General features: G+C 33.2%; 9 protein-coding genes across 13 annotated transcripts in view; 1 reads left to right on the top strand and 8 right to left on the bottom strand.

Annotated features, from left to right (window-relative positions):
* Positions 1 to 2,675: 2,675 nt before the first annotated feature.
* Positions 2,676 to 7,824, bottom strand: LOC126687012 (N-terminal acetyltransferase B complex catalytic subunit NAA20). 3 transcript variants are annotated; one of them, XR_008790897.1, is made up of 8 exons: positions 7,664 to 7,824; positions 7,479 to 7,569; positions 7,237 to 7,369; positions 5,893 to 5,962; positions 5,299 to 5,359; positions 5,062 to 5,210; positions 3,024 to 3,594; positions 2,676 to 2,945 (listed from the first exon to the last, which is right to left on the bottom strand). XR_008790897.1 is itself a non-coding variant. In XM_050381356.2 (6 exons), the coding sequence occupies exons 1-6, from the start codon at positions 7,739 to 7,741 to the stop codon at positions 5,119 to 5,121; spliced, it is 525 nt and encodes a 174-aa protein (XP_050237313.1). In that variant the 5' UTR covers positions 7,742 to 7,824; the 3' UTR covers positions 4,971 to 5,118. The 3 variants fall into 3 exon arrangements, 1 of the variants encoding a protein (XP_050237313.1); XR_007644021.2 differs by lacking the exon at positions 3,024 to 3,594; XM_050381356.2 differs by lacking the exons at positions 2,676 to 2,945; positions 3,024 to 3,594 and having other exon boundaries at positions 4,971 to 5,210.
* Positions 7,825 to 12,296: 4,472 nt separating this feature from the next.
* Positions 12,297 to 14,105, bottom strand: LOC126687010 (COMPASS-like H3K4 histone methylase component WDR5B). The gene is made up of 2 exons (XM_050381354.2): positions 13,128 to 14,105; positions 12,297 to 12,950 (listed from the first exon to the last, which is right to left on the bottom strand). The coding sequence occupies exons 1-2, from the start codon at positions 13,785 to 13,787 to the stop codon at positions 12,660 to 12,662; spliced, it is 951 nt and encodes a 316-aa protein (XP_050237311.1). The 5' UTR covers positions 13,788 to 14,105; the 3' UTR covers positions 12,297 to 12,659.
* Positions 14,106 to 19,228: 5,123 nt separating this feature from the next.
* On the bottom strand, positions 19,229 to 24,865 carry LOC126687008 (F-box protein SKIP17-like). Of its 2 annotated transcripts, none has more exons than XM_050381352.2 (13): positions 24,343 to 24,865; positions 24,077 to 24,252; positions 22,970 to 23,164; positions 22,639 to 22,749; positions 22,095 to 22,180; positions 21,898 to 22,019; positions 21,611 to 21,675; positions 21,442 to 21,514; positions 21,269 to 21,331; positions 21,115 to 21,179; positions 20,950 to 21,024; positions 20,440 to 20,678; positions 19,229 to 19,598 (listed from the first exon to the last, which is right to left on the bottom strand). In XM_050381352.2, the coding sequence occupies exons 1-12, from the start codon at positions 24,676 to 24,678 to the stop codon at positions 20,492 to 20,494; spliced, it is 1,554 nt and encodes a 517-aa protein (XP_050237309.1). In that variant the 5' UTR covers positions 24,679 to 24,865; the 3' UTR covers positions 19,229 to 19,598; positions 20,440 to 20,491. The 2 variants fall into 2 exon arrangements, with proteins under 2 accessions (XP_050237309.1, XP_050237308.1); XM_050381351.2 differs by having other exon boundaries at positions 20,440 to 20,708.
* A 1,079-nt stretch (positions 24,866 to 25,944) lies between these two features.
* LOC126687011 (photosystem I reaction center subunit II, chloroplastic-like) lies at positions 25,945 to 26,745 on the bottom strand. The gene has a single exon (XM_050381355.2). It carries the CDS (start codon positions 26,673 to 26,675, stop codon positions 26,049 to 26,051), a length of 627 nt encoding a protein of 208 aa, XP_050237312.1. The 5' UTR covers positions 26,676 to 26,745; the 3' UTR covers positions 25,945 to 26,048.
* Positions 26,746 to 27,262: 517 nt separating this feature from the next.
* Positions 27,263 to 30,068, bottom strand: LOC126687009 (uncharacterized). Its single transcript, XM_050381353.1, has 2 exons — positions 29,134 to 30,068; positions 27,263 to 27,869 (listed from the first exon to the last, which is right to left on the bottom strand). Exons 1-2 carry the CDS (start codon positions 29,974 to 29,976, stop codon positions 27,456 to 27,458), a joined length of 1,257 nt encoding a protein of 418 aa, XP_050237310.1. The 5' UTR covers positions 29,977 to 30,068; the 3' UTR covers positions 27,263 to 27,455.
* Positions 30,069 to 30,559: 491 nt separating this feature from the next.
* Positions 30,560 to 32,444, bottom strand: LOC126685704 (uncharacterized). The gene is made up of 3 exons (XM_050379634.2): positions 32,135 to 32,444; positions 31,559 to 31,700; positions 30,560 to 30,943 (listed from the first exon to the last, which is right to left on the bottom strand). The coding sequence occupies exons 1-3, from the start codon at positions 32,413 to 32,415 to the stop codon at positions 30,863 to 30,865; spliced, it is 504 nt and encodes a 167-aa protein (XP_050235591.1). The 5' UTR covers positions 32,416 to 32,444; the 3' UTR covers positions 30,560 to 30,862.
* A 1,136-nt stretch (positions 32,445 to 33,580) lies between these two features.
* LOC126685809 (uncharacterized) lies at positions 33,581 to 34,910 on the bottom strand. Of its 2 annotated transcripts, XM_050379768.2 has the most exons (3): positions 34,801 to 34,910; positions 34,634 to 34,701; positions 33,581 to 34,512 (listed from the first exon to the last, which is right to left on the bottom strand). In XM_050379768.2, the coding sequence occupies exon 3, from the start codon at positions 34,380 to 34,382 to the stop codon at positions 33,651 to 33,653; it is 732 nt and encodes a 243-aa protein (XP_050235725.1). In that variant the 5' UTR covers positions 34,383 to 34,512; positions 34,634 to 34,701; positions 34,801 to 34,910; the 3' UTR covers positions 33,581 to 33,650. The 2 variants fall into 2 exon arrangements, with proteins under 2 accessions (XP_050235725.1, XP_050235724.1); XM_050379767.1 differs by lacking the exons at positions 34,634 to 34,701; positions 34,801 to 34,910 and having other exon boundaries at positions 33,581 to 34,626.
* A 10,234-nt stretch (positions 34,911 to 45,144) lies between these two features.
* Positions 45,145 to 47,197, bottom strand: LOC126688047 (uncharacterized). The gene has a single exon (XM_050382612.2). It carries the CDS (start codon positions 46,925 to 46,927, stop codon positions 45,374 to 45,376), a length of 1,554 nt encoding a protein of 517 aa, XP_050238569.1. The 5' UTR covers positions 46,928 to 47,197; the 3' UTR covers positions 45,145 to 45,373.
* Positions 47,198 to 60,906: 13,709 nt separating this feature from the next.
* The window catches only part of LOC126653414 (uncharacterized), a 10,008-nt gene continuing 854 nt past the window's right edge, over positions 60,907 to 70,060 (top strand). Inside the window, exons 1-10 of the mRNA XM_050347306.1 lie at positions 60,907 to 61,106; positions 61,200 to 61,247; positions 61,362 to 64,879; positions 65,710 to 65,851; positions 65,950 to 66,032; positions 66,344 to 66,582; positions 67,232 to 67,318; positions 68,258 to 68,357; positions 69,357 to 69,570; positions 69,678 to 70,060. The exon at positions 69,678 to 70,060 is cut by the window's right edge and continues 854 nt beyond it. Of these exons, the coding sequence (XP_050203263.1) occupies positions 61,364 to 64,879; positions 65,710 to 65,851; positions 65,950 to 66,032; positions 66,344 to 66,582; positions 67,232 to 67,318; positions 68,258 to 68,357; positions 69,357 to 69,570; positions 69,678 to 70,060 (4,764 nt within the window). The 5' untranslated portion in view covers positions 60,907 to 61,106; positions 61,200 to 61,247; positions 61,362 to 61,363. The remainder of the gene's footprint in view (positions 61,107 to 61,199; positions 61,248 to 61,361; positions 64,880 to 65,709; positions 65,852 to 65,949; positions 66,033 to 66,343; positions 66,583 to 67,231; positions 67,319 to 68,257; positions 68,358 to 69,356; positions 69,571 to 69,677) is intronic.

The raw sequence follows: 70,060 nt of genomic DNA on the forward strand, positions 1-70,060 counted from the left end.
CGCTCCCTCTCACTTCTGTTTCACTATTTTCGTTTCAAATATTTTCTCCACTCTTCGTCTTCTTCCCCCTCACTGCCGTCTTTTCGTTCATTCTTTCTCATTTTCCTCGCATTGTTCCCCATTGTCTTTTATTTACCGAAGTGTAAAAAATATAAGTAAAATCGCTGAAAAACCTAACTAAAAGAGAACATTACTTCTGCAACAAAGAACAAGAAAGTGATTAAAGGTAAGAAATTTAAAGTTACTCGTTATTTGATTTTTTGTGGGTTGGTTAGAAATTTTAACTCCACTAACATGTTGGCAGGTTTTTAGTTTGTGTGGCTGCAAAAAATGAAGAGAAAAGGATTCAGTAGACGAAAACGAAAAGAAAAGAGTGATTCTAGAAGAGGGCCTCCTGGAACTGCTGGGTATGGCTTGATGGATAGTTCCAGCAGCGATGATGTTATAGAAGGTATGCTTGTAGTCTATTTTATATGACATTTTTGCTAAGAAATTGGCGGGGGTTGATGACGGTTAAAAGTTGATAAATTTGTAGGACCACTTAATTAAGAAACATATCAGATTGTTTTTTTTAGAGATAAATTGGTTGATTGGTTTGGGACCATTTCTTTTTGGCTGTATATGATTTTTGAATAATAGAATATGCTTTCTATGCTTGGTGATTATGGTAGTTGAGTTTTTAATATGTCTTTATGTGTTGGAACTGCTGTTTTAGACAATTAAGTATTATTGTTTGTGTACTTAATGATGGTTGGTTAGTTTGTTGGTTGAATTTAGTGTTGCTTTTTTTTTCTTCTGTTTTTCAGTTTCCCCTGCAGAATTAAATTGTTTTACCATCAACTTACACATTGGTGGGGAACTTGGGGAGTGGGGATATCATAACGGGGAAGTGACGAGTAGGGTATATAACCTTGATGTCATTACAAGGGGTAAGTTTGATAAATGGGTGGCAAAACTGTTACCCAAGAAGCTTGTTGACTACCATTGGAAAGAGACAGCCGTAGAATATAACGTGGGGATAAAACCAATTAGCCATGAGGATGATTTTATGGAAATGGCTAGGGCTGGGGCAAAGGCGGGGAGTGTTGAGGTGTACGTTAGGGAGTACTCCGTTGGGGATGTTAGAAAATTAAAGCCTAAGAGAAGTCCTAGTCCTCCCCCTCCATCAGCAGTTGTCTTAGAGGAAATTGAAGAACCGAATGACAGTTTCAGTTATCCTAGTCTGGGCCTGGTGTTGAGTCAGGAAAATTGGGAGAAGCATGAGGATCGTGGCTTCAGAAAAAAGGCGCCAGGTGCGATCAGAATGGTGCAAAGTCAGGGGTCAGGGGTGAAAATTCAAGGGAGCCAGGGGCCATGGTTAAGAAGAAGGTCAGCAAGTCAAGGACCACTAATGATTCAAGGCCAATGGGAACCTGAACCCCCCCCCCCCCCCCCCCCCCCGTACACAGCCGTTGGTGAATCAGAGGTTCGACAGTGGATGGAAAATACTATGGAAGATCTTATGAGGGCGGGGTCTAGTGAGGGCCAAAATCTAGCTGAGAGGTTTGAGGAGGTGCATTGGGATAGCTGTACTTGGTTTGAGGAGGTTTGAGGATGTGTATTGGGATAGCTGTACTTCCTCAAACCTCCTCAAACCAAGTACAGCTATCCCAATGCACCTCCTCAAACCTCCTCAAACCAAGTACAGCTATCCCAATGCACCTCCTCAAACCTCTCAGCTAGATTTTGGCCCTCACTAGACCCCGCCCTCATAAGATCTTCCATAGTATTTTCCATCCACTGTCGAACCTCCGATTCACCAACGGCTGCGTACGGAGGGGGGGGGGGGGGGGTTCAGGTTCCCATTAGCCTTGAATCATTAGTGGTCCTTGACTTGCTGACCTTCTTCTCAACCATGGCCCCTGGCTCCCTTGAGTTTTCACCCCTGACCCCTGACTTTGCACCATTCTGATCGCACCTGGCGCCTTTTTTCTGAAGCCACGATCCTCATGCTTCTCCCAATTTTCCTGACTCAACACCAGGCCCAGACTAGGATAACTGAAACTGTCCTTCGGTTCTTCAATTTCCTCTAAGACAACTGCTGATGGAGGGGGAGGACTAGGACTTCTCTTAGGCTTTAATTTTCTAACATCCCCAACGGAGTACTCCCTAACGTACACCTCAACACTCCCCGCCTTTGCCCCAGCCCTAGCCATTTCCATAAAATCATCCTCATGACTAATTGGTTTTATCCCCACGTTATATTCTACGGCTGTCTCTTTCCAATGGTAGTCAACAAGCTTCTTGGGTAACAGTTTTGCCACCCATTTATCAAACTTACCCCTTGTAATGACATCAAGGTTATATACCCTACTCGTCACTTCCCCGTTATGATATCCCCACTCCCCAAGTTCCCCACCAATGTGTAAGTTGATGGTAAAACAATTTAATTCTACAGGGGAAACTGAAAAACAGAAGAAAAAAAAAACAACACTAAATTCAACCAACAAACTAACCAACCATCATTAAGTACACAAACAATAATACTTAATTGTCTAAAACAGCAGTTCCAACACATAAAGACATATTAAAAACTCAACTACCATAATCACCAAACATAGAAAGCATATTCTATTATTCAAAAATCATATACAGCCAAAAAGAAATGGTCCCAAATCAATCAACCAATTTATCTCTAAAAAAAACAATTTGACATGTTTCTTAATTAAGTGGTCCTACAAATTTATCAACTTTTAACCGTCATCAACCCCCGCCAATTTCTTAGCAAAAATGTCCTATAAAATAGACTACAAGCATACCTTCTATAACATCATCGCTGCTGGAACTATCCATCAAGCCATACCCAGCAGTTCCAGGAGGCCCTCTTCTAGAATCACTCTTTTCTTTTCGTTTTCGTCTACTGAATCCTTTTCTCTTCATTTTTTGCAGCCACACAAACTAAAAACCTGCCAACATGTTAGTGGAGTTAAAATTTCTAACCAACCCACAAAAAATCAAATAACGAGTAACTTTAAATTTCTTACCTTTAATCACTTTCTTGTTCTTTGTTGCAGAAGTAATGTTCTCTTTTAGTTAGGTTTTTCAGCGATTTTACTTATATTTTTTACACTTCGGTAAATGAAAGACAATGTTGAACAATGAAGGAACAATGGGGAACAATGCAAGAAAAATGAGAAAGAATGAACGAAAAATGGGAAAGGAGCAAACCCTAGGTCAGTGTCAGCGAAGAAACGAAAAAACGGCAGTGAGGGGGAAGAAGACGAAGAGTGGAGAAAATATTTGAAACGAAAATAGTGAAACGGAAGTGAGAGGGAGCGAGTGGGGAAAAGGAAAAGTAGGAGAGAAAATAAAAAATTACCGCGATTACTTTTCATTTGTTTTTTTTTTTTGAAAAAAGTCAACTGACGCATTTTTACACAAGCAGCAGATGTCAGACATGCATGCAGGGGGGACAGGCGCCGCCAGTTGGTGTCCGGACGAGAAATTGGATGCCACGTCGACAAAAAACGGAAAAAACGGCGATTTTCCTACTTTGACAAACATCAAAAGCATATTTGAACCAGCTGAGGTTTAATAAGCCAAATCAGATTCCACCTAAACAAGGATTGACGGATTTTCAAACGGTGTTAGAAAAAGGGGCTTATTTAAACTGTTTTTAAAAACATTAAATGTGTTTTAACACCTTTTCAAACATAGAGGTTCAACTTGATCCTCAAGCTAAACATGGAAGGCATATTCGACCCTTTTTCCAATCTCATAATTTTTCAATAGTTATTTTTACTTTTTTTTTAAACTCGAGTTGAACAATTTAAGCCCATTTGAACAATTTAAACCTATACTCTACTGAAACTTATATAATACACTCGACTTGAGCTCTAAGTAAACTTGTACAATACATTTGAATTCGAGCTCAACATATCTGAGGTTAGGCTTGGCTCCTCTTCTTTGCACCCCTATTCACAAGGGGTGCATCGGCCATCTCTAGAAGTTGGACCCTATAAAATCAAGTCACTCACACTTACACAGCACACCAACATAGCAGTAGTTCCTTTACAAAATTTTCATGTTCTTTGGACCAATCCGATTAAGTGAAGCTCTAACTATAATTTTATTATTTCTATCACCTTTCCGCACACTTGTAGCACGAACGCACACTTGTAGCACGAACAAACACATATTCACTTTACTTGTGTGTTTAAAGAAAATTATATGATTACTATTTTTCCTACTTTGACTATTAAAAAATTCAATGGTTATTTATTTATTTTTACTTCGTCTTTTTAACTAAATGGTGATAAATGGACAAAATAATATTTATGTTATAAAAAATATAGTAACTATAAAAAGCACATGTATTTATATATTCCATTATTCAACCAAAAATTACCAAAAATTCAACTCTACATCTATCGATCACAAAGACTGATATCATAATCAATCAACCTAAATAGTTAGTTCTTTAATTACAGTTTTATTATCTCTACCAATCATATTGTAAAGTGTCACATGCTAAAATTATTAAGAACAAAGGGTCAACGCGCCCCCTGAACTTGTGATACGGGGTCATCTAACCCAATTTGTACTTTTTTGAGCAATTAACCCTAAAACTCTTCATTTTTGGGTCAAATAACCCAATAATTTATATTTTTATTTAAAAAAATGAATTTAGGACAATTATATCGCAATAATTAGAAAAGTATTTAATTACAATTTTGCATCTCTCACATCCGATTTGTATTTTACGCATTTTAAAAATACAATTATGGGGTCGTTTGACCAAAAAATGAAGAGTTTTGGGGTTAGTTGCTCAAAAAAGTATAAATTGGATTAGATGACCCCGTGTCACAAGTTCAGAGGGCGCGTTGACCCTTTGTTCAAATTATTAAACACCATTTATTTAATTAGTGCTTCTGGAAAGTGTACTAATAGAAATTTTTTTACTTTTTGCAGAAGATAGAGTCCAAACCCAATTTGACGATTCCCAAATACCGAATAATTAGGATTACCAAATTCCATTTAAAAGTCTCATATGAAACAATGTCAACAACTTAAATAGCTTACTTGTTATTGAGAATTACAAGCACCATTTTCTCATTTAGATATCCATTGATAGGAGATCTAATCATACTCCAATTCGTCAGGAGTAATTGGCCGTTTCAGAGGAATCATGGACTTCTTTTCAACATCATGCGATAAAGCTTTCCTCATGTCTGAAAACATAGCATAACAGAATAAGTAATCCAAGATATACATTTCAATGCAAGGAAATTGTAGATAGAGACGGATGTAAACACTCACCTAAGCCATCTTCCTCTCCTGAGTAATACCGTAAAACTCGTCTATAGATTATATACCCAAGCTGAGAAAGAGAAGATATGTATAGTAAGAATCCTCATGTCCTCATGCTACCTGTCATCTATTTGTGGCTTGTTCCTCCTAACATTCTCTTTGACGAAAATGATATGTAGAATTCAACAACTAAGCAAATAACAAATCCTATGATATTCTGAACAAAAGGAAAACCTAACCAAACTAAGCAGTGAAGGACTAAATTTTTCAAAAAGTGGAAATTTGCATCAAGTTAGCTTCAGTTTTACTTTTGTTCACGAGTTATGTAATACATTTAGCCTGGACAAAATTCCAACTTAGGAGAACTAAACAGAAAAACCGAAGTTCCAAACAAGATTCAGTCTGAATCAATGAAATACAGACCAAAATCAAGGTTAAACGCTTCACTTTACGTTATATTATATGCAGCAATGGTTAAAGACAAAATGTTAAAATGAAATTTAATAACACATGCACAAGTTCTGGATTGCCTACTTTTACAGCTAATTAGTAGAATTATGAAAAAAAAATTCCAATCATGTAATGATGTCAGAAGACAGTTACCTTCTCATACATCTTTATGGCAGGTGTATTTGATGCTCTGACAAAAAGATCCACAAAGTACGCCTTGTCGCTGAAACATGAAGTTTCAAACTAAATTTTGAAGCCTTTACAATTAATTGTGTCTAAAACATAAAATGTTCCACAACTGTTTTAGTTCAAAGTTCAAACAGTTGGGCAGCAATAAGAGCTCAAGAAAATTCCCTAAATGCTTTTCAAGAATTTCTTGTCTACAGTCTACACCATTATGCAATTTATTCAAAGGAAAAGCAAATTATTTCTGCAAGTAGAAGTAAAGTGTGCATGACATAAATCCAGAATTAATGGTCTTCCCACAAAGTTCAAATTTATAAGATCAGAAAAGGCTGCATTCGTCTTCGTAAATAACTAGTAGCAATAGAGCAGAGCATAATGTGCGAGAAAAACAAAGCTCGCACAGCTTTATCGAATTTTTAGGACAGCTTACTAACTCAACTAATTAACTAATACTTCAATGTCATCTTACTATCATGTCTCTCACAGTCTCACTTTGGTCTCGTCCCAACACAACATAAACCTCACCATCGATTAAGCAAGACAAAAACATGAAAACAAAATATGTATATATGTCATATTAACGTTTACATGTAAAACAATCAATGACACACTGAAAAACAACATGATAAATTGATGCTGCACAGCACAGTGAAGTCAAACATCACCATGCCTAAATTTCATTGAACCTAAATTTCACCACAAAATACCTCTTGTATAGTTAGACCTTGCTTGAAATAAATGACACACGAGAATATAATTGAATTGGATCTTTCAAACTCAACTCCTAATGGTTGCATCATTTCAGTCTTTTAAAATGTATTTATATAAGACTAATGATTTGAAAAATCCAAACATTTACCGCTTTTATCAATCTAACCAACTTTTTTAAGTATACAATTATAAAATGACATGAATGCAAAATCTACCAAATTAAATTAATTGAATTTTTATGTTTCTCATTGAGTATTCAACAATTCAATGACTCATGTGAGAGCAAAATCAGATTCAATAAGGCGAAATTGACAATAATTGAAATAAAATTCTTCAAATTGAAGAAATTAACACGTTTGATTACAATTGACAACATAATCGGCAAATGTTTAATGTTTTGGATCATCAGGCCTTTATATAACTAAATTGAAAGACATGGACACTTGCAAACTTTCCCGACACTAGCATTGACTTAATGGAATTCAATTGCGTTTGTTCAATTCTATTTATATAATACCCATAACCAATAATAATTAAAGTAAAAATTAAAAACGGAAGATCGAAATATAAGATAATGTAATAATAGCCAGTGATAAATACATTTTGTCGCTGATGTCCTCGAGGAGGTTCATGAGCTTCTTAGCTAACTGCTGCCTTCGATATTCAGCAGCAACAGTAACAGCAGTTACATGCCCATGCCACGACTCGCCCTGTCCTTCAACTTTACCCATGACTAAAACCATACACAATAAACACACTAATGTAATTAAAAAAAATAAAACAGCTAATGAATTAGGTTAAAATAAACAGGAAGAGTAAAAGTTTAACTAGTTTTACTTAACTGTAGCCCATGACTTTGTTACCGGGGGATTCAGCAACGTGAAAATAGTCGGGCCATCTCGCCAAATAGGTCATATAAAATGACATATTGAACTGCATATATAAAAACAAATAGGATAAATAATAAAATATATAATTAGCAGGAACAGCAGCATAATAATGGAATTAGATAAAAATTAGAGCTTACGGTTTCAGTGAGATGGTCCAAATTGACGGAAGTAAAGCGGAGAAGATCATTACAGCAGAATCGGCGTATCGTCGTCATCTTTTCAACTGTCTGCTTCTTTGATTTTCTCTCCTTCGCTTGATCTCTCTATTTTTTTCCAAAGAGAAGCAACAACTATCCATTCTGGTTCTGGGGAATGGAAGTGAGCATCCATGGGCCTTGAGTATTGGGTTTGGGCCTTGGATCTTCTATTTTTACAAGAAAACAAAAGAGAAAATTAAGATAAATACTCCCTTTTTAAAAATAATTTGATTTCCTACATCAATAAGAAAAAGATAAAAAAAATACCCCATTATTTTAATGCTTTTATTTTTTTACTCTAAAACATGTTTATATTATAATTATACTTACTTTTTATTAAATTTTTATTCTAAATATATATTTTGTACTCTTATCATATTATGTGACAACTGTCATTTTTTATGTTTCCTTCTTTTTTTTTCCTTTCTCTGTCCTCTCTCCTCTTCTTCTTCTTCTTCTTCTCCTTTTCTGTTCTTCGTCAATTTTTATCTTCTTCTTTATTTCTTCTTTTCTTCTCCATTTTTTCTTTCTTCTTTGCCGTTCCTTCATCGCTCCGCCGCCGTTTGTTCATCGCTCCGCCGTCGCTTCACTGTTCTTTCATTTTTTATTTTAGCGAACTTCTTTAATTCATGGTGATTATTGTGATTTTTTTAATATTCAGATCTAAAACGTTACTCTTGATTTTTTTTTCAATTTTAGATCTATTACATGAAAAACGAAGTTATGATGGAAAAAAATAATTTTCTGCACAAAAAACGATTTTCTGCAAAAAAAAAAAACAGCATCTGATTATCATATGATTATCATAACACTGCAGAAAAAATAATTTTTTTATAAAAAAACAGCCTCTGATTATCATATGAGTATCATTGTATTATCATGTTATTATCATAACACTGCAAGAAAAAAATTCTACAAAGAAAAAAATTGATTATCATGTTGTTATCGCTGTATTATCATCTCGTTATCATAATATTATTATATGATACCGAGATGATAATGTTTTATAACACCTAAATGATAATGTTATGACAACGACATGATAATCTATGATAATATTATAATAAAACAGTTTCTGATTATCATGTCAATAATACTACATTATCATGTCGTTATCATAACACTCTAGTGTGATAATGTTATGATAATGAAGTATGATAAGGTTATTATAACGTACATAAAAAAAATTATAGAAGGATTTCATGATAACAGAATGATAATGTTATGATAACTAAATCAGTTTCTGATTATCATGTCATTATCACTATAATAATGTATTATAAAATAGTGTCTGATTATTATGTTAATATCACTACATTATCATGTCGTTCTATAACACTGCAGTATGATAACTAAATGATAATGAAGTATGATAATTGAATGATAATGTACGTGAAAATATAATTACAAAATAATTCATAACCAGTGATAACCAGATGATAATAAAATAATAAAGTTATAATAATAGTATGATAATATGATACCTACATGTAAAAAAAATTATAAAAAAAATATGATAACGAGATGATAATGTGAAGATAAAAAAAATTATGATAACAAGATGATAATGTGAAAATAATAGTATGATAATGTTTTGTGATAATAAAATGATAATACGATACATGCATGAAAAAAATTACAAAAAAATTATAATAACGAGATGATAATGTGATGATATTTACATAATTATATCAATGATATTGTTATAATAAGGTCATGATAATACCACAATAGTATTTTTTTTAAAAATGTTATAATAGAGAGAATGTTAAAAACATAAAAAAAATTAAGATATAATTATTAAATAAAAAAATTAAATATTTTTTATACTAAATATATTCAAATATTTTATAAAAATAATATTATTTTTTATGAAAAGATTATGTTAATATTATTTTAAAAAGTTAAAGAGATAAAAAATGATATCAAATACATATAAAAAGGAAAAAAAGAAAGAAAGAAATGAAGAAAGAAAAGGTGCAGGTCATGTTTTATATGATTGGAGTAAAATCATTAACTTATGGACAAGGAGAGTAAAAACATAAAATGGCCAAATCATGGAGTATTTTTGTTGACTTTTTCGTGTTGAGGTAAAAAGTCAAATTATTATTTTTTTTAGGTAAATTCATAAATCTCTCAAAACAAAATTAAAAAAAGTTTACATTAATGACTTCCATTTTTTTATGGGATCTCTTATAAAAATTATATTGATACTTTATATTTTAAAAAGTTATATTAATTTTATGGAATAATTTACATTTATTGCTCCTAAATTATCGTATTTCACGCTGGACCGTCCCTAAACACTAATTTATATCTCAATTATCTATAATTTTTTTATTTAAAAACTTGAGTGTTCTAGCTGTTATTTCTACACCATTTTAGTCATTTTCAGATAACATGGATACGTCTAAAATTCAGTTTCTGTCATGCGTAATTTTAAAAGTCAATATAGGACTTGGATTGTCATTGCCGCGTTATTAAAATTGACAAAAATGAGGCATGAGCAACAACATAAACGACCAAGTTATCTAATAAATGTTCAAGAACACTTAGAATACAAATTGAATTTAAAAACGTTTAGGAGAGAGACAAAAGTTCGGAAACGATTAGTATAAATTAGCCATCAATTTTATTTTGAACTAACATATAAAAATGAATTATAGTTTTTTTTTCTAAAAATTTACACAAACAGGATTTACTGAGTCATAATATAAAGGGTTAATCGTAAATGCATACACGAATTTTACCCTAATTTGCAATTACAACATAAACTTTGAAACTTATCAATGTCAGTAACCAATTTTTATTTTTTGGCAAATTGGTACACCGACCAATCACGCAACGACACATGGCAGTATTTTACAATGTCCATGTTAGTGTTTTTCGTGTTTGGTGTATCGATTTGCCAAAAGTGTAAAGTTGGTTACTAAGATTGCCAAGTTTCAAAGTTTATGTTATAATTGCAAATTAGGATAAAGTTCGTGTATAAATTTGCAATTAACCCTAATATAAATGAAATGAAAAATTGTAATTTTTGTATAAAGAACCCTGTTTCTTTTGCTCCTCTATTTAAACAAAGTAAAAAAAAGTAAAAGGAATAGCAGCAATTTCACTCCTCCTATAAGTGGAATGAGGTAGATTAAAACCGTGTAAATTAAATTGATCTGGACTATTTTCTTTTTAGTAAAAGGTATTTTTGAAATGAACTAGTTCAGATTTCTCATATTCATTCTTAGGAGGATCTTAGTTTAATAATTCAAGGGATTACTGAACTTTTGGTGTTTGTACTTTTTAAAAAATGATAATATGGTGTCTCAACAAAAATTTATATCAATATGGCGTCTCAACAAAAATTTATATCAATATGGTGTTGAACTTATTAAATAATTACAAATTAGTTGTTTTATCTGGTTTCATTTTGATAGCAGGTAAAAATAAAGGTTAGTAACCTGTATATTTCATCCACGTCATACGCTATGTCACCTTTTTCTCACATAAACCGGCTGAAACAACTAAATTGTTATTATTTAACAAGTTCACTTACCAATTTATAAATTTTTGTTGAGATGCCATATTGTCATCTATACTATATATAAAAGCACGGATGGGGGGGGGGGGACAGACAAATTTACTGAATAATCCTTTTCAGTTTACTACTAAATAAAGGTTTTATAGTCATTAACTAATTAGTTATTTAATTAATCACTATTGTAATTAAAATTCTAATTCGAATAGGTAACTAAATTATCTTCAATTTAGTTTTTAGTATGTAAAAAATAACTAAATTGTCTCCAAATTAGTAGGAATGCCTATTTTTTAGTTTGATTGAACTACAAAAGTAAAATACTGTATTTGGTCAATATATTATTATTTAAATTTCTATCTTATTATTTTTAAAAAAATTATTAATAAGATTAAATTAATTATTTAATTATGATTATTGTAAAATCAAAAGAAGAATAAATTCAGTATGGAAAAAAATTTAATAACCGAATATATTATATTTATTTTTATAAATTTTTTTAGCTAATTTAATATTAATTATAAATAAAAAAATTGATATAATTATAATAAATTTACTAATATGTTCATTGACGAGTTACGTTACGAGCCACATGCATAGCACATAATGCGAAACTAGTATTTTAATATTCAGAGTAAAAACATAAAATTAAAAAAAAAATGAGTTATTTTTTGTAACTTTTTCATGTTGAGATAAAGTGCAAATATTTTCATTTTTGGAGTAAATACTTAAACTTCCAAAACAACTATACATCACAGTACTGTATCATAACCCAACGAATTTCAAATATAACTTTCAAGTTAGTTGAGCATCTCCTTTTCCCTCTTTCATCTCCAACCTTTACCCAACCGACAACCACAGTACTCAACACACTTCCGCCGCCGCCGCCGATCCACCACCACAAAAACCACCGAATTTAAATGAAAAGAAACCACACATCATCACATTACACCTCAGTAGATCGAAAGAAATGGCTAACGCCAGTACTAATTATCGCCGTACTCTCACTAATCATACTCGTTTTTTAAAAAGTTCAGATACCAAAAGTCTATTAATCCCATAATTCAACTCCATCAAACTCAAGTCAAGTTCAACAGTATTTATGAGACTTCCACGTTATAATATCAGATAGTTACAATATAACCTCATATCCGCGTCAACAGCTCTCACATTATGAATTCAACTGCAAATTTTTTTAACAAAACTTACAATATAACCTCATATCTGAGTCATCAGCTCATACATTATGAATTCAACTGCAAATTTTTTAGACAAAACTCATGCCTAATTACCACTGATTTGATTTGAGATATAAAACAATCGCGATACAAAATTATGACAACCATCTTCGAACTTGTTTTAGCAACAAAATTCAAGTTCATTGTAGTATTAATTCAGCAAATACAGTTTCTATGGATCTTGACTCCAGATTTTGATAGTTCTATCACGGTCAAGACCAGCAGAAGCAATCTTATTCTGGCGAGGATGACAAGTTACAGAAATAACAGTATCACAATGTCCTTCAAGTTTCTGAACCATAGTCTTCGACTGTAAATCCCACAAGTATACACAATGATCTTCCGACCCACTCACAATAAATTTCCCCCTCGTCACCGAAAATGTTGAAGCTATGCAGTACGCTCTGTTCGTATGTCCCGCATACATCTTCAAGAACTTCCCCGTCGAATAATTCCACAGCTTCTATATACAACAAAACAAAACACAACAATCAATCACATTAGTAGAGAGACGGACACAGAAAACAGAACACTCAGATACTGACGCGGTAAAACGGTGTTATTTTAAAATTTCTTATGTAAAAATGAAATTCCATGTCTGAAACGATTTCGAAACAGGACACGTTGGTGGAATACTTACAAGGGTGCTATCATGAGTGGCAACGAGGATAAATTTGCCGTTCGGAGAGAATTTTGCGAACGAAACAGAAGGGACTTTATCATCAATGAGAGTCTTCAAACACGCGCCGCTAGAAGCTTCCCAAATCTTACAAGAACCGTCGTGACTACCGGAGACAATCAAAGAACCGTCTCTGTTAAAATGAGCCGCGGTCACCGGCATAGTGTGAGCATTAATTACTCTCACGCACTTCCCGGTTTTAACCTCCCAAATACGAATCGTTTCGTCGAATGAACCGGACACGATTAGATTAGACTGGGGATTAAAATTGACGCAGAATACGAAGTCGGAGTGGCCTTTTAGGGTTTTGAGGCAATCAAAAGGGGATCGAGCGTCCCAGATGCGGAGAGTGCGGTCGTCGGAGGCGGAGCAGATGTAGTGAGAATTCGAGGACCAGGCGAGATCGGAGACGCCCTCGGAATGGCCGACTAGGCGGTGGAGGAGAGCGAAGGTGGAGGCTGACCATATAATTAGGGTTTTGTCGAGGGAGGCTGAGGCTAAAAGATTGCCGTCGATGGAGAATTTTACACAGGAGACGGCGGATTCGTGGGTCGTTAAAGTTTTTATAAGACGGTATGGCTGATACGGTGGCGGCGGGGCGGTCGTTCCTCCGCTGGCCATTTGCAGGTCACCGTTGTCGGATAATTTGTGATCAGATTATTACAATTTACGGTGTAGTTAGGTCCTATGCTATAGTGACGGATTTGAGACTAATTCTAAAACTGACCAGATGATTAGGGTTTTGCCAGCAGAGGCTTAGGATAGAAGGACGCCGTCGTTGAAGCAAGAGACTGCTTGTTCGTGAGTTTTTGAGGCGGTTCTATCAATCTGCGCGTAAAAAAGATTTACACGGTGGTGTTGATAGAATTTATATAGGCAGTTCAGCAAAGCAACTAAGGCCCAATTGGCGGTTCCTTAATTGATAGCAAAAGGCTCACTTTAGCCTTTGAAATTAGACTGAAAAAATAAATAAGATTCTAAAATTGAAGCTGACTCAATTATTTTTTTAATCATTTTCATCTTTTTTTTAATTTAAATATCATTAATTAAATATATTTCAATTTAAAATATTTATTAAAACAATCTAAATTCAATTAAACACTTTAGAATCTAATTAAACCAATCGGAATTCAATTAAACCAATCAAAATTCAATTTAAACATAATTAAATTAACTAAAAAATTAAAAAAAATCTAAACCACCGCCGATTTTTTCCCCAAATCTATTGAGTCAAAAATTCTAAAAAATTCGGCTACCACCTCCTACCAACCGCCAAAAAAATTCCTGGCGGTCTTCTCCGGCCTAAGTGTTTAATTAAGTTTCAAAGTGTTTAACTGAGTTTCGATTGTTTTAATAAATATTTTAATTTAAAATATTATTATTATTAATATTTAAATGAAGAAAAGAGTGAAAATAGTTAAAAAGAGTTGCAAATATAAAATTGGTAAGCATTTTAAACATTAAGGATGCTTTTGAAATTTTTTCATATCACCACGTCATCAATTCACAGGAAAAAAAATTAACGGGTCAGCGTCGGTGCAATATGAACCATTTTGAATAACTTCAGGGGCCAAAGTTATCTAACTTATGCCTTAGGGTCTTATTTATTCTTTTGATCCCACCTCAGAGGTTAAAGTGAGCTTTTTGCCTTATTTGATCCACTCCCTCTGTTCTAATTTAATGTCATAATTTTTTTAAAATATTTATATTTAATATCTTTTCTTTATATTTCTTATTCGAGTTTTTTTAAAACACGATTTATTTAAGATAAAAGATACACATAATTCTTTTAACATTTAATAAAAAAGGATTTACATCCTTTAACTCGAATTTGATACTGAATCAACAAATTTTTAGAATGGTACTAATAACCCCTTATCAATCATGTCGATTACAAATTCGTTATTCCGTTTTTATTTTTTTTTTTTTTTTTTTGTCAAAGATAACAATATATAAATATATAGTAAGAAAGGCCATCTCATGAAGATGATGAAACCCTCTTAAAATAAAAGAACTAAAAGTGGACTTCGCGGCTACTATTTGAGCCATCCAATTACACATTCATTTAACAAATTGAATACCAATATATGGATAATTTGTTAAACGAACGGTAGCAATTGTAAATAATAAACATAAAATAATAAAAAATAAAGAAATTACTTACAGTTGGTAGCGGCTAATGTGCTATAAATATTATCTTGATTTTGTAGGAAAGCAAAAATTGAAATGTCGAGATCATCCAGAGCAACAATCACCATAATAGAATACCTGATTATTTAAATTATGAACAATAATAAAATTAATTCGATCTTACCTGACAGTAGCGCTGTCCAATGAGATAACCGAGGAAGGATGTGAGCTAGAGGGGCTATTTGAGAAGCCCCTCTTGCATAAGTAAACGTGATAAAGAAAACTCGCCATATGTGATATAAACACCCATAAAAGGGCAATAAACACCCAATTAGGGATAGAGAGTTAATACGACAAGACAAAATTCGCATTATTAACTTAGCCAGTTCATTATAAAGATTAAATTAAACAATAAAAAACATCTAAAAACACGCTAATACTTTCAACATCAAGGCTTTGCTTCAAAAGATGTATCTAATATTGAAGATAGAACAATATCAAATAATTTTTTAATAAAATAATAAATAAAAAAACAAACTATTTTGGCATATATATGAGATTTTATGTGTTGCAAGATATATTGGATCATTTTTTTAAATGAACACTAAGTAACCAAACTTAATCATAGCCTCAAATTAAGAAAAGAAAGAGGAAATACATTTGAAAGAGGAATTCCATTTCTTTTAGAAAATGCATAATCTGACGGGATGGCCGATTATTCCATTTGAAAATACAAGATTTACAAATAAAGGAAATAACCGTCTCAAATTATCTGACTTAAATTTTGAAACTTTTCAACTTTAAGAGTACCCAATTTCTATACCTTCCTCAATCAAAACTCAAAATCTTGATTAATTAAAAAAATTAAATATGCAATTCCAAAAATTATTTTTAATATCTTTATCAACCCTATGATCTTCATATATATGCCAAAAACTAACAATGAAAAAGGAAAACCGTAAAACACACAAAAAGGGAAACATCATGAAAATTATTTTTTAAAGAAAAATTTAATGAAAATGAAAACGTTATTCACTTTATTCGAACAGGAAAAAAAGTGTTTGTTTAAGAGATTTTAAATAATTCTCCTGGAAGCACCTATTTTTATGACTCATGTAATTAGTTCAGAATAACTTACCAATATAATGCATCAGTATTGTGTTGCGACTCATGCAAGCAGTGCATCCATTATCAAGGAAATTCCTTTCAATAGTATAACTGTCGCCTGCGCCGGAAATGCGGTTGTCGCCTCAAAATGAATTTTGAAACCACTTTTTAAGCCCTTGGATAAATCACAATGGCCGGATGTAACCGTTAATAACCGCTTCCTCCATCATGAATTATCCGTAATGTTATAGTTCAGAGATTAATTGCAAGTTGATTAAAGATCAATTACACTGAACAAAGTGAAAGCCCTATATTTTGTTTAAGAAAAAATACAGGAACGCAATTGAAATTAAAACTTTCCAAGCCCCTACTCACTTGAGATCCTCCATTATCCCATAATTTGGAAAAGGTGAAAAAGAGAAACTTACTTGGCAACGGTGGAGGTGCTTAATGGAACAGTTAGCTTTGTTGCTTTGGTTAGTTTTTTTTCAGGGACCAAAATTCAATAACAGTCTTCAAAATGCATAAACTCTTCATGATATATACATGATATAATGCATAATTAAAAAAGGATAAAAGTAATACTTATCTCTGTGCTATTTATGATTCAGAAATTAAAGATTGTGAATTGTTGAAACGTCCGGCTTTGATGATTCTGCATTCTCTGTTGTTAATCGACGGCGGCGGAGGGAAGAGCAGCGGCACCAGCGGCGAAAGAGAATGATCAGCGTTTACAGCGAAAGAGCAAGCAAAATACGAAGAAGATCAAGTAATGGGAATTTAATTTGAAACTATGCATTTACGCTCTCGATAATTGTTAATGCGTAGATACCCATGTTTAGGGGTATGTAAAATCCAAACCAAAAATAAATTTGATAAATTTAATTCAATTCAGTCTGATATTATAAAAAGTTAGTTTTTCGATTCGATTTTTTCTTAGCATAATTTTTTATAGTTCTAATGTGCGTTACCTGTCATTTAATCCAAACGTTCTAACGTGCGTTACTTCTCGTTTTTCTTTTATTTCATAACTCTCATTCATTTTTCTATCTTTACAATTCACTCATTATGCTTTTAGGACATCACTATGCTAGGAAGCACGGAAACGTTGAAGTCCCAACGTTTCCGCGTTTCCTAACGTTTCCGAAACGGGAACGTTAGGAAACTCCTCCAACACGTTTCGGGCTCATCTGCAAATAAAAAAAATATTATTCAAATCACCCTTATGTTTCAGAAACCCATATTTTCTTCTTATCGATTACTTCTGATTGAATCTTTCTCTGCTCATCTGAAAATGGCTGCCGCCGCACCGATCATCTGAGTTCGGCTTGAAGGAAAGTTTTTGATTTCAATTATATAAATTTCATTTTGGATCCGATTTCAGCCGATAAAAAGATTGGAAAAAGTTTGTATTTGTTGATGAATTTTAATTTCAAAATGTGTTCTGCAATTTTAGTAACAGAGAGTTCAAGAAGAAAGAAGAATTTGGTGATGATGGCCAAATTTGTGATGCTGCGTTATTTGGTTGATTGTAATTACTAATTAATTAGGTTTTGTGGACTATGGGCTTGGGCTATTAATTTTAACAAACTTACTATTTTATATGTATAACTAGGGCTTATATTTGATTTATTTTCTTTTGGGAAGTGATGAATATTAATAATTTAATTTGTATGAAACTTCATAAGCTTTTTTTTGGGTAATTGATTCTAGGGGTCACTGTACTTTTCAAGAATTGCAAAATGGTGACCGAACTTCAAAACGTAACAAATTGGTTACTAAACTTTCAAATATGTGATTTTGGAAGGTTTTTTAGTGTTTTACGGTCAAATTATACATACGTAGTAATCAAATTTTGATTATTTATAACAAATAATATCTTATATTTCATATATACACACAATCAACAAAAAATCGACTTGAAATAATTTTCTTCGGTAACCAAAAATCCTTCTATCTTAACATAACCAAATAGTATAGTAACTAAAATGTTACGTTTTGAAGTTCGGTCACCATTTTGCAACTTTTTAAAAGTACAGTGACCTCCAAAATCAATTACCCCTTTTTTTTATATGAATTTTTCATATAAATTATTTTGTATATTAATATTTTTTTATATATATAATATTAATAATTATAAATATATCCCTATATTTTTAATATTTACACGTTTCCCCCACGTTTCGTGTCCTCTATTTTTTAAAACTGCCGTTTCCCCGTGTCCGTTTCGTGTCGTATCCGTTTTCCGTTTCCGTTTCCGTGCTACTTAGTCACTATGTTGCTGGGAATTTGCTTCATCTATTGCAGAATAATAAATTAAAGTATTCTATTTTAATTTTCAAATTGCCAAAAACAATAGTACACAGGCAAAATTCAGTAATGAAATAATCCAATGGAGTTGGAGTTAATAAGGACCGTTGGTTTGAGATGAAACTGAAGCTAAACAATTTTTTTCATTATTATTATTATATTATTATTAGAAAGAGAGTGTTTGTGAAAATACTTGATTCCTAGAACTTAACAGAATGCTAACCAACAGATAATGGTTGTGGTAGATAAAGATTTATTTGTACCATTTTAGTAGTTTGTGGATTATAGAATCAAATCAGAGAAAAAAGACATATTTAACATCATTTTAATGACATATTATAACGTGATAGACTTAATTGACGTGTTAAACTGAGTCTACCAAACAATTTCTCATGAATATTCTACTTTCACTCTCATATCAAATACTCGTTATTCAGAAGAATAAGAAAAAATATCAAGTAATTTAGTTAATAAATTTACAGCACGTTTCAATGTGCAATCTGAAAACCATAAACTATCAAATAATTCAATATTCAAATATTATATAGTATTTATTCAAATGTATATTATTGAGTACATGATGGTTTGTGTATTTAGCCAGAATCATGTTGGATGATTTAACAAATAAGAAACCGTACTGAGAAGCAGCTAGACCAACCCACTCAGAATATTAGATCAAAATAGGAGATAAAATTGAAGGTGGATAATGATTCCCTTCTTCTATGTATAGCCATCTTGGTGATTACGGTAACGGCTTCAAAGTCATCACGAAGAAGGCAATAACTTGACGTAAATGAGATGAGACAGCATGCTCAAAAGAATCCCGACAAGTTATATCATCAACCACAAGTCACTTCCAGCTTGCTCTCAGCAAAAGCCTCCTCCCTGAAAATAAAGGCAGCATGAAACTAACACCAACATTCTCATTGTTCATAGCTTTTTTTTTTTGAACTTTCACGGAGCTTATAATCACGACATTATTCCGATAAATTACTTAGACTGTAACATTTACCCGCCGAAGGTTGGTATCAGTATTTCGAAACACATATACATTCATGTTACTCTGAATGGATTGACAAACTAAGAGTTTAGAATTCGTTTATGCATTTTTATGCTCTTTTTGGTAACTCGCCAAGAGCAAAGAAACAAATGTTCTTTGATAGGCACACGGCCTAATCACTTTTCGACTTTTTCATTGATGGCTCAACCTTTCAAAGGTATCAATTTTGGCTTCAATTGTAGCCAATTAGCCGTTTTTATTTCTTTTCGATTTTGTTCATTTAAGACCGAACCAAATCTTTTTTCAATCAAAAGTACTTATCAAAATAAGGCCACAATTGACGAAATTAAAAGGTTTGGTTATAAATGAAATAAATAAATAAAAAATTTGAAGTGTGGTTGGCTATAATTGAAAAGTTCCTATCAAAATTAGGGCAAAGTTGACTTTTTTGAAGGGTTGAGCCATAGATAAAAAAAGCCAAAAAGGTTGTTGGATATTTTTGTGTAATTATGCACAACTAAAATAACCAACATCCAGCAAGGCAAGATGATATATATTCAACCCCTTGAAATACTCATGGAAGAAGCCAATTCCTTTTGTTTTTTTTGCAGAAGATGATTAAATTAAAAAAAATTTGAAGATATAATATTATTCAGGTTGCCATTGAAAACTTAGAAATCAGATGAGGGGGAAGGAGCAAATGATGAGAGAAGAAAAGATAGGTACCAAATCCATTTCTGGCCTCAGATTTTAGACCTTGCTATACATCAAAGTTCACCTAGACACCCAAAAAGTCCACCTCATCTGAGCTTTCTTCGAGAAAAGCATAACCAGAATCTCGGCTCTCCTCATTGCCACTGCTCTGGTCACTGTTATAGCTGCTTTCTGATGTACTCATGAATAGCGAACCATCTGATGTGTGACTGCTCAGTTGTGACGGTAGGCTGACTTCACTGTTTAGCTCACTGTCAATTATTTGTTCAACATCAATAAAACTGCAAAGCCAGAAAAAACAAAACCATGGAAATCAATTACTAAAATTTACTTTCGGTTTTTCTTTTCTTGAGCAACGGGGGCACTAGCACTCAAACTCAAGACCCAACAGTCCACAAAACACACTCCCAGTTAGACTAAAGCCAACCACACAATTTCGTTTTGTTGTCTTTTTGCTTGGACATTATTTAATAACGAGCATAGTTAGATTATGAGTTATGTTGCAGTAAACCATCAACTAACCTTCCGTCTGGCGGAAACTCGGCCAGCAAACAGATATCAGGTCTTGCTTCTAATACCTGCTTTATATTTATTGTGCTGCGCAAAAACACAAAATTTGAGATGAAGATGCAATTCAAAAGATAGAGTATAAATATAATCATAATGAATCCACACGGACCATAATACCTTAAACTGTAACATCTATGATACCAGTCGCCTTCAGAAGCTAAACCTTCTCTATTAGACACATCCTAGCAAAAGACAGTATTGAAGAATAAGAATGGAAAAAGTAAGAGGTTGGAGAGAGATTTAGGACATCAACAATTATCAATCTACACACAAGATGTCGAAGAAACTTGAAATCTCCTGTGAGAACTGCTGCCAACAATCGAGCAACTTCAACCTACACTTGACAATGAAGCAATGATGAGTAAGCTTATAGTCAAAATCAAACAAGGAAACATAAGATGTAAAAGATAAAGAGGTTCGGGAGGGTGAGGTTAGTTAGTCCACCTCTCTCAGATGCATGCAGTCTCGTAAAATCAAAACCTCCAAAAGGCTCCCACCTGTGCTCCCTCCTAGGTTCCTATTTACACACAAGAATTGAAGAAGGCATATTTATGGTTCAAACAAAGAAAAAAATACATGTTAGACAGAATTAGTTACTATAAGAAGCACAAACCTCAAAAAGTTTCCAGTAATTGAATATGATGTTGAAAAATCAACGTATTTTAGTTTGCGAAATCCCTGCACAAGAATAAAATTTATATCGTAATTCATTTGTCAAGCTAGAAGCCAACAAAATTATTCAGCATTTAGCCTCTGTAGAACAACAATCCAACATTTAGCAAAATAATAATTAATTAAAGATGCAGTCAACACTAATAGAGTGAACTCTTAAAAATTTACAATAGGGAGAGTTTGGAGGTGCAAAAATAATTATTCTAGTTATTAGCCCGTTTAACATACCTTCACAAGTATGCGTACTTTACAATCATGCAGCTTAAAGCCTCTGAGAGCCAATGACGTTAAATTTGGACAATTATTTACTAGGTCCACACAGGTTGGCGATTTCAAACTTTCATCTCTACCTGATATTAATTCCATAATGAGAAAAGGCTTTTAAAATATGGAAACAGAATATGCTCATCAGGAAGACACTGCACCTGTTTTTGAAGACTCAAAATACAAGCGCTCTATCAAGGGGCAACTTGTGCTCACTGATACCAATGTTTGTCTCAACTCAACATGTCTGCTCCAGGCCAGCAAACCAACCCGAAAATACAAACAACTTTAGCAACCAGTGGTAAAAGAAAATATAATATTTCTTGGGCAACAAGCTCAATGTCGCTAACAAAGGAAAACACACAGCACAAATGGATGTACTAACATCCAATAAGCACAAATAAAAAACTTAAAGTTGCAAACTGAACTATAATATGGAAAATCATAAGATAAAGCACAAAATGGTACCGGGCATCAAGCTTAAGATGAAGTCTACCAAACTGGTGTCGTCAAGGAATACAAGATCAAGAAATTACTTTGCATTTTTCTTTGGTGTAGGAAACACCAATATCAGACTAGGTCAAATAGTGTTAAGGTAGAAATTTCTAAACATCTTTGGTAACCTAGCTCGGTGGTCATTAACATCTTATATATGTTCTCAAACAAACAAGAAACAACATAACGTTTGAATTCAAGAGAACTCACAGGCCAACAATTTCAAGGTCAAAGAGAGATGGACAAGCTGACAATGCCCCACAGAGTGATGCGATGTCCATTCTTTCAATATTGTAAAGGTGCAACCTCCTCAGAAGAGTCCTTACATCATGAGAAAAACAAATATAAAAATAAATTCATCTACAACATTAACCAAAAAGAGCATTGCCAGAGACAGTTGGTCATATATGGCCATAACCCATTTAAATTTTAAAAAATGGCAAATGCTAAGAGCATCTATATGGGCTACTATAACATTGTAGGCATAGTTTAGAAACAAACACAGACACAAAATCTTTAAAATATAAATTTCTAAACATACCCTGCAGCACCAGTATCCCCACTCAAAGGGTACAGGCAGGATCTACTAAGAATGGATGATTCTTTCCCTTGTCTTGTCCTTTTCTCATTCCACGAAAAGTTAGAAACATCTACAGAATTCCTGATGCTATAAACTAATGCCTCGCGAGATCCAGGAGATGAAGTTGGGCCTGGAACTATACCAAGCTTAAGTGACCTGAGTAATCATTTAACACGGACAGAAAGAATAGAAAAGTTATAAGGGTTGATGACAGTATCAATGTATAATAATATTGGAAAATTTAAAAAGTTAAGCTCAGTTATTTATGAAATAAAATGCACAATTTAAAAAAGAATTCAATCCATATAAGAAACTCAAATGTAATTACTATCCTGTCTTAGTTTCTTTTCAAACAAAGATACAATATTAATTAGAGATTTTTTCAAAATAAAACCTGATATTAGACTATAAGTAGAACTCGTCACGCATAACAAGATTAAAGCAGGAAATAACCATCTGCAGAAAGCGGTAAGGACTCATTGGCATCTAATTAAAGGGACTTAGGTTAACCAGAAGCACAATTAAGAAAACTTTAATGTATAGTAAAGAAGGGCAGTGGAGTTTGATATCTGTATAGGGAGTAACTCGAGGATTCCGCTTAAAAACAAAATTTTCACTCCATTTATTTGCATGGAACAATTCAACTTAGAAACAATATCAGATCCTGCTTTCTAAATATTTACTTCTTTTAACTTCCACAAGGCCATTATTTAACATAATCAAAACTTATCCTCTTGTTTAGAAAAGTATAGAAATGAAATAACATAACTAATTTTAACTTCTAATTTCCGAATTTGAGAGTTGAATAAGTACAAGTTTTTTATTATTATTGTCAAAAGAAAACTTCTACTTATTCAACTCTCAAATTCGGAAAGCTCGAGGTCACTAGAACTCATTTTGCCAACTTGGAATAAACAAAGTGTTTTTTGAATTACAACATGCTATTCAAACATCACTTTTCAATTCAATTGCCGTGATCATCCAGACCGATAAGCTAGCAAACTCATCATTGACACACATGAAAATGACTGAAATGAATTTATACAATAAGAAAATGAAACATCTTACTGAAGAGATTTTCCGGCGCGCTGAATCATAGTGGAAACAACAGCATTATTAACTTTAGGAACCACAGTAGTCAGGTCAATATTAGCATAACACAAAGGATCCATAGCACATTTATGAAACATTGAACAAGAAGCAGCAGCATAGCATAAACTCTGCGTATCCAGCATAGAGAACACCTGCACCAGCACACACACAATCACATAAAAAATACGATTTCATTTCAACACATAGAACACAATTAAAACTATAATATCAGAAACTCGAACCTTGATAGTGAGATCGGGCGGTAGAGCCCAGAACAGAGAGTTATGCTGAGTAGAGCGTTTTCTAGAGGAGCGTTTCCCAGCTTCGACGAGTATAGAACCTAATTTAAGCGCGCGATCGATGAGAAGAGACTGATCGGAGTCACGAGGAGATAAATCGAGGAGGCGCTCGAACGATAGGTCGATGGAGAGAGAGGGAGAGTCGGCGAGGTCTAGAAATGTTTGAAGGAGGTTGTCCACTTGGTTGTGGCTCATGGTTGCGGCGGTGGTTGCAGTGGCGGAGGAGAAGGGGCAGGGACGCTTGGCCATGGAGGTCGGAGTGTGGAGGAGAGTGTCCATAGGGCGGTGGTGAGGGAGCTGATGGATGTTTTTTGAGAAGGTGGTGTACGGATTTGGGGATTTTATGACACGTATGGGTTTAGTTTAGATTGTAGCAGATTGGGTGGCTGCTGTCTTTTTGTGTCACTTCCGGTGGTTCTAACACTTCTCGGTTTTACTTACGTGACTTAAACGCAGCGTTTATAGGTCTTTTTCGCTTTGTGATGCGTTTCTACGTTATTGTGGGTTTTTTTTGGTTCTCTCATATTTTTATGTGATTAAGGTACAAAAATAATCCTAGTGTTTATTTGGTGGCTCATCTGGCCCTTTATTACTTTTGAGTCTTAAAAATGACTCGAACCTTATTAAAGTAGAACAAATATACTCTCCACCGTTAGACGGAGGTTATATTTATTTCATTTTGATAACGTTAAAATTATATTTGTTCCACGTCTTTGATAACGTTAGGGTCGTTTTTGAACATTACGGCAACGGCTAATTGTATATCACATCTGCTGAGTTAACGTTCAAACACGCTGTCATTAGATGGAGGGTTGATTTGTTTAACTTTAATAACGATAAGATCATTTTTGAAATTCAAAAAATATTAGGAGGCCAAATGAGCCACGTAATAAACATTAGGGTCATTTTTGTATCTTAACCCTTCTCTATTTAGTTTTAAAAAAATTGATGGAAATTTAGTTTCTATTTTAATTTCAATGCTGAAGCATGAATTTACTCATTTACAAACTCCCATTATCCCATAAAATGTCAAATTTATTATTTTAATTTAACTAATTTGATTGGAATATCAACTATCTTTCATTAGTTTAAACCGTTTTTATATTTTCTATTAGTCATCATCGATAGTTTATTTATTCAATAAAAAATTTAATTTATAAAAACTTTATTATTAATCCCAAGAAGCAATAGGTAAATTTAGAATATATTACTTGCGAAAGAAGTTAACAAAAATTATTTTTGTGTAAAATTATTTTTGTTTGTATTTGTGTAACGGTATTTATGAAGATGAAGTATTAAGAAGCGTGTTTTATTTCTATATAATATAATAATTTACTTACATGCTTTTGGATAAATGATAGTAAAATTTTATACTCTCTTAAAATGCGCTATGAAGTTGCATAATATAATGTTCTTGCGAAATTGGATGCTTAACATAATAATGATGAAACTTTAAAAAAAAAAAAACATAATTATGATGAAGCTTTAACTTTATAACCCAAATTAATCATAACTAAAGGGCTAATTGAATGTAAGATTAAGGAATTATCCAAGCATAATATAATAAATTTTCATAATCCAAACATTTCTATGAACATTAAAAAGTACATTTCAAGATCCAACAACAAACAGATCATCCCAACAATTCATCATATATCATAAGGTTGCTTGCCAGTGAACTTGACCTCAATAGGACTAACATTTTTCCCAATGGATCTCAAGTTAACTCCTACACCTTGCCTACCAGGGTTCACTTTCTCAGGATAAACTCCATCTTTAGGGTGAAGATATTGAACCTCTCCATTAGGAAACACCCTGTAAAATTGGTACTTAATCTTGTACTTGGATCTCAATCTTGTGCCGAGAGCTAAACACTGCTCTTTCCGAGCCAACTTTAGTAGGTTCGGACCTTCCCTCATGATTGCTGCCCCTCCGGTTGGCATCTCGAACACTTGTTCTTTCGGTGAATCCCAAGTAATAACATAGAACTCTTCAACTTGCGCCTTACGCAACAAGCCACCGGTGCTCCCGCTGAAGATCGGTGATGGTGTGTTTGGGTCCAATTCCGGTGGAGTGAAACCTACGGGTGCCTCTTTCGTGGGTGTGTCAGTTTTCCCGTCAGCTGCAGCGGCAGCAACTTTGAGAGATCTTTGAGCAGAAAAACTGCGAGGCTTTGCAGTGGTGGCGACAAAGAATGAAGAAGAACGTGGAACCGAGTTGGTTTTTGGAGCAGTGATGGTGGTGGTGGGAGTGAAGAGACCAGATTGGGTTGCCATGTCTATGCAAAACTTGGAGAAACTATTGTGGCTTGTGGCTAGTAAATTTTGGTTTTATCAGTTTGGCTGATTGAAAGAGGAAGAAAAAGGATTGATTTTTAGATGAGTGGTCTGGATATTTGGATAAGTTGAACTAGTTTCTACCAATAGAGTTTCTCATTTTGATAATTTGGTCCCACAAAAACCTAGTCCTCTAATATCTTATCACTTCGAAATTGCTTAGGTGGCTTATATTGGCCACCCCAAAATCCGAATTTAATAAAAAAATTATACTATGTTGTTTTTTCCTGATTACAAAATGGGAACTTTTTGATCCGAACGAACAAACTCAAGTTAACAAAACTACATGAAGTTTCATTATTCTCTAATGGGAATTATCATGAAAATTGTTAGCACAAAACTCCAATCACCAATAGCTCAGTAGCTTATAACTTAAAAATCCATTTGACCTCAAGCCGCCCAATCCAAATTTGCATTCTATATCGAGGAAAGACAAAACAAAATCACAGTTTGTCGATCATCGATATCTCGTATGGAACCCCCAAAATATTTAGAATAAAATTATTATTCTTGGAATCATTGTAAAATGCAGAAATTGCTCATCCCTTGCAAAGCTTGTTCTTTACAAAGCTTTTAAATCTATTTGCTAACTCTTGATAATCAATTTCAGCCAAGGGTTTACAATAGCACATAGGTTAAAATGACATAATGATCCAACAAATTCGATTTATCAGTTCATCTTATAGAAATGAAAACCATAATACAACTTCACATTAATACCTAATTTTCATCGGGAGCAGGCATTAGCCGAAGCCTTCCATCTGAAGACTGATTACCACTGTAAACCCGCTCCTCTGCCAATAGAGACTGTAAATCACTGCCATTTGCTAAGCTGTTGAACTCTACTGCTTTTGATGGCATGGTCGGATAGCGTCGTTGGCAAAATGTCATCAATCTCTTGACAGACTGTAAGTATTTGCGAGTGGTCTCATCATTCATAATGTGAGCCACACTGTTGGTATAAATTTTCTCACGAGCTGAACGTTCGTGAATACCAACCATAGTGACACCAATTGGCCATGGTGCATTACCAATTGCCATCTTAATATACTGATCCATGGCAGCTAAGTAGTCTCTCTTCATGCAGCACTCAACTACCACTATCAAGGCTTGGCGAATATCATCAGGAAGAATCTACAGAAAGAACAGAGCATAAGTTTCATATTAGTATATGAAGAAAGAAAAACAAAAAAGGATAACTTCTTTCTGCACTCTGTAAAATGAAGATCCTAGTCAGCATTGAAAGAAATGCACACACGGGAAAAAATTGAACAGCTAAAAGGGATATTACTCTTCACCAAAAACATCAAACTAAGTTTCCATTTCTCCCGCTATATTTTTTGCACTTTCAAAAAGTAGTTTAAAGTTTAAACAATCTAGCATCAAAAATATTTTGCTTCCTTTTTACCCTCTTTCGTGTGCCCGCCCACATGTGCAAAGCTATTGATAACAAAAGAAAACACACATATATGTACATTGTCCGGAAGGATTCATCCACAGGGAATTTCCAGGGCTAGACATAAATTAGGCATAAAACACACTGGTCCCTAGATCATTTTCAAAAGTCATTGACTCGCAAATTACATTCGGATACCACCATTTAGAACCACACTTTTCTGCAAGTTGTTATAAGTTTGCAACTATGAAAAAGCAAAAAAGCAGATCACAGATGAAAGATTTCAGTACAGGTTTCTGTCTCAAAGTGGAACAAATACAGAACCCATAAAAAATTCAGATCCTTCACACATTCCTAATGTAATCTCTTCTGTTGCTATTTCGACAGTGGACCTTACACTTAGTTTCTGGACCATAATAACAGTTCCTTAATATCTAATATGGTTGCGCACCTTCATAATCCTGATTTGCAATAATTTCTTCCCAGCATATGAGATTTCTGCTGTTGTTTCACACTTCACAGTATGTTCCACACTCCACGGTATAATGTTTAATAAAAATATTTTAAGGACAATGTCCATTTGAGTACTGACTTATTCTAACAGGTTAGGTTTATGCCAATAAGCTCCATGAGAAAGTTTGACATAATTCGCAAAATCATAGTGTCCAAAGCTTTATCAGGTTTGTTGATTACAAATAGCTAATGTAAAAACAATTGTTAACTAGGAGATTATGAGAGTCGAGACAACAAATATTCCTAAAGCATCTAACAATACTAGGTTTCCTTGAATTCTATCACTTAAGGATACGGATACTCATTATACATTCCCCTATATCAACTATAAGTGGACAAATAAATCAATTAGCAGCTAAATGTTGCACTAGTGAAAACAAAGGAGGCGCCCTAACTCCATTAATCTAAAACAGAACTATAAAATAACCGAAGCTCCATAAATGTATAATTTGGGATAATTGGCAATTAATCAAAGCAAAAAACACTCACCTTCTTCCTGCAAAACTTGAACAACGGATGCAAATACCGCGCACACTGTTTAAAAGTAGCAACACTGGACTTCCCTTTAGCAGTTCTCTTCTCAGTTTCAGCCATTTCATCCAGCTCCTGTTTCCACTCATTCAACAGCCTCTTAAAAAACACCAATATCTTATCTTCATCACACAAATCTTCAAAATTCGCCTTCATCCGTTTCAAATCCTTATCAGCATCAACATCACTGGACCCGCCATCGCCGCTCATCTCCCCCTCACCTTCCCCTCTCTCTCCATCTTCCCCGCCACCTTCCTCCCTATCCTTCCTCTTCCTCTTACTAACAATCCCACTCTTCTGCCGCTTCCTCAACTCCGAGATATCCCGAAGAAAATCATTCGTCTGACCCTCAGTTATATCACTATCCACTTCAAAAACTCCAGTTTTAATAACGTGTTTTAGCCGCTCCAGCCGCGCATCATCGTCTTCGCCGAAGAGAGTGATCGGCTGCTTGAGGAAGCGGAGACGGCGGATGACTTCTTGTTTAGGGAGAATTAGGTTGTCGATGATTTGCTCTTCAGTTAGGGTTTTAGACGCGGGGGTCGAGGTGGTTGTGGAGGGGGTGGAGGTGGAGGAGGATGCGGCGGAGGTGGATTTAGTGGCGGTCGTTGCGGTGGTGGATGTGGTGGCGGAGGAGGAGGATTGGCGTTGGGCTTTGGCTTCGAGTTCTTCTTTTTCTTGTTCTCGGAGTTTTTGGATTTCTTTTTGTTGGATTTCTGATCGCTTGAAAAATCGCTTGCCGCCGGTGTCTTGTGTTAGGGATTGGCGTTTCTTTAGGAGTTCTTGCTTTAAGATATCCATTTCTGATCTAGGGTTTCGAATTTGGGGATGATGAAGCTGATCAGAACATAAATTTTCTTATGAACTCGTCTTATCGCGATAAAACTCTGTCGGTCCGAGATTTTAATATTTCGGACTCGCTCATTCCAGTTTTTTTTTTTTCTTTTGGATAAATTACACCAACGGTGTCGAAACTTTTCAAAATATGCCAAAATATCAATGAAGTGTTTTTAGCTATTTTCTGATTACCGTACTACTAAAACCAAAAATAATTTATAAACTTACCATCATATGTTGAGATGTTAATTTCATACATATATCAAAACCTTACAGCATAGATTAAATCACTTATTGTATGAATGAATAATAATCTTTTTTCTTTTCATTATTAAATAGGATAAACAATATTAAAAATAAAATAATTATAAATTCTCTTAATTTTTGAAAAAACAATATGTTAATTTATTAATTAAATATAAAATATGTATGTTTTTAATATATATTTTCTATCAAAACTAAAACTTCTTTAAAAGAAGCATAAACAGTACAAAAATGAACAACTCGCCAAAATTACCGAGTGAGTCAGTCCAAAATCAGATAATAATTACTACAAAAGCAATTGTCCTTGGGGACTTTTTTAATCTACACAATGGTTTGTTCAATTACAATCACAAGGCATGATTTACTTGGTAAGCAAATATCTGTTGGCATTCCACCAGAAATCTCAGCAAATATCTGCTGGCATTTGTATATGTTGGACTAAAAGCATGCTTATGATCTTCGCATTCTTCACTCTTGTAAAGGATATAATCTAAAGAGCCACGACATACTTAAACTGGCTTCTTCTCATGACTTCAAAGAACTAATTATATTCAATTCCTACGTTTCGAGACAATCGGAAGCCTAACTAAATCTTCTTTACACCATATGTATCTTCAACACCAGTCGTCACTCTCTTTTTCCGTTCTGCAATCATGTCTGCATATCCCTGGTAAAAATAGAAAAACAAAACTTACATTTCAGTGTAATAAACATAATCCAATACCAAAAACAATTAAAAGCACTCATCTGAATACTTCTCATGAAATAGATAACTAACTGAGTATTTCTAAATACAATTGATGCTTATTAATTTTCTGAACGTGGGATCGAGACAATTTCAAAATAAGTATCGATGCTAAAGTCAAAACTTCTGCGATCCTTTATACCACAAGCATCCCCATTTCAAGGACCATTGTCCAACGCAATAAATCAATTTTGTATAGATGTCAAGGTAGTTCCCGAGTTTCAAAATAATAGCATCAAGTTTGTTCCCAGCAAATTTAGCTTTCAAAAAAATTGCTCGTTCTGCAACCTAATGGCATCGGTCCAATTACATTATTTGAAATCAGTCTTTTTTGTGCAGCTGAGGTCAAATAAAAGTATAATTCTTGAATCAACTGTTTTAACTTCCAACGATATATGAAATTTTCCAAACTTTCAAAAGCTGAGCAGTACATGAATAAAAATTAAGAACACATTTTCAACTCATAACTTCAGGAACCATAAAAAAAACAGGAGAGAAATAAAAAAAGGCGACGTTAAGTAGTGCACGATGACATACCTTGGGATAAGAATAAAGAAAAATGTACCACCAGGCGCATACTAACAAGGTTATAGCAGATGTAGCTACAGCTGAGTGAAAAAACAACCAACTACCGGCAATCGCTGATACTCCGGTCAGCGCTATTGTCCATGGTTGACACCTAGTGAGTAGTGACAAATAGGTGAATAAAAATTGAGCGACACACCAAAAAATCACAGATGGGTAAGTTATTCATGGTCAACTGAAATTTAGTTAAAAGGATGCATATCTCCAGAATCTGAATGAACAATAACTGAATATAATAGAGAGAAATCAGAGCAACTATTTTTACTTCTTCAACCTCAATACATATATAGCATCACAAATTTCAAGGAAATATTGAAATTTACTATATCAACAGCTGCTAATATACAAAGAAAAATAAATTAATGACCGTAACAAAAACATAGACATATAAACATTAGAAATATTGCGGCTATCAAGAACTAACATAAATTCACAATTAAAAACGCGAATCAATCAAAAGAAGCTAGGCTCGTACTACTAGACTATCCAATCACTCACTGCTCAAATACGTGGAATCATTATAATTACCATGAAGGCTTGGTGTCCCAAACGGAGTCGTATTCAAGAGAAAGATAATTAAGATAGCCATCCATATCTTCAACAACGCCATTTTCATCCAAGAACTGCGACTCATTTTGCCCACTTGATTTCCCTCCAAAAACTACATATTTGCCCCTAATTTTGGCGCGATTATGAGCGTTTAATGATGTCAGAGGCCATGAACGGAGATTGGTTTTTGAAGATGAATAAATATTTGGTCCAAGTGAAGCTGAGAGAGAGATAGGAAACAAGAGCGATAAAGTTCCCATCTCCTTTTCTTTTCTCTGGGTTTTCTTTGGATATGTTCTTTGTTGTTCACATTCGCTGTGAATATAAACGACGTCGTTTTGCGTTTTTCATAAACCAAATTATTTCACAAATTAATTTTTGAGTTTTTTTTTTTTGATAATTGGAGAGGGGAGCGCTTGTGGGAGGATTTGAACCCACGACCTTAACATTTACTGTCCAGCATTTATACCATTTGAGCTACAGCTCGTTGGTAATTAATTTTTGAAATTAAATGGAGTTTTTGCAAATTAAATGGGGTTTCGCTATTTTAGCTATTTAATCTCATTTTTTCAGTTTTGCACATTTCAATCTTTCAATTTTTTGGTACCGTGTAGTTTTTAGTCGTTTTCACGAAGTATAAAGATATAAAATGTGTATAGTTATTTGAACAAGACGACGTCAAAGAAATAAGATTATGGTGTGCAATGCAAATTTTAAAAAATAAGATTAAATTGTTAAGGCTTAAGAATGTGGTAGGATTTAATAAGTAAATGTACAATTAGTAAGCAACTGATCATTCTGTTCAAAACTGTACAAATTCCTGAAAAAATACTTTCCGGAAAATTAATTATTCCGAAAGTAAGTATAGCGGATTTTTATAAGTATATTAGCATTCAACTAAAGTACAAATTTACAGGTGAACCATTTTGTATAGATAGATAGATTAATATAAGCTGATTTGGTAAAGCATCACCCCCAAAATTTAGTTTTTACGTATCAAAGTAGAACTACAGAATTTTGTTTTTCCCATAATTATGAATTTTCTCCATTGTTAGAAGCAACAGATGCAAATGCAGCCAAAAAAATATGTTATGTTGTGACGGCAAGGCATTGTACATTTTGGTTATAATCTCCCCTGTTTCGCAGGGGTGAAAATGGATATGGAAAATTATTTGGCAGCAGAGAAAGCAGAAATAATTTTGTTGGCAACTTTGGGATAGCAGGATTTCAAGCAGAAAATGTGTTTTTACGAAGGAAACAAGTTAATGGGCGTAGAACCAAATGGTATATGATTGGCTGATCGAGTACATTTTGGTTTTCCCCGTTTCAATGTTTCTATTTCCGTGCTACACAGATTATACGTTCTAAACGACTTTCTCCATAAATAGCATCGCGAAACACCAGAAAGTAAAAGAATCAAAAGCATAAACTCATAATTGCATTTTCTATTTATCTATGATCCTTCAAATATATAGCAGAAATTGAAAATACAATATCATTCACTCTTCCAAGCATACAAAATAAGCGAGAATCCGAGTCCTTGTAATTGGTAATCTCTAAACCGCTGCGAATACGAACACGACAACACCGACGGATCAAACACAGATCGACTACTCCATATTTTCTCCGCAGACAAACAACTTTGAAACATAAAAACCGCATTTCCCATAGCATTACCAAATAACCAATTATGCACATCCCAAAACACTTCAACCGGCAAACCATCAACCAATATAGTATGATTACCCCTAAACTTCCATTTCAATCTCTTAACCTGCATAACAATCTTACTATCGATCCGGATCGATAGCCACGGATCCTTCGAATCGATAGTATCACACTCAATAGTAACATCATGAACCTGCCCCTTATCACAAAACTGAGCCTTTGCACCATAAAACTTTTTACCAAAAATATGTTCTTTCTTAGCAATAAAAATAGCATTACTCTTAAATGGAAATTCAAGTCCCTCAATTTTCTTCTTCAAATCCCCAAGAAACAACACAATTTCTCTATTAAATTGAATAGCTAAATAAAACCCTTCTAAAGGCTCAGGCCCAACACCAAATTTTGCATTACATAAATCCCAATTTATGTCAATTTTAGTAGCATCCACCTCTAAATTTTTGTACCCTTTTCTTCTAGAGAATAACCATGGCTTAATATCAACTTTACATAGACATTGATTGGTAGAATCTTCAATGGTCACACTAAGACCTTGACCCATAAGATTTTTAGTCCAAGTGACAGTAATTAAACAAGAATTACCACGTAATTTACATTGATAAACACAAGTAACTACATTTTGAGCTGATTTACTAGCACTTGAAGATGATGAATCAGCTACTTGAACTCCACTTTCACCAAAACAAGAAGGGAAGTCCCTCATTTTATCAGAACAGTCAAATAAAACCCAAATTCTTTTTTTCACTACAGTTTCGTGCTATAATAAAAATCAGAGAGATAGAATTACAGTACCTCACAGCTCAATAATTGAATTCCTCAAGAACCCATCATCCAAATGCTCCAAATTGATCTGGGCATGTCTGTGATTATGTTACAAGGGAAGAGAAATGAAAGAACTGGAGTTAGATTTGGAAATGGATAATTAATTAGAGTAAAAAAATGGTTGGAGATGCAAATACATTGATAAAAAGGGATGGGGAGAGAGTGGAAATCACATGGGAGAGGAGGAGAAAATGGAAGAATTAAAGAAAAAAATGGGAGTAGCTGTATTTTTGCTGGAAAAGGACTGCTTATTATGCTGCACGTTACACCATCTTTTTATATCCTTTTTACACATATATTAAAAAAAAATTACTCTTGATTTTTCTTATTTTACCCCTATTAATTATTGTCTTGTAGTTTGTGTGTAGAGTATTAGCTTTAATTAAAAAAAGAGAAAATAAGCGTATAAAAAAGAATTCCTTGTAAAATGGCACAAAAATCATGATTTGGCCTTCTTATGTAGGACTAAAAAAATTGAGATATGTCCCTTCTTAAACGGGACGGAGGGAGTATATACCAAAAAGAAATAGTAGTGCTAATTACTTTATTTTTTTCTCATTTTAAACAAAATTTGAAGAGTTTAAGTTAAAAAAAACTGTTTTTTAAAATTTTTGCATTATTTTAATTTCATTTAACCAAAACTAAAATTTTTTAATACATATTTTAATATTATTTAGCTAATTTTTTAAATAAATATTAGGTTTTAGTTATTTTTAGGGAATTATAATTAAATTAATGAGATTTACGTTGTGTTTTCAGAATCTGTCGATTTTAACTAACGTGGCTATTCAAATTGTTTGTGGAAAGAAAATTTTATGTAAAAAAAACGCTAGAAAATTACTATTTTATGTAAAGTTAAAATAAAATAATGTGTTTTATAGGTAAATGTTGAGTTGTCTAATGAAATTTTAGTAAACGCACTAATTTTCAGACAGTTTTAAAATTATAAAAAATAGATTACATATGAAATTGTCAACTTTGAAATAATATAATTATATTGTAATTTATATACTTTTATTTGCAGTTAATCCTATCTATTATTACCTACATACTTAATAAATTTTTATAAAAAATTAAACAATGTGTTATACATGATATCGGAAATTATAGTAATTTAAAGAAAATATATTTTAAAATCTTTTCTTTATTTGTCCTTTTCCTTTGAACCATAATTACAAGAATCATAATGAAGTCTCAACTTTAACTGACATTACACATGCATTAGTGCTTATTAAATCACTTCTTAATTCCTTAAACGCCAAAATTAATCAATTTGTAACCTAACATTCAATCTATTTTATTGTGAACAGAACATTCTTTCATAATAGATTGAGTTGCAAGTTTAAAATAAATAAAATATGCAGCTTAAAAATATGTGTAGGTGTGATAATTACACTATCTTTGAAATTAAAGCACCTATTAATTTATTGGCTTAATTCCTTAAAAAAACCCCACCTTGCATTTGTTTTTCGTTTATACCCTGACCTTGTAAAAACACCATTTGTACCCAATTTCGAGTTTTTATGTTTATCTCTACCCAAAAGCATTAAATTGTACCTTTTTCATTTGAAAAAGAGTTTAAAACAATCCTTCATTTTTAACTATATACTAATTAGATATTAATGTTATCAATAGTACAAAAATACCATCTTCTTCAAAAAAGTTAAAAAAAATAATTTTTTTAATTTTTTTAAAAAATATTTCCGACAAAAAAATTAAAAATAATAATATTTTATTATTATTTTATAAAATTAAAAAAATTAATTAATTAATTGGATGTATTTGATTATTTTTTAAGTTTAAAAATTTATTTGTATATTTTAAAATAGAAAAAGTATGTTTTAAACTCGTTTCCAAATGAAAAGAGTACAATTTAATACTTTTGGGTAGAGATAAAACATAAAAATCCAAAATTGGATACAAATGGTGTTTTTACAAGATCAGGGTATAAACGAAGAAAAAGTGCAAGGTGGGGTTTTTTTAAGGAATTAAGCTTAATTTATTTTATACACTAGTAAAGTCCATTTTAATATACTTACTGATATGAGTTTAAACATTATAATAATTTTAATAAAAATAAAACGAAAAATTATAATGTAACTTATAATTTTAACATAACTTTATGATTTTTTCAATTTTAAATATAAATTTTACCAATTTTTAAATTTAAATCACTGATAAAAAATTTGATTAATTGGTGTTGATGTGCACACTAAAATTCATCTTTTTATAAACAAAATTATATAATATAACTATTGCGCTATATTATTTGTGTAATAAATTAATAGTGAGTTAGTCATGTGGAAATTACATGATAAAAAATTAATTAATAATTAAAAGTTTTTCTATCGTAAATGTTCATTAACCTGTTATAAAAATGATGCGCCACAACGGTGTTTTGGGATGAACAATCTTTTTTATTTTTTTTAGTTTTACCGTTTTACATCAGCATCAATTGATTGAATTTTTAATTATTAATTTAAATCACAAGCAACAAAACCTTGTCCTTCTTTCTATGGAGAGAAAGTCTGATTTTGAGCGTAGGGGACGGTGATCTTCGGCTTTTCGCCGGATATCATCGTCTTTTAACTCGTTCTTTCAATGTTTTGTTGTTTATTTGAATAAATTGCTTCGTTTTTTTGGAGTTTTGGTGTATTTTTGTGTGTTTTGTTCGTGGTTTCTGTAGATTCTTGGCTTGTTTAAAACTTTACAACGCATGTTCAAGTTTCAGCTTCACGTTCTTAAAGATTCAAGACTTTTTTTCATCTTCCGAAGTATCTTAGCAGCGGAACAAGTGGTTAATAAAAGTTATGGAGTATGATTGGTGTCAGGAAATTCTTCACATTAGAATTCATTTTGTTTTTAGTCATCTGTTAAATTTGTATCTATTTTTTTTTATTTCTTTTTGTAGATCGATATAGGATTTTAGTTTTTTTTTTTTTATTAATTTAATTTAAGATGTACTTCGACGGTAGGATATAATATGTTAATCTATCAATATTACTAACTTTTGACAAAAAAAATTCCAAGAATTATATTTTATTATTATAGTTATAAAATAATTTATAATAATATTTTAGTACAATTCTATTTTCCTTTAAGTTTGACACAACTTTTTGATATGCAAACATAGTTTCATAATTTTAAGATGGACATATAAAATTTGGAATTCATGAAGAAGCCAAAGGAAGGAAGATATAGAGAATCACGTGCATGTGTATGTGCTTGGTTGGCATGTCTCCTACTGTGGCCCAAAACTTGGTCCACCTTCCAAATTCATTTTCATACAATTTACTTTATATATAATACTAATCAAATTCAATTTTTGATTAATCAATTTTTTATGCCATGGCCATTGGTCCCTTTTGGCTGGTCCCATTAAAAAGGCACGATAATCTATCAATTTTAAAATAATCTATAATTACCAATAAATTATAATTCAAATGGTATAAACGTTGACAACAAATTGCTAGGCCGTGGATTCGTTTCCTCCCACAAGCGCTTTCCCTCCCCAATTATTACAAAATAATTCATAGTTATAAAATATACGAAATCACCTAACAATACAACAATTGTAAATAAATAAAATAAAATTATATATAGTCAATCAAATCAAATTAAAGACTATTAAATTTACGTTTGACCATATTCTAAAAAAAAATCATCCACAAATATTTTATTTCCTATTTTTAAAAAATTTAAATTTTTAAAATTGTCAATTTAAACTTATTTCTAAATTTTTTTTGTTTTAATTGTATTCACTTTTTAAGATTTAAGATTTTCCATTTGAGAAAAGAATTGAGATGTCCTTTATATTTAACATATAATCTCAATTTTTAATATTTCATAAAATATTAAAAAATATTTAAACTATATGGCAACTATGAAACATAATTACATTTGTTCACAATAAATAATTTTAATTTAAAAAAAATAAATATAATTAAAAACTACAAATTCGAACATAAAATATAATTGACAAATTTTAAAATTTGAGATATAAAAAAAATAAAAGATGTGGATAGTTTTGGATGGTCAGATGTTAGTATTATTACTGCTTTTGCTTTGATCAGGTGTGCTCAGCCACCCAGCAACCACTAATTCTTTGAACTGTAGGGAAATTTTAAACCATGATTAATTTTTACTCTCAATTGAAACTTATCTTTAAAGCATTGTCTAAACATCAATTATTTGGAGAAGATCATCACTCTCAACCAATATTTATCCCAACATTTGGAATGGCTGATATGATTATCATTCACTATGATATTTTTTTGGAACCATTAATAATGTACTAAGATTTCAATATTTATCATTTTTCCTTTTTTGATAGGTTGATAGATAGTCTACTTTCAAAACAATAAAAAAATTAAAGATACTACTCCCTCCGTCCCACTTTAGAAGTCCCATTTGACTTTACACACAGATTAAGAAAACATTAATTATTCTTGTCTTTTCATGTTTTTTCATGTTTTGCACCTATTAATGATAGTGGAATTTTCCATAAAACTCTTTTAAGATAACTAAAATAAGGGTAAAATTGGGTATTCAATGGAAAAGTATTCTAAAAATAGTAATGAGACTTTTTAAATGGGACATCCCAAAATAGAATATGAGACTTCTTAAACGGGACGGAGGGAGTACATTATATTTTTATGTAAATTAATATTATTATTTTTTTGAAATGTCATCTAAAACTCTAAGCACCGTTTGGATTGACGGTTTAAATATCCATGGATTTTATCAAAATCGATGGATTTTAAATCAATGGAATTAAACCCATTGATTTTAAAATTCCATCGTTTGGATTGAATATAAAATCAATGGATTTTTAATATTATTTATAGAAAATAATAAATAGTATAACAATCCATCATCTATAAAAAATAGTGGATTTGGACTTTCCCACCTAGTAGGTGGGAAATCAAAACCCTCAAAATGATGGATTGTAGAAAATGAGGGAATTTATAAATCCATGGATTCTATTAATTTTTTTTCTAGGGAAACGATAAATTTTGTCCAAATCCCTGGATTGTTTAGAATCCATCGTTTAGAATCCATCAATCCAAACGGTGCCTAAATATGTAGGAATTGTTATATTTTCAAAAAAAAATGTAGGAATTGTTATAAAAGATATACATCTTCAATACATGTAGAGCAATATACTACAAAAGTCAATAGTAAAAGATGGAAATAATGGTTGTCACCATATAGTATGGAATTAAACGAATTTGAAGAGAAATTCTTAGGTAGACTAAGTCTATCACGTCATCCGTAGATTAAACCTATCACATTTTGACACGTCATTAAAATAATGGCACTATCGTAATATTACTATCCAAAGTGTAAAAAAGTAATAAACAAAATTACGATAGTGCCATTGTTTTAATGACGTGTCAAAATGGGATAGGTAGTCTACGGATGACGTGGTAGACTGAGTCTACCTAAGAATCTCTCGAATTTAAATGTGATTTTACGAATTCGACATAAATATGTTTAAACTTGTTTATTTAATTATGTCAAACTTGTAAATATGACCCGAATACATCTATGCAATAAATATTAATTTTATTTTAACAGTTTTTAAAAAGATATTATTTTCAATTTTTCAAATATTCTGATATTGAAAATATTTAATTGATTATTTTGTACGTTTAATTAATTATTGTAATGGGTTAAACATATTTTGTTTAAATTATAATTTATATGACATGTTTATCAGTAAAAAAAAGGCTAAACGCATATTTGGATCCCTGCACTATCACTTTTTTTCAGACTGGGTCCCTACATTAAAAAAGTGTAGTTTTCTTCCCTACACTATCAGGAATGTTTAATGCAAGTCCCTCTGACACTGCGAGTTAACGGAAGGCAAACGGAATGTAACGTAGGGACTTACATTAAACTTTCTTGATAATGTAGGGAAGAATTTTATAATTTTGAGTGTAGGGACTCAATTTTAAAAAAATTATAATGTAAGGACCCAAATATGTGTTTGGCCAATATTTTACTTTGAAATTTAACAATTTTTTTATTTGTACGTTGCCATTATTAATAATCATTATTGTGGGTATGAATTTATATATATTAGGCTTAAATTTTAAAAAAATTATTAAATAATTTAAATCAATAGAAAGGTAATAAAAATTTATTTGATAAAATAAATTATTAAATTCACAACTATGGAACAAGTTTGGTTACTATAAAATTATTAGAAATAAATGATGATTTTCATTTTATTTTTTAAATTTATTTTATTATTAAAAATTTATTCAAAGTTATTTAGTATGTTGTTTATTTATACTTGGGTTAATGTCAAAAAAATCACAAATTTTTACATGTTTTTTCATTTTAATCACACAATTTATATTTTGTCATATTTTCATGCACAAACTACCATTTTTTTGGAAATTCATACGCAGTGCTGAGGTGACAGCCATTCATTGGTGTAAAATGACATCCAACTCAACGAATTACACCAATAGAGCCGTGACTTCTCAGCACCGTGTATGAATTTGAAAAAAAAATGGTAGTTTGTGCATGAAAATGAACTATATGATTAAAATGAAAAAAATATGTAAAGTTCGTGATTTTTTTTACATTATCCTTTTGTACCTTGCTAAAAATTTATTATTTTTTATTAATATAATTTTTATTTCATTACACTAAAATAATAAGCATTCATTTAGAATAATTTTATAATAATTAAAATAAACATATTCAATTAAAATAATTTTTCTAAGTTAGACTCGTTTTAAACTATAAATGGTTAAATATTCGAATTTTGGATCACGTGGACTTATCCAAACTTTTTAAAAATAAAATAAAAAATTTAACGCAGTGTTTAATTAGCCATATGCGTAAGACACAAGCCAATGAAATATAATATAGGGATTTAAATTAAAAATTTCTGATAATGTAGGGAAGAATTTTAAGTTTTTGAGTGCATGGACCCAATCTGGAAAAAAATTGTAATGCAGGGACTCAATCTGAAAAAGAATTATAGTGTAGGGACTCAAATATGTATTTGGCTGAGTTAACATGTTCTAGTCATCACCTGCTTTTTATTTCCTTTCTCACCAAGCTATGTGTGTAACACACGAGCTAACGATATTTAACGGAGGGACTTGCATTAAACATTCCTGATAGTGTAGGGAAGAATATTACACTTTTTTAGTGTAGGGACTCAATCTGGAAAAAAGTGATAATGCAGGGACTTAAATATGCGTTTGGCCTAAAAAAAATAGTAATTTATGTTATCTTAATCTATTAAATAAATATGTCATTTCGTGATTTAAATTTTAATATAATTTTTTTTGATTGTCCATCCGGTTTCCAAGGCTTCACCCTAACTAATGCGGATCCGACCCACGTCGCGCACCTGGCATGGTGGGTGAGTCTGCCAGCAGGGGTTTTTCTGCATTCACAAGGTTTGAACCTGAGACCTTACTTAAGCGATATCAAACCGCTTACCACTTTAACCAACTCCGTTGGTTTTAATATAATCTTTTATTTAGGGATTTAATATAATTATTTTAATACATTGTGTTCTAGATCAATGTGATTCATTTAATTAATATATGAATAAAGGATCAATTCACCCCCTCAACTTGGCACGAAATATCAAATGAGTCATTTTGGACGTTTTTGGGTCAAACAAACCCGCAACTTGCGTTTTTCACTCAAATCAGCCCCTCTGACACAAAAACACCCTAAAAAGAGAGTGGGATTGCTAAATCCAAAAATTAATTCTAATTAATTACAATTTAATTCTAATTAAACACAATCAAAATTATAATTAACACTAACTAAACTTAATTATTCAAATTTAACACCTAAACCTAATCTAACATTGCTGCCGCCGGAATCTCTCGCCGCCGCCCGGACACCAGAAATCGTTTCCGCTGTCATTCTTGTCTGAGAAATCGTTCTCAGATGAGAACAGCGTTCTCAGACGAGAACAGGTCGTTCTCGTCTGAGAACGATCTGTTCTCACACGAGAACAGCTCGGTTCTCGAGAACAGATCTGTTCTCAGACTGAGAACGGGACTGGCGGCGTCCGGTGGTGGAGGGGAAAAAAGAAGAAGAAGAAGGGAGAAAATGGAGGAATTTGGTGGAAGGGAAGAAGAAGGGAAAAAAAGGAGAAAAAGATCCTTAAATTTTTATTAAAAAATAAAAAAAATAAAGTTTTAAAATTATAAAAATATAATTGAGATTTAAAAGAAATTAAAAATTATTATAGGAGATAAATAAAATATTGAGGGTTTTTTTAAAAAAATTCCATTTTTTTCCAAAGAGTGTAGCACACTTGTTTAACTGAGAGTGGGGGAGGGGTTTTTTGACCGAAAAACGCAAGTTGCGGGTCTGTTTGATCCAAAAACGTCCAAAATGACTTTTTTGATATTTCGTGCCAAATTGAGGGGGTGAATTGACCCTTTATTCATTAATATATACTTATGAGATATTCATAAAAAATCTATATATTTATGAGATATTAACACGAATTGTAAGCCGTATTGAAAGTAAAGCCTTCTCTAAGTCCCATGTGATGAAAACCCGTAGTCATCTCTGGGGTACATGACCCGGCCTATGCTCACGTAAAATCATGTCATGTGATTTTCAGATTTAATTGAAGCTACATTTACTGATTCTTTTTTTACAGACGAACTGAACCATCGGACAATTTAGTCCGACGGTAGCTCACCCTGAGTTACTATCAGGAAAGATATGTTTTCTTATATAGTTTGGTCAGTTTAGCTTTAATTAGAGTCTTTTTATCCGTCAGTTTAGTTATAAGCATTGCTCGATCAAATATTTTGGTTTAGAAACTTCCAGTTCAGTTTTGAACAAACAGACCGAATGCTAACCCGTCGCTCTCATAATACCGGAGCCATTTCATGTGCCAAGTCTCAATGATAAACGTACGGGTTAATTACCCTAATACTCCTGAATTTAGAACTGAATTACTGTTTTTCTTTTTAAATTTTAGAAAATTGCTATTTTTCCGAGATTTTAATTTTCTTTGACTGAAACCCCTTGCAGAGACAAGAAAAATTACAATCTATCACTATCATCATCCATCAAGAAAAGAATAATAAACCATAATGCTTTTTCTTTCCCAAGCGAGCATCATTTCAAAAGCACACCAACAACATTATAGGCATGTAATCAGTAATATTCATAGCAAGGCTCAAAAAGTCAAATACCTGGTAAAAGAAAATGAAGATTCTGATACAAGATGCCTCTTTATGGCGTGCTTAAAGAATTACCTTGCAGAATAATCACTGTCCAATCTTACTTCTTACAAAAATCTAGCAGTTGATACTTACAGCAGAATTTTTAGCTTTTATTCTTTTTCCGAGTATGATCCCTACCTCGAGATAATTATATATGCTATAACTAAATAACCTAAAACCTAAAACAAAAGCAAAGAACCATCGAGAACCTCCATTATCGATATCTGCATACCCGACAACAAACCTCAACTAAGACAAACTCAGAAATCAACAGCAGATGAAGGGGACTTATGCGCCCAATACCAAAGACTATATCCTCATCAAGGTGTTAGAACAGATCAACGAAAAAGAGAGCATGACATCAAACAACGAAACCAGACAGAGAAAGCCCGTATGATCATAGTGCTGCAGTAACTTAAACCAGGAGCAGGAGAAATTGTAGTAGTAGATGCAGAAAGTTACAGCTATCACGTAAGGGCTGAAACAGCATAAGCAAAATAGGGGGACAAATGTAGTAGCAGACTAGCAGTAATCCACACAGAATTGCAGAATACTGAATCTAATGATAGGCAATCAAACTAACAATTACTGTCCAACATCAGAAAATTACAGCTTTCCTCGCATAACGAGAAGTGTATACAGTAACATATGTATCAGTAAGAATAAATCTGTTTCATCAATCTTTGATAAAAACATAGGCCGGGTTTCTTTGCAGCCAAGAAAATTCAAAGACCAAGCTGCTGTTCTAAATCCATCCTTATTTTACGATTCTCCTCTCATCTTAAGGTTATGCATCTAATTTATCACTACGTCTGTGAGAATGCAGATAAAAGCTACTTTAATATTAGGATTTTATCGATCAAATTTCCGAATCCTAATAGCTCACCAACCCTAATTCTTTGGACATCAAAGAAGAAACAATTGGCGGGAAAACAAGGCATTATGCCTTTGTTGTATTCCTAAACCACCTTCAGATATCCTCAAGATAAGAACTCTACCAAAAAAAAGAGCTTAAGCAGCGGATGTTCTTTCAACAAGCACTTAACCTATTCCATAACCTATCTGTGCTTGCTCAGAAAATAAAATATATCGGAAGCCAGGTGTATCACAATCAGTGTCGAATGGGTCGCCATCTTAAATAATCATTACAGCCGGCAAGAATACAGATACTCTATACAGAAAACAATAAGCAGCTAGGTAACATCAGAAGGAAAAAAAGAGATGTTCACAACTTCAAAGCAACACAAGTTCAAAATGGAAAACCATTTAAATAGTTAAAATCAGCTATACAATACAATTGTGCTCGTCATTCTCCTGAAAATATAATATGAAATACAAAGCCCAATCATATAACTGACATTGCAAGCTTGCCTTTAGAAAGCCGATCAAAATCCACTAAATATCAGTTGAATTACAAAGCTCCAAGTTTATGGCATTGTGAAATTACACTACTAATAATAATAAACGGACCTCAGTATCAAGCATCAGCTCCATCAGTTGTTTTTCCTGCAAAGGGATCATGATTGGGACCAACATCCTGCCCAATATGGCGCTGCACCAGCCTCTGCAAATCAGCCATAACTTTATGCTCACGTTTAGCCTTCTCTTCATAGTTAAACATAGCCAAAGCCCGCTTATCTTCAGCACTGTAAACTTGATTTTCTTTCCTAATACGAATGGCATTCATCCTTTGATGCCTACTGCCACTCATCACATACCCAAGACACTCGAACTTTTGAATCTCTTCAGCAGAAAGACCCACTTCTCCTCTCCGTGGAATACGCTTCCCTTGCTGCACATACTGCGCGATGGCATCACCTTCACCGGGTCTCAGTGCTCCACCATAACTAATATGGCCTTCAGCTCTAGGCAATGGCATTGGCCCAACTTCAGGTTCATTATCCAAAGCAGGCTTCTTTTGCGCCTCAAGTATCTCTTTAATGCCAAGTGCCTCGTCTTCATCAATTTCAGGTACATCCACCTCGTCTGCCTTCAATTTCCTCTTTGAATCACTTTCAAAACCCGAACCCTCCTCATCCAAAGACGAACCACCACTCTCAGTTTCAGACTTTCTCTTCTTCTTGCTGTGTTTGGATCCTGAACCCGAACCCCTCCGCTTCTTAGGCTTATCGTCAGATTCTTCACTCTCACTATCATCCGAGTCGCTATACCTACTCTTCTTCTTCCTCCTATCCCTTCTCCGCCTGCTCTTACTACTCTTCTTTACCCTGCTGGTGCTCTTCTTCCGCAACTTCCTGCGTTTTCTGTACTCTTCAGAATCCGATCCACTCGCACTCTCATCATCTGATTCACTACCACTATCCCTAGACAATCTCCTTCTCCTTCTCCTACGTTTAGAACTCGAACCCCTCTTCTTCTTTCTAGACCTAGAGTCGTCTGAATCCGATGCAGACTGTGAATCACTTTCCGAATTACTACTCTCCGAATCCCCAGAATCGGACTTCGATTTACCCTTGCCTTTCTCTTTCACAATCAAATTGCTCTTCCCAACATCCTCCTCCCCATGCTTCTCTAAAATTTCATCAGCTTTATCTTCAAAATCCTCATCCTCATCGTTTTCATTCCTCGGCGGACTAGGCGTAATACTCCAAATACAATACCTCTCAATATTCTTTCTCATCTTCTGCCTCTTCATCCTCCTCCTCTCCTCAAAACTCAACCCTTTCAACTCCTCATCAGATTCCGATTCCGAATCCCTTCCATTCCTATCAAGATACGCCCGCCCCCTGCCACCGAACTTTCTCGGAAGAGAATCTAGGGTTTTCTCAATCCGAGGGCTTGGGCTTCTCCTCCTTCTAGGGCTACGATAATCATCCGGTGAACTTGAACGGTAGTGTCTGCGATTTGTTTCACGGTGACGATCATCGTAATTGTGGTACGAGGGACTGCGGCGATCTCTACGGCGGTTGTAATCCGGAGAGGCGTTGCGATCGGGCGTATAACGGGAGTTACTGTGGTGAGGATGGTACCGTTTATCTGGGATTTCAATGATAGATGCTGGCCTACCCATTATTAGGGTTTTCGAATTTGTTGACGAAGTGGTGGAAAGTAATGATAATCTGTTACTATGTAATGCGAATGTAATAATTTTCGAATTCGAATCAGAAATTGAAATTGAAATTGTAAAATGATGCGAAGGTACAGCAAAACCCTAATTTTATAGCTGCTCAGCAGAACGGACGAACTCACTATTCAATCTTCTTCCTTCCGGAAAATGGAGGATAAAACCTATTACAGACATTCAAACAAACTCTCTATTAGTGTTATGTGAGCAAATTATTTTTGAAATGCAAATTATAGATTTGTTTTAATTTTTTACTCTTCTTATTTTTAAAAAGGCTTAATCACCAAAAAAATGTCAAACCTATACGGGATATTAAACTCTCTGGGTCACTGAGTTATTCCAATATTACAAAAAGAGTACTAAATTTCAAATCGTTAAAAACTAGTCATTAAGTTATTGAATTATTTCTCAAGGAAGTCACCGTCTTAAAAGAATGTCATTAAATTTATCGCAAATTACAAAACGGGTACTGAATTATACCATTTTGTTAAAAAATGATACTGAATTATACATCTTTTTGTAATTATGGCATGCCACGTAGGATAAAACGCAAAAAGTTTGGTATGTTTTTCCTCGAGTGACATCTCGTGAAATAATTTGATAATTTAGTGATCATTTTTTAACGATTTGAAATTTAGTACCCTTTCTGTAATATTAGAATAACTCAGTGACCTGGGGAGTTTAAAATCCAACCTATACGTTTTGTGTCAATTATACCAAATCTTTAAAAATCATCAGATTTAGCCAAACCTTATATGTTCTGTTTCTTTTTTAGCCATTTTTGAATCGAACCGGTTTTTTTGACACCGTGTCGTCCACGTCACCGTCAACTAAACAATTGGCTGGCATGGCAGCTGAAATATTTAAATAAGGTTTGGCTATAACTGACACAAAATGCATAAGTTTGGTATTTTTTGATGAATAAAATAAATTTTAAAATTTAATAATTAAATGATTAATTATATTGTATATATTTGAAAAATAATATTTTTATTTAACGCTAATTAAAATTAATTTTTTTTATTAAATTTAAATAATTCTAATAATTTTTTTTTACATATTTGATGGATATATAATTAATTTAAATTCTATTAAAAACAAAAAAATGTCATATTCATCTGAATTTTTTTAAAATTCCACTCGTCGGTTCTTTGATACCGCCGCCGTTTGAAACCCAATTGTTCGTCTTCCGACGAACAATCTGAGAGTAATATACACAACAAACATACGACAGTGTTCATAATTCAACTATACACACATAAACATAAAAATAATCACTGAATAGACTGCTTATTTAAAGGATTAGCGTAATTATTTTCTCATTTTTTTTTCTTTAAAAAGTGAAGCTCATTGTGCTGTAATCAATATATATCATGATGTTTATAAGCATATACGCATATGTCATTTTACTCGGCATAGCCAAAAACTTACCTTAATTTACACATAACTATTTTATTTATTACCTAAACCCAGTCATAACAAGATCTCAACAACATTAAAAATAATAAATCAAGTTCAAAATCATCATGAACGTTAAACCCTTTCACCAAATTTAATTCAACATTAATTCCTAAATAATACATTGATTCATTTTTTTAATTACATATTCATTAAAATATATTATAATATAAATTTATTAGATTTAATTAGGTTTAATAAAAAATTAAAATTAATTTTAATTAGTATTAAATAGGAAATATTAATTATTTTTAAATGTATATAAATTTCATAAATGATATAATTAATTTACTAATTATTAAATTTAAAAATTGGCTTGAATTTAAAATTAGGTTTATTCATCCAAAAAATACCAAACCTATTTTTTCTGTGTCAGTTATAGCCAAACCTTATTTGAATATTTCAGCTGACATGTCAGCCAATTGCTTAGTTGGCGGTGACGTGGATGACACGGTGTCAGAAAAACCGGTTCGATTCAAAAATGGCTAAAAAAGAAATAGAACATATAAGGTTTGGCTAAATCTGGTGATTTTTAAAGATTTGGCTATAATTGACACAAAACGTATAGATTTGGCATTTTTTGGTGATTAAGCCTTTTAAAAATTACTTTATTTAAATTTCAAAATCTCAAAATTATTTAAAAAATGTTAATAAATATTAAAAATTAAATTGATGTTGTTAACTCACGAAATTTTATAATAGTATTATTTTTATTCGTACATATTAAAACTATAAGTAAAAATTAAAAGAAAACATAATTTTTTTAATTTAATTCTCAAAATAAAAAAATATTTACGGAAGTAAAAGTGAAGAGCCACGTCATTTAATTTTTAAACCGGAAGACGAAAGTGCCGGTTATAATACATATATGGATCAAAGTAATCAACTCCCATAATTTTCATAAATAATTGAATTATTTGTTAATAAAAATAAAAAAATATAATTCAAGTATAAACAGACAACAAAATATTAAAAAAACATAAAAAAATTACCTCAGCGGAAGTAAAAAAATTTGTTTCTGGTTCTTGATACTAATTTCCCGACGAATTTGAAGCGTTGCCAGTCATTACGATTTTGAGATTCGAATGAGGTTGAGAGAATGTGTTTTTTTCAATTTTAGTAAAAGGTCGAATTGTAAAAATTAGGGCAGCGGTAGGTAGTAAAATTGGGACGGTATTTAGCAACATCCTAAATTAAAGGTCATATATACTCTCCTTTTTTTTAAATTTAGAGTAAAAATTAAAAATGGTTTTCCATATGTAGAGAGTCATTTTCACGCTCTACTTCAAATTATAAAAGTTAAAATTTTAAATTTTAAAAAATAGGTTAGTTAGTTTTATTTTAAAATATAATATCAATTGTTTTTATTACAAAAGCTGAATAAAAAATAATCTTTTAAAAAAATATTATTAATATTATTTATAAAAATTAAATTAATAAAAAAATTATATTAGAAAATTTATTAAATTTATTAAATTAATATGTAATATTTTTATGATTATCTGTAAAAACTTAAAAAATTAAAATCAAATTTAAAGAGTTTATTCGAATAAAAATAAAAATATCACTCTTTTATTCTAAAAATGCTCTTTATTTTACTAAATATATTTTTTAAATTAAAGAGCATCGTTGGAGATGCTCTAAACCTTCTAAATTTTAGCTAAGAATTGTGTATATTTTTTAATTTCAACTTGGTTCAATATATGGAAAGTCTATGTTTTCTCTCTCAAATAGAAAATACTAACCGTCAAGAATTTTCTTTTTGTTTTTCGGTTCGGCTACCGTCAACGGTTTATTTTTGCTGTTGACGGTAGCCATTTCCTTTTTTTTATTTCTTTAGAATAAAATAAATAATTGACTCCTTTTTATCTTTTTTGTTTTTGTTGGTAAAATTATCAACGAGGCGCATCGATTTCAATATATTTACAAATCAAAAATCAGAGATAGATCAAAACTTTTCAAGACTGAAGATGAAATCGTTTATAGGTTATATTAGTTTTTTTATATCTTTATTACAACGATTGTCTTTCTTTACGAAAGTTATTGTCCTTTTTATATGAGAGGTTTGTTTGTCGTTTTTTTTTTGAAGAATTTGTGAGTTAGACAAAAAAGTATTAGATCTTATTGTGATAGAGCAGATAAGTAATTTTTACTTTTATTTTATAAGGCGATCTGCAAATTAAGGTCTTACATCTTATTCCATGTCAGATTATTGGAAACAGTTATACCCTTTTTAAATTCTTACACGTGAAACTGCTTGATATTAATGGAAGATTATTTTAACTTGGTTCAATATGGTCCATTTATTTTTCCATATATATCTAACAATTGCACAAATAAATCATTTTATATATAGAACAATTTTTTTCCTCGAAAGTTAAAACTTTCATTCATTAAGATAAAAATTACATGCATGATTTGTTTCTCAAAATTGAGTAAACTATTTTTTAAAAAAATGATGAGAAGAAGCAGTCATAAAATTATACTAATCAATAAGAATTATTCAAATCAATTACAAAATATAAAAATTATAGAGTCAAAATACTGCAACTTAAAAGCTATATATCTATAATAATCTAAAATCTATAATAAGTTGCAAACATTTAAATCTATAAAAATAATTTTTCAACACGCCGGAATACACCGGAGATGTCGAAAAGGATATCAAAGAAGTTGTTGGACACGCCGTGAAACAAAACCATATATGCCATAAAAATTGAAGGAAGAAGAAAACAGGACTCATAAAGAATTAAGCAAACTCATTTTATGGTAAAGAAAATGAAAAAACATCTAGTAAAAACTTTCAATTTGTGTAAAAACATCACTTATTTGTTGAAACATGTAAAAATTGAAGAAAATTAGAATTAAAGGAGGTGACTTTAGCCAAATAAAGGCTAAAACCACCTTCATAAGAAAAGAGCGGCTAGGTTTTATAATAGAGAGGAGAGAATACTTTTAGAAGAGAGAGGATGAGTCCAAAACTTATATTTACAAAACACTTGCTCCCTTCATTTCTATTTAAAAGAAGTTTGAAATGTACAAAATATTCCTACATAGATAGTGTTATAACCATTCAGCCTTTTTTTTGCCTAAAAATAACCCTATTAAACATACTCTGTATTTTCTTAATTTTTCAAAAAATTTAACTATTCTTCCTCTTTCATCGATGAGAACTTTCTATATTCTTTTAGTTTTCCAAAGATTTTAACTATTCTTCCTCTTTTATCGATGAGAACTTTCTATATTCTCTTAGTTTTCCAAAAATTTCAATTACCCTTTCTCATTATGAAGAATTAAATCTGCATGAACATGTTAGTTCCTGGTTGTTTTTATTTTCTTCACACTATCAAATTCGATAATCATCAACAATGAAGTTCAATAAAAAAGAAAACATCAACGCTGGTAGTGAGGAAAAGAAGAAGATCGAACATGAGGAAAAGAAAAAAAATTGAACGCGATTTTAATTTGAATTCACAAAATAATTTGATTTGAATAAATTTCTCAAAGAAGCCTGCAAAGTTTATGATTTTTGACAAAATTGTTCCCCTTATACTTATAAATTTCTCAATTTATGCTTAAAAAGAAAAAAGAAATTCTGGTTTTATGTATTGTGGCCCACCAGCTCGCAATATCATATTGCGAACTGGTGCTAATCACCTTAATTAACACTAAGCAAGATGATTAAGAGTAGTCCGTAATATAATATTGCGGGCTGCTCTGAAGATGTGATTTTGGCTCTTTCAAATAAGCCCCTTATTTGATTTGTTTTATAATTGTTGTTTGCACACATAACCTTCTTATTTCTATATAAATTCCTTTAAATAATACATTTAAAGGATTGGAAAAAAAAATACTCCCTCCGTCCCAAAACAATAGTCCACTTCCCCCTTTTCACACAGTTTAATAAATACAATTAATGTTCTAATTTTTCACAAATTTATCTTTATTTTTCCTATCATACCCTTATTAAATGTTTGACTATAGGCTAATACTCCCTCCGTCCCATTTTGTTTGTCCACTTCTTATTTTGACACATATTAAGAAAACATTGAATACTAACAATTCTTCCTTTTATACCTTTTTTGATTATTGAGTTAATTTAAAATTACTACTATATAGGAGAAAAAAATAGTCAATACAATAATAATAAGGCAAAACCCATGCGGAGACCCCTCTACTTTATCTGTTTTGTTCGAGAGACCCCTCCTCCAAAGTTTGTCACGTCTGGATCCTTGTACTTGTCAATAATCCAATTTTAAGACCCTTTTATAGACGGAAAATGGAAAGTGTAATCCACTCTCCGTTATTTAACAGAAAAAAACGATGTGGCATTCCTTCACATGTTTTAAGGTCCACGTGGCATTATTTTTTAGGATTATATCGCACTAATTCACAATTTAATATAAAAATGTAAAAGAAAATAAATTTGATGGTAAAATTGTTATTTTGCCATCATCTTCTTCCTAATGTTAATCCAGATATCAATGGGCGGCGGCTACTCTGCAGCCACCACCTCCATTCCCAAACTCACCGCTCCACCTTTGTCCAGATCGTCAATCTCCATTTCTCGATTTACCCTTTCTTTTTCCCGAAATCCCACCCCCACAGTCATCTCCACATCTCCAACGAGATTTCCAAACCCATCGCAGCTGTCCCTTCCACCACCACCACCACCAACATTCCTGAAACTTCTCAAGCTCCCCGTTTTGCCCATGACAAGCCTCAAAAAGGAGCTGACATCCTCGTGGAAGCACTCGAACGTCAAAGTGTAACCTGGAGTCTGCATCGCCACCTCCAAAATTCCTAGAGTCTGTATCGCCACCTCCGGTCCCGGCGCCACCAATCTTGTCAGCGGCCTAAGCAATTAAGGAGTTAGCCGATAAGGCCCGGGCCAAGCAGCTGCAACCTGATGAATATAATACAGGTACTTTTATTTACCTCGTGCTTATTGATCTATTCAAGGAATTTTGATTGAATTCTCCAGAAATGAATTTGCAATTTTGGCTCCATGGTCATCCATTTATTTCGTTCCACTGTATTGCCCTCAAATCAGGTGTGGGTTTTGAAAGTTTTTTGTTTATGCATTTATTGGTCTCTAATTCTGCGCCATTGATTTAGGTGCAAAAGATGTTAGGTAGAAACTTAGATATAGCTAAGGCTCAAATCATGGACAAATTGGAAATTGATGATTCTTACAGATTTTGGATTTTGTTTAATTGATTAGATCTTCATTTCAGTTTTGCTTTTATAGATTTAAATGTTATGTTGTGGTGGAATTAACATAAGCTGCATTAACTTGGCCGGCTGGTGATTACGGAACAAGCAGAAGAAAAATTAAAAGATGGTCTCTTAATTTTAGAAGATAAAGTGAAGAAGAAGAATTAAATGCATCGTTTTGTATGAAATGAAGAAAAGGAAAAAGTTCTTTAGAGATGCTTTAATTTATATGTATTGTACACATTTTTAGAGGGATTAAAAGTTACAAAATTAAACTAATTTTTATTTTCACACTCTCACATAACGCAAGTGAGCTACACTTGCCATTTTCCGTCCATATAAGGACCTTAAAATTGGATAATTGACAAGTATAGGGATCCAGACGTGACAAACTTTGAAGGAGGGGTTTCTCGAAAAAAACTGGTAAAGTAGAGGGGCCCCCGCATGGATTTTGCCTAATAATAATAATAAATGCCAACACAGATGTATTTATTGTACACATTATTTTATAAATTATATCCATTAATATTAAGGGAAAAAGAGGAAAATATGTGTATATAATACAATTGTGACAATCATTTTGGGACATCTAAATATATTATAGTGGACAAACAAAATGTGACAGATGGAGTAGCAATAAATGTTACACTTTAAATAAGGACAAAATGGAAAATAAACACTCTAAATTGTGATTTATAAAGAAAGTGGACTATTGTTTTGAGACAAAAAAAAAAGGAAAATGTGCTATTGTTTTGGGACGGAGGGAGTAACATTTAAAGGAATCCTTATTATAATGTGCAAATTCAAACTTTTATTTTAATTGGAGTTTTTCATAATTTATATATAATTTATATTAACTCTAATATTTTTGAATTTATGAAAAGAAATATATAGCGGTGGACAAAAAATAAATCAAACCGATTAATCGAACCGAAAAATAATAATCAAATGTTTTAAATAAAATTATTTTTTATTCTACACTTAAAGTAATGTAAACAAAAATATATACATTTTGTATGTTTCGTGTATTCTATTTAATCATAAAATATTTGAACATATTCATTTACCTAATAAAATAAAGATTAATGTAATGTCATCATATATTAGAACCTTTCTCGTTTTTTTTCTTCGATTTAAGCATAATGTCTCACCTGACATCCCAATATTTTCAACCTTCTCATTATATAGCCCGTTTTGCGTTTATACTTTATTTTTTTGTAAAAGTTTGTCATTTTTGGCTGAATGAATGATCAAAACGACGTCGCTGTAGACATTTATGCTATATATGCCACATAATGGGATATAAGATGAGACGTTTTGAAGATTGTGTTTAAATAAATAAAAACGCGAAAGGTTGTGAGATGTGGTGATATTGATCCTTAAAATAACTATATTTATATGTTATATCTATTGAAATCATTAAATGAAATAAAAAATTTAGTTTATTATTAAACTAATTTCATTTTCTTTATAAAACTTAAAATTTAAAATTACTGCAGTATATACTATGATATTTAAATTGACTATCGTAAGATAATTATTTTAAATTAATGCAAGCAACAGCATAACCACTACAGATTCCAGGTAGATTTTGGTCCAACTGTCATCTGATTTTTTTTTTAAAAATGAGGTAGAATTTATCATGAATCTAATATTAGATGGAAGTTAAATACGCGTTGTCAAAAGGTTTAGAGATTAAACTCAAGATGAAACGAAATCCTTATTCTATATATGTATGTATGTATGCATATGTATACTTTCTTATTTTAAAGGGATAAAGTATAAAAATGACCCTAATATTTACCATGTAGCTCACATTTCCCCCTAATATTGTTTGAGTCTAAAAAATGACCCTAACTTTATCAAATTGAAACAAATATACCCTTCACTGATAGACGGTAGGTATATTTGTTCCACTTTGATAACGTTAGGGTTATATTTGTTCCACTTTGGTAATGTTAGGTCATTTATAAGACTCGAAAAACATTAGGGGCAACGGCTAATTGTATGACATATCATCTGAATTAACGTTAAAACACGCTATCGTTAGACAGAGTGTACATTTGTTCCACTTTGATAACGTTAGGATCATTTTTGAGACTCAAAAAATATTAGGAGAAAATGTGAGCCACATGGTAAATATTTGGGTTATTTTTGTACCTTAACTCTATTTTAAAACTAAGGCGATAGTTTTTGCTAGTGCCTCATTTTTAAATAAAATTATAAATTATTGATGGTAAAATTATAAATAAAGATAATATTTAATTAGACCTGTTCATGTGCCGGGCTTGGGCGGGCTCGGGCCGGGCTTAGACGAGCTTGATTTTTTAAAGGCAAGTCCAAGCCCGCCCAAACCCGGTTCGGGCTTTAAATATATTACCCAAACCCGGCTCTAATGCACTAATTTTACGGGTTCGGGCCGGATTTGTGCGGGCTTATCTTGTTTCTTTACAATATTAAAAACCCGAGCCCGCCCATAAAAAACCGGGCTTTTTTCGGGCTCGGGCTTGAGACTAATAATTGGTGTCCAAACCCGGCCCTAAGAGTACGGGCCTAGACGGGCGGGTCGGGCACCCAAGCCCATGAACATGTCTATATTTAATAATAACAATAAAATTTGAGTTTCATTTAGTAAGCTGTTGGCATGACTTTCCAAATTAATTTAAATATTGGTATGAAAAATATATTTTAATTGTTGGTATAATTTTGATTTTTATGTAAAACTGATAAAATAATTTATCAGAAAAAATGCAAGATTCAAAATATCAGTGTAACTTTTTATTGGTCTTAATTATAAAATTACTAATTAACATTGCTTCATAAAAAATAAATAAAAGTAAAAAAACAATTACTAGTAGAATTATCATTTTCAAACTATCTCGGGCCAAAAAGGTCATCGGCAAGAGCCAATTAATAAACATAAATGCATATATAAAGTGAATGTCTGAATTATATATTATAATAAATTGAAATTTAAATAGAAATAGGAAAGTTATGTGTGCAAACAACAATTATAAAACAAATCAAATGAGAGAAATTATTTGCAAGAGGCAAAATCACATCTTGAAAACAGCCCGCAAATATTTGCTCTTAATCACCCTGATTAGTGTTAATCATGATGATTAACACCAACCGCAATATGATATTGCGGGTTGGTGCATAGCCCACAATTCAATGTTGCGGGCTGGTGGGCCACAGGCACAAAACCGAAATTTCTTTTTTTTTTTGGGAATAAATTGAAAAATATATAGGCATAAGGGAACAATTTTGTCAAAAGCCCCAAATTTATGATAATTAGACATTTTTCATTGGTTTGGTACCTGCCCAGGTTCGTCAAAGCTTGGTCCTTAGGGCCAGGCTTGGGTTTCCGCGCAGTCCCATCCAAGCCCGGTTCTTAAGGCCGGACTGGGGTGTTCGCCCAGGCCCGTCCAACCCGGTCCAGGAGGCTGGGCTTTGGGCTATTTCATGAGCTGATTCAAGCTTTTATTTTTTATAAATTTTGCATGTAAACTCGCCCAAACCCGGCCCGGACCCGCAAAAATATAGTATTAAGACCGAGTTTGAGTAGGAAATACAAAACTCGTCGGGCTCGGGTTGGGCTTGTATAAAAAATTAAAAAGTCCGACCCATGAACATGTCTAAATATAATGAATAGCTTCAAAAGACATTTCTGTTTATGTTGAAGAATTATCACCCAAAATTCTTTTAATAAAAATTGAGGTAAATTTATTTATTTTTGTTGAGAATTCATCTTGATGTTATTAAGAATTGTCTTATTTATTTGGTAATTTTATGTTACATCGTTTGGAAAATTTCAATTCATCACCAAAGAATAATTGAATATTTGAAGAAGACTTATTGATACAGGTACATATAACTAATACTACTTTTCCATTGTGTCAAGTTTTATAGCTACTTCTTTGCATTTTCTGGATATAGACATGTTAGTTATCAATGGTGGTTCAAAAAGTCATTGTTGTTGATAAAGTACTCAAGTTAGATTTTCAAACCTTTTCAGAGACGCAAAAGATAGATGGTTAAGAACATTTGTGATCATAATGCTCAAACATATTTAATCTCTTACATTGGTATCAACAGATTTGTAATCTTTCTTTTGCAACTCCAGTATCGAACTTTTAAATAGTCTTTCTTAAATTGTTTCTCTTTTTCCATTTTCTCACATCTAATTATGTATTTGTTGTGTTGTTTTATGGTTATTCATTATTTGTGCTGAGACAGTAAGGATTGAGATAAAACTAATGATTTTCATTGTTCATTTTAATGTTGCAGTATGTGGTGCATGGAAGTTTTAAGGAGAAGGACACAATTTCAAAGATAAATGATGAAAGTGTATCAATATTAGAAATATATTTTTCTATTTATATATATGACACTATTTATATTTGGCTCGAATGTGACTCATTTTATGTTGTGAATTTATTCAAGAGAAGAGATTGGTAAATCCCGTGAAAATTAAAATTAAAATGGATTGCTTATCTTAATTATATTAATAACATTCAGTTTGTCGTTTTTCACATTTTTAGATAAGCTCCTAGCGTCTGTTTTAGTTTAATTTATGTGCTTTTGTAGCACATATAAATTTAGATTTTGTTAATTTTTTTTCCTAAAAAGAGATTGGAGCTATATGTTTTTTTTAACGGGAACAACTAGTTTGATTGGGACCTTATTATGTTATGCAATTTATCAAAATTGGGGCTGTGTTCTTTCAATATCGAGTTGTTTCTCAACAAGCATCAGACTATGTTTCTGGAGCTGATGATGATTGCAGAGGTTTCTTTTTTGTTAACTCTATTGTGGTGGTTCTTACGGTGGGTTATCAATGCTTTCTGGATTTGGAAAATGTAATTATTCTTCTTGTATGCATAATTCAAGCATAATTACCCAAAATTATAGAAAAGGGGCAAGAAAGAAGAAGAAAAAATCAGAAGAGGGAAGAAGAATAGGAACACGATGGAATGCGAGTGATGAAAAATGAGAAGAGAGAAGGAGTATAAGAGAGGATAAGGTAAAAAGAATTAGGGCAAGGTTGAAAAAATCTAAAAAAATCTTTTTTTGTTAGTTTAATTTATTTTTTTCAAAAAAAAGTCAACTGACACAAGTCGACACATGTTAGACATGCATGCAGGGGACATGCGCAACCTTTTAGTGTCAGAAGGAGTAATTGCGTGCCACGTTAGTGAAATATGAAAAAACCGGCGTTTAGTCACTCACGGGTTTAGCGACCGCCGCCACAAAAATCAAGGGGTTTACTAATTGTTTTTAAACATCAGAGGATTTTGCGATCGAACCCAAAATGGATCATGAGTGATTATTAGCCTGCTATGAACGATATTAAGGTGCAAAGTGGTTTGTTTTTCACTGATGTACTCCTTAGTATTACAGAGGATGATTCGAATAGTGTGATCATAATAGGTTGACTCGCATTGTGTGTGTCGTTGGAGCGGTGTCTCTCAGTGACCCGTTTCCACCGCTTAATGATTCTCCCTCTCCGTTAATGAATATTGTTTTTCTTCTTAAAGCTCATATCATTAAGCTTGATTCGATAATGAAGTCTTATATTTTCTATCGGAATTCGATTGAACCCGACCGTGTCCCTCCTCCCGAGTCTTGTAATGAATTTTTTTATCCAAAGTAGGCAAGAAAATTCTTATCAAGTCATGCTATGGGGGTTTTTTATTTCCCACGTAGTTTCATGAGGACATGGAGAAGATGATATCTCGTTTTTAATGGAAAAATTTAGGAAGTAGTAATATAGGCATTATTTGGCAGAGTTGGGAGAAATTGTTCTTCCCAAAGTATCTGGGTGGGATCAGTTTCGTAACCTGCATGACTTCAATCTTGCTCTTCTAACCAAACACACACGGCGAATCCTTGATTCCCCCTTTTCATTAGCTTTTTCAATTCTCAAAGCTTGCTATGTTTTCCATTACGAGTTACTTCAATCTCAAATTAGCAGTAGTCCTTTGTATGTTTGGTGCAATGTGTTAGTAGTTTGGGATATCACAGTAAAGAATTTTAGCGCGCAAGATTGGTGATGGTTCTACCATGATGACTTGGTCAGATCCTTGGCTCCCGACGAGGACAACCCCTATGTCACTGAGGTTATTTATGTTTCTCAGTTAATTACTCCGGATTGGTGTTTGGATATTTCCATTATTGAGTTCCTTTTCAATGAAGGGATAAAGCTTTTATCTACTCGATTCCATTAAATCTTAGACGGATTTGGAGAAAAAATTGGAAAGGATTGTTGCAAGTCAAAATTGTCTACTCTCAAGATTTCAACACACAACATCTCTCTGATCCCACTATCCTAAAGGTGGACTAGAAAGGTTTTTAGCGCATGAACAACCCACCATTGACTAAGAATTGTCTATGGCAAGCTCTCACATGTTGTTTGCACACTATTGATAACATTCTTAAAAGACATGCAGCTGCTGTGATCCTATGTTCTCTATGCCATGAGGAATGAGAATCTGAATCTTATGTATTTCAAGATTGTCCGTGTGCTCAGGATTGCCTGAACTTATATTATAATTCTTGTAATACTCACTGTGATGCTCCGTTTACTAATTGGTTCGATAGCATGTCAGAGTTAGATTATGCTTTTGCTGTTTATGTGAACTATTGTGGAGCATGTGGAAAACAAAAATAAGGCGCGGAACCAGAAGTTTGATTCTCCAACAGATGTGGTTCAACTGTCGAGTAGCTTTCTAAGCCAACGGAGAGTAGCGAGAACGCTGAAACTAGGCTCGATTCCTTATGGAAACGAGCCAACTGTTTCTTCTTGGGAAAAAAAGTCCCATATTTTTTTGCGTGCAACGTAGATGTTGCAATTGCTAATGCAGGTAATTTCAGAGCTTTTGGATATATGATCCGAGACCATATTGGTACATGTTTAGTGGCCAAGTATGCTAGTTTACTCGGCAAGATTGAACCCGATACAACGAAGGTAATAGGATTTTCGTGAGGCCTTGAGTTGGGTACAAACTCAATAAAATCTGATATTCAATAAAATTGTATTTTTTAATTTTTTAAAAAATGGCAGTTTAACAATTTTTCGATTCATTAGAAAAAAAAAACAGTTTTTCAAACTCTCAAAGAGAGAAAGAAAAGTTGGGGGATTAATTTTGGAGGGATGTTTCCCAAATGGAGGGAAATTGAAAAGCTTTAGCATAAACAAAATGACAATCCTAACCTCAACAAACTAAAATAAGCTATCGAAAATGAAAATACAAAATTAAAAAATACCCCTCCAAAACCAAGAAAAGCCTTAAATCCCTCGGTTTTCTTGTCTAAAACCCTTTACTAATCCGCAACTCCGCTTCGATTACCGAAACTCACACGCAGCCCATGGCCGTACCGGCGGTGAACCCCTGGATTTATCTGTACGACGTCGTCGGATCGTAGAATTCATCTCTTTGCTGCATTGGTAAACCCTCACTTTTATATTTATCACACCCCCGTTTAATTTAATGTGATGTTGATTTTTATAGTGTTTTAATTGATTTTTTTTATTGCTTAGGGTTTGATCTAAAACGCTATTCAGATCCAGCTCGAACACTCTAAACAAGTAAGATCACTGAATTTTTTGTTATTAAATTCATTTTTTTTGGAGTTTAGTGATTATTGTAATGAAGAGAAGAAAATGTGGTTAAACTGGTATTTTTTGTGTTTGTTTTGTTAGGTATGAGAGGGGGCTTGCGATCCAGTAGTAAATTACCGGCGAAAGCTGACGAGAGCGAGAGTCCTTCTAGTAATGGGCCAGCTAAAATTGAAGTTGAAAGTAGTGAAGAAAAAAGTTGCTTACTGTCTGATGAGAAAGTTCCGAAATTGGTTGGGTCTAGGGCTGAAGTAGAGAAATCGGTTACTGCTCCGAAAGACAAAACTAATGAGGTAAAACTTGAGGATTGTGGTGTAGGGAGTGATATTGGGGAGGATAAAACTGCAGAATGTAGTAATGATAGAAGGAAAAGAAGTAGAATTGATGGTAATGGAGAGAGCGGAGAGGATAGTAGTGTGAAAAAACATAGGTTGAGGGAGGATGATCTGGTGGATGGTACACCACAGGTTGTGCGTAGAGTACTGCGGTCAATGACTGCAGAAAAATCTGAGGGTAAGGAGAACTATGAGAAGGGTCGGGTTAATGGTGGTATTGTTGAGAAAAGGACTAGAGGAGTAGTTGAGTCTGGGGAGACTTCGTTTGAGGTGGAAAATGGCTCTGTTGCAGAAAGGACTAGAGGAAAAGTTGGGTTTGAGAGGAAGCAGACTGTGGTAGAAAATGGTTCTGTTGCGGAAAGGACACGAGGGAGAGTTGGGTCTGAGCAGAGGAGGGTTGAGGTGGAAAATGGCTCTGTTGTGGAGAGGACTAGAAAGAAAGTTGGGTCTGAGGAGAAGAGAGTCGAGATGAGAAGTGGCTCGGTTGCGGAAAGGACTAGAGGAAAAGTTAAGTTTGAAGAGGCAGGGGTTGAGGTGGAAAATAATTCTCCTGTGGAAAGGACTACCGGGAAAGCTGGGTCCGAGGAGACAAGGGCCGAAGTAGGAAATGGCTCTGTTGGAGAAAGGACTGGAGGGACAATTGGATTTGTCGAGAAGAAGAGATTTAAGGTAGAAAATGCTCCTGTTGCGGAAAGGACTAGAGGGAAAATTGCATATGAAGAGAAGAGGGTCGAGGTGGACATTTTCTGTGCTGCTGAAAGGTGTGGAGGGCAAGCGGGGTCTGAAGAGAAGATGGTTGAGGCGGAAAATGGCCCTATTGTGGAAAGGAATAAAGAGAAAGTTATAGCCCCTGAGGAAAAAATGGTTGAGGTGGAAAATGGCCTTGTTGTGGAAAGGAATAAAGAGAAAGCTGTAGTCCCTGATGAAATAATGGTTAAGGTGGAAAATAGCCCTGTTGTGGTAAGGAATAAGGAGAAAGTTGTATCCCCTGAGGAAAGAATGGTTGAGGTGGAAAATGGTCCTGTTGTGGAAAGTAATAAAGAGAAAGTCGTATCCCCCGGGGGAAAAATGGTTGAGGTGGAAAATGGTCCTGTTGTGGAAAGTAATAAAGAGAAAGTCGTATCCCCCGGGGGAAAAATGGTTGAGGTGGAAAATGGTCCTGTTGTGGAAAGAAATAAGGAGGAAGTTGTATCCCCTGAGGAAAAGATAGTTGATGTAGAAAATGGCTTTGTTATGGAAAGGAGTAGAGGGAAGGTTGTATCCACCGAGGAGAAGAGGGTTGAGGTGGAAAATGACTCTGCTGCAGAAAGTATTAGAGTGAAAGTTGGGACCAAGGAAAAGAGGAATGATGTTGAAAAGGAAGAGAAGGATCACGACGAGGACAGTTCTCAGTTGCATTATACTGTAAATCCAAAATTACAGCGTAAGCGTGGGAGGCCTCCCAAGTCTTTGAAAACTGCTGAGTTTCAGAACAATTTGGGTGGCAGTTTAAATGTAGAGATCAAACAATCTGCTGGTGAGGAGAGGCATCAGTTAAATAACAAATTAATTGAAGAAGTAAAATGCAAGAGTGAGAGTCTTCCCGAGTCTCAGGAGAATGTTGAGTTTCAGAACAATTGGGATAATGTCAGAAAGGGAGAGGTTGATCAATCTTCTGGTCAAGAGAAGCATCGGTGTAATCATGAAATGAGCAAAAAACTGACGCGTAAGCGTGGAAGGCCTCCCAAGGTTCCGCAGGGCAATGATTTTGAGGAAAAATGGAGTGAATTGGAAAAGGAAGGAATTGATCTAATTGGTAGTCAAGAAAGCCATCAGCAAAGTAATGAAGAGACCGACAAGTTAATGCGCAGGCGTGGGAGACCACCCAAGGCTAAGAAGTGCAATATGTCTGAGAAGCTAAAGGCTGAGATGGAAGAGACAGTGAGTGATTGGCCTGCCGGTAAGGAGAGTGATCAGTTAATTAATGAAGCAAGGGGACAATTAAAACACAACCTTGGGAGACCCCTTAATTTGAAGAAGGATAAAATGGTAGGTGCGCAAAGAAAAAAGAAAAGGGGAAGAGGAAGACCTCCAAAACTTGATTTGAACCACAATGTGGGGAAGAATTCTTCATTATCAGGAGACAAAATTCTTGGCGAGGATTGTAATGTGAAATTTCGGAAAGCGAAAATGATCAAACACAATTACAGTGAAAAGGTTGTTGGGAACAACAGTGAACAGAAGGCGGCGGAAAGGGCTCACAGTAGATTAGAAAGGAAGGAAGTGAGAGATAAAATTGTGGAATTGCTTTTGGCTGCTGGCTGGGAAATTCAGTATAGGCCAAGATATGGCAGGGTATACAACGATGCAGTGTATGTCAATCCTGAAGGAAGGACTCACTGGTCGGTCACCTTGGCATATCGGGTGCTTAAGAATCATTATGAAAAATGTGGTGGTGATCCAGAGTTGTACAAACCAGGTTTCATATTTACTCCAATACCAGATGAGGAACTTAACATACTAACTAAAGTAATTGTTAAGGTACGGTCTGACAAAAATAAAAAGAAAGGGAAAAGGAAACAGGGAGAGATGGGTGAAGAAACTAATGGAGCTATTAAAAAGAAAAAAATGAAGTTGCAGAAAGGAAAATTGGGTGCTATCAGCAAGAAGATGCTAAAGGGAAAAAAAAAACTTAAAACAGGACATATCAAAGAGGATGATTCAGTTGCTGCCTCAGGTGGGGTAACTACAGTGTCGGTCAGGGGTCGTAAGCGACGTGAAACACATGGCAAAAAGCGGTGCTCACTAAGGGCACGCATGTCTCAAGATGGCTCAGATTCTAACAAGGATGGCTATGTGCAGTCTAATGAAATTCGGACTGTGCTTGTCTGGATGATTGACACGGGCACTGTCCCACTAGATGGGAAGGTGAAGTATTTGAAGCAGAGTAACGCACAAGCTAATATGACGGGTAGTATTACAAGAAATGGCATTCAGTGTGACTGCTGTAGTAAAACTTTTACAGGTGCAGAATTTGAGATTCATGCTGGTGGTAAGTCTTGCCAGCCGCTCGAAAATATATATTTAGAGACTGGATCGTCACTTTTGCAATGTCTGCTTGATTCCTGGCTTAAAGAAGATGAGTCTGCTCATAAAGGATACCATTTTGTTGATTTTGATGGCGAAGATCCAAATGATGATACATGTGCGATTTGTGGAGATGGTGGGGACCTGATTTGTTGTGACAGTTGTCCATCAACATTCCACCAAAGTTGCCTAGAAATAAGAGTATGTGTTTCTCATTTTCTTACTCTATTATTACTGATATGTTCATCTCCAGATTTTTCTATATGTTTGCTATAAAAAATGAAGTAGTCCTGAAAGCTTGTTCAGTCCTTCAATGGCATGATAGTTATGAGGGGGAGGTTATTATCGTGCCTTGCCAGTTTCTTGCGTAACATGGACAATTGTTGCTGAAATTGGTTATTTAGAAGAAGTAACAAGGAAAGACATGAAAACTACTCCTCTGTCCCATTTTCTGTCTCATGCTTTTCCCCCAAAAAAATATAAGGATATAATAAATAAAATACTAGTATTTTTCCATTTTATATCCTTTGTCTTGTATTGAAATTTAATCTACAGATACTAACTGCAGAGTACTTTTGTTCAGAACTAATCAAATTCTTAATTTTTTTTACTCTAATTCATGATTTAAAGTTGGACAAATAAAGGGTTTAAGAGGAGTAAGAAATACAAAAAGTGTAAATAAGAAGAATGAGACATTTTCTGAGACATCCTGGAAAGCAAAGTGAGGCAGATAAATGCGACGGAATCAGTATAAAGTAAGATCCGCTTGCTATTTATAAAAGTTGGTTGCTTCCTTACAAGCTACCAGCTCTATATGCTACTCCAATTAAACAGGGCTGGCCAAATTGGCCATCATCATGGACTGTCTGGTTTAGGCTCTACAGGATTCTGCAGGCATCATTATATGAAAATGTGAAAGCATTTAACTTTATTTCCCTCTTTGGAATGTGATTTATGATAGTTCTCTAAAGAGATAACATAATCTTTACTTGAATAATATTGATAATCATTTCTTCTTGTTCTAATGACAGAAGTTCCCTTCAGGGCTCTGGCACTGCATATTTTGTTTGTGCAAATTTTGTGGGATGAATGGTGGAAGTACATGTCAGGAAGATGATAATAAGGCTTCTGCTTTATATGCGCTATCTACGTGTTGTTTGTGCCAGGAAAAATGTATAGAGTTTTGCATACTCTTTTTTAACTATTGAAGCATTTTGAGAAACATTGTTACTAAATTGATAAACTGTATTGACATGATTTTTCTGTTGTAGATCACCTATCCTGTGTTCCTGAGAAGGACATCGTAAATTGTGAACATGTTAATCCAATCTTCTGCGGAAAGAAATGCCAAGAGGTATGTTATCTATTTTGAAAATGTTGAAGCTTCGGATAAAGATATTGATTGGGTTCTATAACAAAAGTTTGACCGTAAATAGAAAACTCTAACATGTGCAGTATGTGGATGTCGTGAATACTAATTAATATCACAGCTTCCTTTCTCATTCTTGGTCAAACTGATTCTTGGTCAAACTAATTCCTACTGTGAAGCACCACCCACAGAACCTTTTAAGTAAAATAATTATTGAGTGCTTCTTATGGTTTGAATATTGTGAATTCTATCTGCATTTCTTTAGGAAGTGTCTTATTGTTTGTCCTTGTTTACAGTTATATGCGAGACTAGAAATGCTTTTTGGTGTTAAACATGAAATGGAAGAGGGATTTTCATGGACTTTTGTTCGCCGATTTAAGGTTGGCTCCGATATTTCTTTCAGTGGAATGTCTCAGAAAGTGGATTGCAATTCGAAGGTGGCCGTCGCATTCCAAATAATGGACGAGTGCTTTGCTCCCATGGCTGACCACAGAAGTGGGGTCAATCTGATACGGAACATTGTCTATAATTTTGGGTAATTATGCTTGAATTATGTATACATGGTAATTTTGGGTGTTTAAGATGGCAAGTATATGGTATGTCAAAGTCTAAAATTATGTGCTCTGTAACTGTGTGACTGTATGGCAATCCTGTATAGATGTGTGGATGGGATTTTATACAATATTTTAACTTTCAATTATTATTTTATAATTCTGTAGGTGAGTCCAAATTATGAATTGTCATCTTAAATATTACTTGCTACAAATTAGGGAGCAAAATTTGTATATGTTCCAATGGTCATTAGATTCAGATTTTATTCAGCTAAATTTGAGAAAATGTGAATCCTCATTCTTAAATTATTTTGTTGACTTATAATTTCTTTCAGCTTTTAAGCTAGTCTATTTATACTCATGGATTATCATTTATTTACTGACTAGTAAAGGACCACCTCCTATATGTTGCATCCAGGATGCAACAAGGTAGCGTCTAATTCTTTTGTATTAAATTTGTGGGCATGCATAAAGTTTGTTACATATTTATAGTTTAAAATGCGGCTAACACTCATCCTGAAAATGTGTTCTACATACTCTTGACTTGTGGTAATAAATGCTTGATTCTATTTTTTGTTGTTGATGGCTGAAGTACTTTACAACCAGTTGATGTTTCTATAACCTCTTATGCAGTTCAAACTTCAAACGATTGAATTACAGTGGTTTCTTCACTGCAATTCTGGAGAGGGGTGATGAAATGATTGCTGCTGCATCAATTAGGTATTTTACTTCATGCCTGTGCATTTTGCAGCAGTTTATTAATGCTAAATAGATGCTCGCATGCGTAGAAAAGCTCTTGCCCTTTTGGACTTTGCATTTGGGGAGAAAGGAAATGGTCTTGCATCATTGCTAGAAAGAACAATCTTCTGGTTACATATGTAACATTTCAGTATCTCACTATTCCCATTTTCGAGAGATCTTGTACAAGGGGACATAAAAACTTCAAGTTGACTATGGGTAGATTCTGCTATGGGGTTTCATGTTAAATACACGATTTATTTTCTGTTTTCTTACTGATAACACCATCCGTAAGAAAAGCAATCAATCGTTTTCAAGCCTAAACCCTTTAGCATTAATGAAATACAAAATTCAATTTTCATGTTACATATATGTTTTATTTCCTCTTTTCTAAGTGATATAACACCGTCCCTAGGAAAAGAAGTCCATTGTTGTCGGACCTAAACCCTTTAGCTTTAAAATTTGATATAATACAAAATTCATCAACTCAAGGAAATCAAATTTACAAGATTTCTGCCTCAGTTATCACTTTGACCACTCCTCTACGTTTGAAGTTGGCGCTTCTTAAACCATTTTCCCCATCTACCCAATCTATATTCCCTGTATGTCTTACTGTCCAGTCGCACATTCAGATTTTTTTTTTATTCTGGCTCTGTGAATTAGGTCTAGTTATTTCTTTTTCTGTCTTTATGACTTTATTTGAACCTGGTGGAAGCTTATGTGTGACTTGTAGTCTTTGCTTGCACATTTTCTGCCGATACTTTATTTTTGTTTGTAAATTTTTTCTTTTCTTTTCTGCACGAAGTTCGAATCTGTTAAGTTTGTTGAGTGTGTGCTACTTTCCTTCCTCTTTATGAAAAAATATGATTACCTTCAGGAGATTTAAAAAACTAACCATGATGTTGATAACTGCTTAAATAGAATACATGGAAATCGTTTGGCAGAGATGCCATTCATTGGGACCCGCTACATGTACAGGCGTCAAGGAATGTGTCGCCGGCTTTTGAATGCAATTGAAATGGTTAGTTCGAGGCTAACTTTCGTTTTCTTTCTGGTTATTTCTGCACTTTCTTGTGCTCGATTTTCACATTTTCAAGTGGGAATTCTTTGGAATGTTTCTCAGAATTATTAATATATATTTGGCTGTGTATTTGATCTCATTATGATTAGAATTTGAACATCTATCATTTATATTACTGAGGAAACATTCCTGATTTTGCAACGAAGCGTTAATAAACAAGCTAAAATGATTTTGTTCTATAACCTCTACATGAATCAGTAAGATTAGGTTTTTCTCTAACTAGTTCATGTAGACCAATTTTATTTTTGGCTTGGCAAAAGGTACAAAAAACCCTCGTAGTTTTCACAAAAGTACAAATCAGCCTTTTTACTGTTTTTGGGTATAATATAGCCCTCTTTGTTTTCAAATAGAACAAATAACCCCTTTCATCCAACATCATTAGAAACAATCGTTAATGGCTTACATGTCTCTCATAATCATATAGGAAAAAAGTTCAAAAATAATTTTAATATTTAAAATATTTACCAAAACTTTGAGGGGGTAAGTGTCCCAAAAGTAAACTAAAAGGGTTTATTTGTTCGATTTTAAAATAATAAGGATTTAATTATTCAATTTTAAAAACACGGGGGCTTAATTGTGCCCAGATAAAGTAAAAGGGCTGATCTGTACTTTTGAGAAAAATTCGAGGGCTTTTTTATACCTTATGCCTTTTGGCTTCATCTGATTTCTTTTTCTTTGATGGTTCTCCTACATTACTCTTTTTGTAAACTCGCATGCGATGTGCCCAGGATTATAGTTTGTCAATTATGGATATAAGTTATAATTGTTGCTGAATGTGATGGTAATGTTTGAATCTTATAGTTTCCATGTCAATCTGCATGTTTCAATTTCAAGAAATTGTGCTTCTAAATAAAGTTGTTGAATTTAACTTGCTTTTATTTTCCACATTTTCTTATATCTTCCTAATTATTCCCTTTCTTCTATTTAATCTGTTATCAGGGTCTTAGCTCTTTAAATGTTGAAAAATTGGCCATACAAGCAATATCTGAGCTGACAGAAACATGGACTTCTGTGTTTAGTTTCAAGCCCCTTGAAGTATCAGATAAGCAAATAATCAGAAATATGAACATGATGGTGTTCCCAGGTGTTGAGATGTTACAAAAACCATTAACGAGGCATCGGTTTGCTGAAGAAAAACTGCATCCTGCAGAAGGTATCCTACTACTGTTTTTAATGAACGGCTTCATGCATGTAATTGTAATTGAAATAGTTGAAGGATATTATATTACTGGTGATTTTAATTCATTTGAATTGTTGTAGGTTTGAATTCTACTACTAAACATGAGGACTTTCAGACAACAAAAGAGAGGACAGATAATTTTGATGAAAGATGTTCAGTAGGATTTGATTTGAACGAGCCCGGCGAAATGGCAGTACCTGATTCATTCAACATAATGAACGAAAATTATGCAGTGGAACCCGGTTCAGTTTTCGATGGCTGTTCCACCATCATATCTGACTCTGCCATCCATGAAGCTAATGGTGAAAGATATGTTGATCAATCAGGTGTGATTTCTAATCATCTAGATGTAAGAAATCAAACCATGAACCCCCCTGATTCCTTATGTGATGCTTGTGACCAAACTGGAATTGAGATGCGGAATTGTTCAGACAAGAGATGCTCAACTGAATATGATTTCACT

Source organism: Mercurialis annua, linkage group LG6, assembly GCF_937616625.2.
Source record: "Mercurialis annua linkage group LG6, ddMerAnnu1.2, whole genome shotgun sequence".
Lineage (NCBI taxonomy): Eukaryota > Viridiplantae > Streptophyta > Magnoliopsida > Malpighiales > Euphorbiaceae > Mercurialis > Mercurialis annua.

What these genes read in the sequence shown, in the direction of transcription:
- LOC126687010 (XM_050381354.2), bottom strand. Translation starts at nt 13,787, where the DNA reads ATGGCCAGCGGAGGAACGACCGCCCCGCCGCCACCGTATCAGCCATAC. An exon ending in CCACTCATGATAGCACCCTT is followed by an intron (nt 12,951 to 13,127) that starts GTAAGTATTCCA and finishes TGTTGTATATAG; the next exon opens with AAGCTGTGGAATTATTCGAC.
- LOC126685809 (XM_050379767.1), bottom strand. Translation starts at nt 34,544, where the DNA reads ATGAGGGACTTCCCTTCTTGTTTTGGTGAAAGTGGAGTTCAAGTAGCT.
- LOC126685704 (XM_050379634.2), bottom strand. Translation starts at nt 32,415, where the DNA reads ATGGGAACTTTATCGCTCTTGTTTCCTATCTCTCTCTCAGCTTCACTT. An exon ending in TGGGACACCAAGCCTTCATG is followed by an intron (nt 31,701 to 32,134) that starts GTAATTATAATG and finishes ACTACTCACTAG; the next exon opens with GTGTCAACCATGGACAATAG. An exon ending in TTCTTTATTCTTATCCCAAG is followed by an intron (nt 30,944 to 31,558) that starts GTATGTCATCGT and finishes TATTTTTACCAG; the next exon opens with GGATATGCAGACATGATTGC.
- LOC126687012 (XM_050381356.2), bottom strand. Translation starts at nt 7,741, where the DNA reads ATGACGACGATACGCCGATTCTGCTGTAATGATCTTCTCCGCTTTACT. An exon ending in TAACAAAGTCATGGGCTACA is followed by an intron (nt 7,370 to 7,478) that starts GTTAAGTAAAAC and finishes GTATGGTTTTAG; the next exon opens with TCATGGGTAAAGTTGAAGGA. An exon ending in CCATAAAGATGTATGAGAAG is followed by an intron (nt 5,360 to 5,892) that starts GTAACTGTCTTC and finishes TCTCTTTCTCAG; the next exon opens with CTTGGGTATATAATCTATAG.
- LOC126687011 (XM_050381355.2), bottom strand. Translation starts at nt 26,675, where the DNA reads ATGGCAACCCAATCTGGTCTCTTCACTCCCACCACCACCATCACTGCT.
- LOC126687009 (XM_050381353.1), bottom strand. Translation starts at nt 29,976, where the DNA reads ATGGATATCTTAAAGCAAGAACTCCTAAAGAAACGCCAATCCCTAACA. An exon ending in TCAAGTTTTGCAGGAAGAAG is followed by an intron (nt 27,870 to 29,133) that starts GTGAGTGTTTTT and finishes TTCTTTCTGTAG; the next exon opens with ATTCTTCCTGATGATATTCG.
- LOC126688047 (XM_050382612.2), bottom strand. Translation starts at nt 46,927, where the DNA reads ATGGGTAGGCCAGCATCTATCATTGAAATCCCAGATAAACGGTACCAT.
- LOC126687008 (XM_050381351.2), bottom strand. Translation starts at nt 24,678, where the DNA reads ATGGACACTCTCCTCCACACTCCGACCTCCATGGCCAAGCGTCCCTGC. An exon ending in CGCCCGATCTCACTATCAAG is followed by an intron (nt 24,253 to 24,342) that starts GTTCGAGTTTCT and finishes GTGCTGGTGCAG; the next exon opens with GTGTTCTCTATGCTGGATAC. An exon ending in GACCTTGAAATTGTTGGCCT is followed by an intron (nt 22,181 to 22,638) that starts GTGAGTTCTCTT and finishes GGCCTGGAGCAG; the next exon opens with ACATGTTGAGTTGAGACAAA.